Here is a 71,458-nt window from a genome sequence, read left to right as displayed (position 1 = left end):
TCTCTCTCTCTCTCTCTCTCTCTCTCTCTCTCACACACACACACACACACACACACACACACACACACACACACACAATCACTCTTCCACTCATCTCATGAATAAAATACTTAACATCACATGATAAATAGTACAGTACATGAAATGCCTGATGGATGGATGGATGAATGAAGGATGGATGGATGGATGGATGGTCATTCATGGTCCCCTTCTCACAAAGGAGGGACACAGAAACAGAAATAATAGAAAGATGGGGGGATATATGGACAGATGGAGGGATGAGAATGTGCTGAAAGAGTGGTAGAAACAAAACACGATAGTTTGGTTGATTCCTGTGTCATTCCACCCCCTTGTGATCACACTCCCCACTAGAGATCATCACTTTCATGTAGGATACAGAAATAACTACAACTGCCCAGTTACAGGTGACATCACATTTGATACCAGCACTATTGATAATGACCATCATTCACATCCTCATCACTCAGTCCTATTGATAATAACCATCATTCACATCCTCATCACTGAGTCCTATTGATAATGACCATCATTCACATCCTCATCACTCAGTCCTATTGATAATGACCATCATTCACTTCCTCATCACTCAGTCCTATTGATAATGACCATCATTCACATCCTCATCACACACCACTCAGTGTTCAGCTCATGTGTGTGTTCTTTCTCTCTGCAGCTCCTGTGACTCTGGATCCCAACACTGCCAAATCCAGTCTCATCCTGTCTGAAGATCTGACTAGTATGAGACGTGGTGATGAGGAGAAGCAGCTTCCTGATAACCCAGAGAGATTTGATCACTATGGGAGTGTCCTGGGCTCTGAGGGCTTTAACTCGGGGACTCACTGCTGGGATGTGGAGGTTGGAGAGAACACACTGTGGAATGTGGGTGTGAAGGCAGAGTCAGCCCAGAGGAAGGGGATATATGGCTATGGAGTGAGTGGAGAGTGCCGTATGTATTATAAACATGGTAAATATGGAGCACGTGCCGCGCCACAGCCCTCCACTCGCCTCACAGTGCAGCAGAAACTCCAGAGGATCAGAGTGCAGCTGGACTGGGACAGAGGAAAGCTCTCATTCTCTGACCCTGATAATAACACACACATACACACTCTCACACACACTTTCACTGAGAGAGTGTTTCCATACTTTAATGGCTGTAAGGTGTCTCCTCTGAGGATCCTCCCAGTGAAGGCCTCAGTAAGAGTAGAGCAGCCCAGTTAGAGCTGATTCTGCCTCTTCACCAGAACTGACTCACAGAGAGGGAAGCTGGAGAAAACTGTATGATAAAAACAAGGCCAAGTGAACACTGCACTAATGCCACCTCATATGATAATGTAAAGCTGAACTGCTGTGTTTTAAACGAGTGAAGACTTAAATAAACCACTACATGTGATCATGTGAGTTTGTGCCTTAGTTTTATTGATTTGTTTTAATTCAACTTTGAAGCTGTCTGATATGAGGTCATAATACGTACAAATCTTTAAAGAGGAACTATGCAGGATTGGCGATTTCATCTCTGGTTTCGGTTTCGTTTTTTCGTTTTCGCTCGTTTTATGCTTGCGTGAGTTTGTCCTTTTGTAATATTTGTTTTAATTCACAGCTGTTCAAACTATCTGATATGAGGTCATAATACATACACATCTTTAAACATGTTTATGATGAATATGCCATGAGAAGATTGCTAGATTGTTTGCACCTGTATTACACTACTGCCATCAACACATCACACTATCACACACTCTTTTACTGAAACAATTATGTGCAAGACAAGGTGCAAATGTAACACCTGGTGGTCATTGTCTGTAATTGCACTACAGAGTCCACAATGCACTTCTGTAATGAAAAGCAAGAATCTATCAGAGCATCACTTGATCCAATCCCTTCTGTGCTGAACAGTGTGAGCAGGTAACACAGGTGAGTGTGTTGGGTGTGGTGGTGGAGTCCTGTAGCAGGTGTGTGAGCAGGTAACACAGGTGAGTGTGTTGGGTGTGTGTGGAGTCCTGTGGCAGGTGTGTGAGCAGGTAGCACAGGTGAGTGTGTTGGGTGTGTGTGTGGAGTCCTGTAGCAGGTGTGTGAGGAGGTAGCACAGGTGAGTGTGTTGGGTGTGTGTGTGCAGGTGTGTGAGCAGGTAACACAGGTGAGTGTGTTGGGTGTGCTGGTGGAGTCCTGTGGCAGGTGTGTGAGCAGGTAGCACAGGTGAGTGTGTGTGGTGTGTGTTTGGAGTCCTGTAGCAGGTGTGTGAGCAGATAACACAGGTGAGTGTGTTGGGTGTGGTGGTGGAGTCCTGTAGCAGGTGTGTGAGCAGGTAACACAGGTGAGTGTGTTGGGTGTGGTGGTGGAGTCCTGTAGCAGGTGTGTGAGCAGGTAACACAGGTGAGTGTGTTGGGTGTGCTGGTGGAGTCCTGTGGCAGGTGTGTGAGCAGGTAACACAGGTGAGTGTGTTGGGTGTGGTGGTGGAGTCCTGTAGCAGGTGTGTGAGCAGGTAACACAGGTGAGTGTGTTGGGTGTGGTGGTGTAGTCCTGTGGCAGGTGTGTGAGCAGGTAACAAAGGTGAGTGTGTACTGTGTGGTGGTGGAGTCCTGTAGCAGGTGTGTGAGCAGGTAACACAGGTGAGTGTGTTGGGTGTGCTGGTGGAGTCCTGTGGCAGGTGTGTGAGCAGGTAACACAGGTGAGTGTGTTGGGTGTGGTGGTGGAGTCCTGTAGCAGGTGTGTGAGCAGGTAACACAGGTGAGTGTGTTGGGTGTGGTGGTGTAGTCCTGTGGCAGGTGTGTGAGCAGGTAACAAAGGTGAGTGTGTTGGGTGTGGTGGTGGAGTCCTGTAGCAGGTGTGTGAGCAGGTAACACAGGTGAGTGTGTTGGGTGTGTGTGTGTGGAGTCCTGTAGCAGGTGTGTGAGCAGGTAACACAGGTGAGTGTGTTGTGTGTGTGTGTGTAGTCCTGTAGCAGGTGGCAGGATGGGCGTCCTGAGGAGTCGGTTGTGGGGAATTCTGCATCATTCAGACATGTGCAGCATGATGAGGTGAGAACACAACACTAGACTGTGTGGAGCTCAACTGCTGCCTGCAGTGGAGAGCAATCTGCAGCATCAACTGCAAGACTTGTATGGAGTAGAATGGAGGCCTGTACCTTTAAGAGCAGCGGCCAGATGTGACAAGAGGAAGAAGCAGGACACAGTCCAACAGACTTGCATTAATTTAATTGGTTTATTTGAAGCACTATGTTTAACACTGATTGCCCACTGCTCACCACTCAGTCAAATAACAGATTGTTACCTTCGCCAAGGAGGTTATGTTTTCATCAGAGTTTGTCCGTCTGTTTGCTTGTCTGTCTGTTTTTTTTTGTCTATTTGTTAGCAAGATAACTCATGAAGTTATGGATAGATTTCGATTAAATGTTCAGGAAAGGTCTGAAATGACCCAAGGAAGAAACAATTCAATTTTGGGAGTGATTCGGATCACCATCTGGATCCAGGAGGCACTTGGCGGATGTCTGTGCTCTCTGCGTGCTTTTCTAGTTTATTTCACTGGTTTATTTGAAGCATCATGTTTAACACTGATTGCCACTGCTCAGCACACAGTCTAATAACAGATTCATATTTATTTCACTGGTTTATTTGAAGCATCATTATTATCACTGATTGCCACTGCTCAGCACACTCAGCAGTGCATAGTGTTGCTGATGTCCAGATTATAGAGGAGAGCAGCTGTGTATGGGGCTCCACACAATATCACCTGTGATCACGCACGCCATGCAGACACCTCACTTTACTGCAGACTCTTGAGCACACACTTAATGGTGTTGTGTGTGTGTGTGTGTGTGTGTGTGCACCTGTGTACCTGTGATCACGCACGGCATGCAGACATCTCACTAGACTGTAGACTCTTGAACACACACTTAATGGTGTTGTGTGTGTGTACCTGTGCTATGAAACACTCTATTCTCTTCATCATGTAGCGCACTCATCTGTACAGAACACACACTGAGAATCTCTCCTCCTGCCTGTTTGGAATCAGAGTGTGTGTTGGGGAGAGTGTGTAATCCGTGTGATCAGTGGCCAGTCTCAATGTTAATCTAAATTATCCTATACAACACTGTGTTATCCATGCAACTGTGGGACTTACAGACATCTTGCGCTGTTGCAAATTCTTTTATGCACTCACATTTTTTATATGATTCAAAAGCATCTTATTTGCCTCTACTTGTAACCTGAACTTCAGGAGATCAGTGTGGGGAGAGAGTCTGCACCCTGCTGCTCTGGGGTCAGTTTCTAGTCTCTGGCAGGCAGCTACTGTATAGCCTGACTCTCGCCAGACCCTTGTAGTTCCGCCATGCTCCACCAGAGGCGTTTCGCTGAGCTCCACACAAGGGTCTGGACTCGAGGGCAATCCAAACTCGTTCCAGTGATCAAAAAATGATAAACCAATCAGGAGCGCCGAAGCGAGTGTTTGATTCAAACAACAATGGCGGCACGCAGCGAGGAGTCTTGTGCTGACATTGATTCTGCTATTTCAACCGTTTTGTCGAATCTATCGATTATTCATTCTTTAAAAGATTAACAGAGAATACTTTTGAAGACATTTATTGGTGGCAAGGATGTTTTTACTCTTCTTCCGACCGGGTTTGGCAAGAGCTTGAAGAAGCCTATAGCACGTCATTCAAGATAACAGGCAAGTGGTTTATCAAATCACATGCGAGGATGTTTTACAAGGACCTGCCTTCATAAATACATCTCCTATCGAGAAGTCCCAGATCCTTGTGTGAAGCAGACAGCGAACTACAGGATCTGGCGAAAGTCAGGTTAAGGCAGCTACACTTCACACTCACAACTGTAACTTTCAACTGAACTCCACTTGGTGGCAGCAGAGATCTGGAAACTGGTCTGACAACTACTGCCAGCCAATCAGAATCCTGTCTTACCATAGTCCCTCCCTCTGGCAGACTTGTGCTGGAGCAGGAAGTGAAGTCAAGTGACAGGTTGATTTGTCCCTCCACTAGACACCTCATGTTGGGTAGTTTTGCTGAAACATTCTTAAAGGTGCTCAGAAGTATTGAGGAAAATTGTTTGAATTTAAACTGAAGCTGGTAAGGCTGAAAGTATTTTAGATTAAAGTGTGAAAGAGAGAAGAATCTGAGGTTGGCACTGACACGTCTGCTCAGACTGCTGAAAGTGAAAGTGAAGCTGGTGAACCAGACTGACGAGAAGACAACAACCAAGTAGAGAGTTAAACAGTTAAAGACAAAATGGCTTCTAAACTGGAGGAAGATTTCTGCTGTCCCGTGTGCTGTGACATCTACAAGGATCCCGTCTTTTTGACCTGCGCTCACAGCATCTGTAAAGCCTGTCTGGAGCAGTTCTGGGAGAGCAAAGGACACAGAGAATGTCCCTACTGCAGGAGGAAGTGCTCTAAACAACTCTATCCGCCTAACATGGCGTTAAGGAACCTGTGTGAGACCTTCTTACAGGAGAGAAGCCAGAGAGCTTCAGCAGGGTCTGAGGTGCTCTGCAGTCTACAGGTGTAGTCCTGTGGCAGGTGTGTGAGTAGGTAACACAGGTGAATGTGTTGGGTGTGGTGGTGGAGTCCTGTGGCAGGTGTATGAGCAAGTAGCACAGGTGAGTGTGTTGGGTGTGGTGGTGGAGTCGTGTGGCAGGTGTGTGAGCAGGTAGCACAGGTGAGTGTGTTGGGTGTGTGTGTGTGGAGTCCTGTGGCAGGTGTGTGAGCAGGTAACACAGGTGAGTGTGTTGGGTGTGTGTGTGTAGTCCTGTGGCAGGTTTGTGGTAGCACAGGTGAGTGTGTTGGGTGTGGTGGTGGAGGTGGCAGGTGTGTGAGCAGGTAGCACAGGTGAGTGTGTTGTGTGTGTGTGTGTGTGTGTGTGTGTGTGTGGAGTCCTGTGGCAGGTAACACAGGTGAGTGTGTTGTGTGTGTGTGTGTGTGTGTGTGTGGAGTCCTGTGGCAGGTGTGTGAGCAGGTAGCACAGGTGAGTGTGTTGGGTGTGCTGGTGGAGTCATGTAGCAGGTGTGTGAGCAGGTAACACAGGTGAGTGTGTTGGGTGTGTGTGTGTGGAGGTGGCAGGTGTGTGAGCAGGTAGCACAGGTGAGTGTGTTGGGTGCGCTGGTGGAGTCCTGTGGCAGGTGTGTGAGCAGGTAACACAGGTGAGTGTGTTGGGTGTGGTGGTGGAGGTGGCAGGTGTGTGAGCAGGTAACACAGGTGAGTGTGTGTGGTGTGGTGGTGGAGTCCTGTAGCAGGTGTGTGAGCAGGTAACACAGGTGAGTGTGTTGGGTGTGTGTGTGTAGTCCTGTGGCAGGTGTGTGAGCAGGTGACACAGGTGAGTGTGTTGGGTGTGTGTGTGGAGTCCTGTGGCAGGTGTGTGAGCAGGTAACACAGGTGAGTGTGTTGGGTGTGTGTGTGTGGAGTCCTGTTGCAGGTGTGTGAGCAGGTAACACAGGTGAGTGTGTTGTGTGTGTGTGGAGTCCTGTGGCAGGTGTGTGAGCAGGTAGCACAGGTGAGTGTGTTGGGTGTGGTGGTGGAGTCCTGTGGCAGGTGTGTGAGCAGGTAGCACAGGTGAGTGTGTTGGGTGTGTGTGTGTGGAGTCCTGTGGCATGTGTGTGAGCAGGTAACACAGGTGTGTGTGTTGGGTGTGGTGGTGGAGTCCTGTGTCAGGTGTGTGAGCAGGTAGCACAGGTGAGTGTGTTGGGTGTGTGTGTGTAGTCCTGTAGCAGGTGTGTGAGCAGGTAGCACAGGTGAGTGTGTTGGGTGTGCTGGTGGAGTCCTGTTGCAGGTGTGTGAGCAGGTAACACAGGTGAGTGTGTTGGGTGTGTGTGTGTGTAGTCCTGTGGCAGGTGTGTGAGCAGGTAGCACAGGTGAGTGTGTGTGGTGTGTGTGTGTAGTCCTGTAGCAGGTGGCAGGATGGGCGTCCTGAGGAGTCAGTTGTGGGGAATTCTGCATCATTCAGACATGTGCAGCATGATGAGGTGAGAACACAACACTGGACTGTGTGCAGCTCAACTGCTGCCTGCAGTGGAGAGCAATCTGCAGCATCAACTGCAAGACTTGTATGGAGTAGAATGGAGGCCTGTACCTTTAAGAGCAGCGGCCAGGTGTGACAAGAGGAAGAAGCAGGACACAGTCCAACAGACTTGCATTAATTTAATTGGTTTATTTGAAGCAACATGTTTAACATGGATTGCCCACGGCTCACCACGCAGTCAAATAACAGATTGTTATTACCTTCGCCAAGGAGGTTATGTTTTCATCAGAGTTTGTCCGTCTGTTTGTTTGTCCGTCTGGTTTTTTTTGTCTATTTGTTAGCAAGATAACTCAAGAAGTTATGGATAGATTTCGATTAAATGTTCAGGAAAGGTCTGAAATGACCCAATGAAGGAAGAAATGATTAAATGGGAGTGATCCGGGTCACCATCTGGATCCAGGAGGCTCCTGGTGGAGGTCTGTGCTCTCTGCATGCTTTTCTAGTTTATTTCACTGGTTCATTTGAAGCAACATGTGTAACACTGATTGCCCACTGCTCAACATATTCATATTTATTTAACTGGTTTATTTGAAGCAGCATGTGTAACACTGATTGGCCACTGCTCAGCACACTCCTACAGCAGTGCATAGTGTTGCTGATGTCCAGATTATAGAGGAGAGCAGCTGTGTATGGGGCTCCACACAATATCACCTGTGATCACACACGCCATGCAGACATCTCACTAGACTGCAGACTCTTGAACACACACTTAATAGTGTTGTGTGTGTGTGTGTGTGTGTGTGTGTGTGTGTGTGTGTGTGTGTGTGTGTGTACCTGTGATCACGCACGACATGCAGACATCTCACTTTACTGCAGACTCTTGAACACACACTTAATGGTGTTGTGTGTGTGTGTGTGTGTGTGTGTGTGTGTACCTGTGATCACGCACGGCATGCAGACATCTCACTTTACTGTAGACTCTTGAACACACACTTAATGGTGTTGTGCGTGTGTGTGTGTGTGTGTGTGTGTGTGTGTGTGTACCTCTGTACCTGTGATCACGCACGGCATGCAGACATCTCACTTTACTGCAGACTCTTGAGTACACACTTACAGTAATGGTGTTGTGTGTGTGTGTGTGTGTGTGTGTGTATGTACCTGTGTTATGAAACACTTTATTCTCTTCATCATGTAGCACACTCATCTGTACAGAACACACACTGAGAATCTCTCCTGCCTGTTTGGAACCTGGACGTCAGGATCAGAGTGTGTGTTGGGGAGAGTGTGTAATCCACTGATCAGTGGCCAGTCTCAGTGTTCAGATAAATGAATCCATCCGTATGACTATGTGGGACTTATAGACATATTTCTCTGTTGCGACTTCCTTCATTTACTCTATTTTCTTAATATGTATTTAAAAACATCTTATTTGCCTCATAGATAGATAGATCACCAGAGGTCAGAATGCATCAGGGAAAGTCTTAAGTCTACTTGTAACCTGAACGTCAGGAGTAACGTCTGGGGAGAGAGTCTGCACCCTGCTGCTCTGGGGTCAGTTTCTAGTCTCTGCAGGCAGCTATAGCCTGACTCTCGCCAGACCCTTGTAGTTCTGCCATGCTCCACCAGAGGCGTTTCGCTGAGCTCCACACAAGGGTCTGGACTCGAGGGCAATCCAAACTCGTTCCAGTGATCAAAAAATGATAAACCAATCAGGAGCGCCAAAGCGAGTGTTTGATTCAAACAACAATGGCGGCACGCAGCGAGGAGTCTTGTGCTGACATTGATTCTGCTATTTCAACCGTTTTGTTGAATCTATCGAGTATTCATTCTTTAAAAGATTAACAGAGAATACTTTTGAAGACATTTATTGGTGGCAAGGATGTTTTTACTCTTCTTCCGACCGGGTTTGGCAAGAGCTTGAAGAAGCCTAGCACGTCATTCAAGATAACAGGCAAGTGGTTTATCAAATCACATGCGAGGATGTTTTACAAGGACCTGCCTTCATAAATACATCTCCTATCGAGAAGTCCCAGATCCTTGTGTGAAGCAGACAGCGAACTACAGGCAGGGCCGGCCTAAGCCTTTATGGGGCCCTAAGCAAAATTTCATTTGGGGCCCCCCATACCACTACCTCAGCACCAGATGCTTCATCATCCCATAAGCTACACTGTGTGTGTAACATACACTCTTAAAAATGTTGGGTTAGATATAACCCAACCTTAACCCAGCTGCTGGTTAACTATTGGACCAACACAACATTGAGTTATACTAACCCAACACAGTGGGTACAAAATTAAACCCAGCAGGTTGGGTATATTTCTAACCCAAAACGCTGGGTTATATCAACACAACACTGGTCAGATTGCCACAATAGATTGGGTAAAATAAACTATTTGCTGGGTTATAACTATATAATTGCTGGGTATTATTCACACAGTATATTGGGTATAGATTCAACCCAAACCACTGGGTTACATCAACAGAACTGCTAGTTAAAATTACCACAGCCAAGTTTTCCAAACCCAGTAGGCTATGGGTAGCATTGAGAAAATGGGCAAAGAAATACAATTCAACATAATTATTTACTTGACAATTTACTTTATTTTTGAACAGATAGTCTAGTAGTCACAAAGGGATGTGATGTGATACTTCGACGAAGGCAGGCAGATTCTACAGTCCGTTTTGGGGGTCAGCCCTGTCAATCAAAGACAGAAAAAGTGCATTAATCACTGTACAGAACTTTACGAAAACTTCCGTGAACCATTATCAGTGAATGATGTTGTTAACAGATATTAAAAATCCACCAGGAGACAAAATATAAGCGCAACACACTCAGAAACAATGACAACCTGATATTATGGAGTTGTTTTTTTAGGAGATGATCTGGAGCAGACTTACAAACACTTGTAAGTTCAGTAACGTTAGCCAGCTAGCTGCTACAGTAGCTGCTAATGTACACACATTGGCTTTGACTATGTTCGCTAACATTAGCTGACAAACGTTAGCTAGCTGCTAGACCAAAACGAAGCATATAGCTGTTGTTATGCTATGCAGTTCATTGTAAAAGTTCGTTTTGATCCTGTTCAGCAGGTTATACTCAGTGAAGACAGAACTATGTTTTCATGAGTCTGTCTTTGTGTAGATGTAACATTAACTGTAACTGTAAGTCTAATGTTAGCTAGCTGGCATGAATGACACGTCCTGCTTGAGGCTGAAATTGGCAGGATATTCATTCATATCACAAAGGCTATCTCTGGGTGGACTCTTAAAATCTGTTTGAATGATAATGGAATACAATAAAGGTTAAAAGCAGATACATACCTTACGAAATGGCCTGATTTCCATTGCATGTTGACAGCAACTGCTGGACTGGACGGTTGGAAGAATAACGATTTTTCTTTTCAAATTTTAACTATGTAGCTGAGTAAAAGCAACCCTAAGCTGGGTAGTGTAGTGGGGGAGAGGAGGGGCACTGTTCTAAAATACAACCCAGAAAGCTGGGTTACCGAAAATAACACAACTTGAGTAAAAACAACTCCACAAAATGACCCAGCAGCTTAAACCCAGCAGTTGGGTAGAGAATATAACCCAGCATTTTTTAGAGTGTACCCACTATCATTACCATAATTTGTAATTTACTTACATCATACCGGTGTCATTCTGGCTGTTTTTAACATTACCAGAGTAGCAAACTCACAAAAAAAATCGAATTGTTTTGCATTTTTAAATAGAGTGGGGTGTAAATGTGTGCAAAATTAATTACACTATTTGAAACTACATCACAAGATACTGCATTTACAGTAACAAGTTAACCAGTTTAATTTCTTCAGTTTTTCAAATTCAGAACAGACGTTCAAAGTTGTGCAAAATGTGCCATATGGTGGTGGTGTGGTGTGGTGTGGTGGCTGCTCCTCACATTCAGATGGCTTTGGCCCAACGGTGGCAGCAACCTAGCCTGGCTAACGCCTCCCACTTCTCAAATGAGACGTGGTCTGGCAACCAGACGTTCATTTTCTCGTATTTGAAAAAATGCCCAGATCCGTTCATTGGGCGCCACGGATGTCTATCAAATGCGCATAGCTCACCCAACTCGTTCGTATGCAACGCTAAGGGCTGCCGTAAATCCTTTGGCGTCGAATGTAGACGCAAGAGGGCAACGGAAACTTCTCGGATGTTCTGTAATTGGTTCGCCAACATCAGGCGAACATTAGGGCGTTAGTTTCCAGACTGGCTTAGCAGCGGCAGAGAATGTCTAATAAGGGGAGAAGGACCACTAGCGAAATACTTCCGCATGGTACTGCAACTAGAGGGGGATCGCGAGCAAGTGATGAATCAATGGGTAGCAATGGAGCTGAACCCCCCAGTACCACATTTGTCGTTATATAATTTTTTCTCCTGAAATTGCATTAATGCATGCGATGCAGGATAACTTGACTTGACAATCAGCTGACCAATACAATTTTCAATATGTGTTGGTATTCCTAAAAACCCTTTCAAAGTTTTCATGTCACGTGACACAAGCGAACCACTTTACGGCCATAGACCTAAAAGAAGGTTCAGCTTCACGACGGTCGTAATCGGTCGTGATTGTCGCGAGCATCCATGAGCTAAATGCTAGCATGTTACAGGGAAAACGGCCCATCCTATGAAAAGCAGAAAGGACATGAGTGACTTTTTATTTCATTTCCAGTGGAAAACCTATACTCATGTAGCTACTACGACAATGTACATTAAGAAATGAAGTTGTCAACTGTGAAAAAAACGAGTTCTAGCCGCTTAGCCCCATAGACCACAATTCATTTATCACTTGCTCGGCAACGCCCCTAGCGGAATTTGAACAGATTGCAGGAACAATCCGGTACAATGGAGTTAATAGGAAGTGGACCGGCTCTCCCTAAAGGGGCTCTGGCAGCGGGATTGAAATCACCGCGCAAGGCAGTATGGGAAAACCCAGGCTAGCAGCAACCAACAGCAGGAATCAATTTTGAGAATAGGCCTACAGTATTTTGCAAATTGTGAAAATAAAATGCAAATCACATTTATATGTGTAATACCATCTCGTTTCTATTATTCAATTATATTTTTTATTTTTATTTTTAAAAAGATATATATTATTGTGATCTTTTGGTGCTCTTGGGGGCCCTCTGGTGGCGTGGGGGCCCTAAGCGACCGCATAGTTCGCTTATCCCTTGGGCCGGCCCTGACTACAGGATCTGGCGAAAGTCAGGTTAAAGGGATATTCCGCCATTTTTGGAAATACGCTCATTTTCCACCCTCCCTCGAGCAAAACAATCAATATTTACCTTGTTCCCGTTCATCCAGCCATTCTGTGAGTCTGGCGATACAACTTTTAGCTTCAGCCTAGCATAGATCATTGAATCGAATTAGACCATTAGCTTCTCGCCTGCTAGCTTCATGTTTAAAAGTGACTAAGATTTCTGGTAATTTTCCCATTTAAAACGTGTCTCCTCTCAAGTTAGAAAGTGCAATAAGACCAACTGAAAATGAAACCTGGAGTTTTTCTAGGCTGATTTGACATGGAACTACACTCTCATCTGGCGTAATAATCAAGGCAATTTGCAGCTACTGGCACTACTACTGCTTGTTGTCTATGGGGACTATTTTCAGATGCTGCGTAAGATATCACTGCGCCTATGGTACGTTTGCAAGTTGCCTTGATTATTACGCCAGATGAGAGTGTAGTTCCATGTCAAATCAGCCTAGAAAAACGCCAGGTTTCATTTTCAGTTGGTCTTATTGCACTTTCTAACTTGAGAGGAGACACGTTTTAAAAGGAAAAATTACCAGAAATCTTAGTCACTTTTAAACATGAAGCTAGCAGGCGAGAAGCTAATGGTCTAATCCGATTCAATGATCTATGCTAGGCTGAAGCTAAAAGTTGTATCGCCAGACTCACAGAATGGCTGGATGAACGGGAACAAGGTAAATATCGATTGTTTTGCTCGAGGGGAGGTGGAAAATGAGCGTATTTCCAAAAATGGCGGAATATCCCTTTAAGGCAGCTACACTTCACACTCACAACTGGAACTTTCAACTGAACTCCACTTGGTGGCAGCAGAGATCTGGAAACTGGACTGACAACTACTGCCAGCCAATCAGAATCCTGTCTTACCATAGTCCCTCCCTCTGGCAGACTAGTGCTGGAGCAGGAAGTGAAGTCAAGTGACAGGTTGATTTGTCCCTCCACTAGACACCTCATGTTGGATACTTTTGCTGAAACATTCTTAAAGGTGCTCAGAAGTATTGAGGCAAATTGTTTGAATTTAAACTGAAGCTGGTAAGGCTGAAAGTATTTTAGATTAAAGTGTGAAAGAGAGAAGAATCTGAGGTTGGCACTGACACGTCTGCTCAGACTGCTGAAAGTGAAAGTGAAGCTGGTGAACCAGACTGACGAGAAGACAACAACCAAGTAGAGAGTTAAACAGTTAAAGACAAAATGGCTTCTAAACTGGAGGAAGATTTCTGCTGTCCCGTGTGCTGTGACATCTACAAGGATCCTGTCTTTTTGACCTGCGCTCACAGCATCTGTAAAGCCTGTCTGGAGCAGTTCTGGGAGAGCAAAGGACACAGAGAATGTCCCTACTGCAGGAGGAAGTGCTCTAAACAACTCTATCCGCCTAACATGGCGTTAAGGAACCTGTGTGAGACCTTCTTAAAGGAGAGAAGTCAGAGAGCTTCAGCAGGGTCTGAGGTGCTCTGCAGTCTACACAGTGAGACACTCAAGCTCTTCTGTCTGGAGGATAAACAGCCTGTGTGTGTGGTGTGTCGAGACTCAAGAAAACACACCAACCACAAGTTCCAACCTGTTGATGAAGCAGCCCTGGACCGTAAGGTAAGGGGTTTTCTCATGATGATGGTGATGTGATTTAACAGCACCACTTGATCCATTTGGAGATGAATGAAAAACAAATGTAGGGAAACAGGAATGTAGGAACACTGCAGTGATGTCTGCTTTTATTCCAGGAGGAGCTCATGATCAAACTGCAGCCCATACAGAAGAAACTGAAGACCTTTGAGAAGGCTAAAGTCACCTCTGATCAAATAGCTGAACACATTAAGGTGAGTTCAGTCTCATGTCGTATACATTTGTGGGAATATTAATCAAGTCAGTTGTCACTCAACATCTTTCTAAGGAACTGTCTATACATAGCTACATTTTTATTAAGTTTCCTTTAAAAGATTACATTTTTTCTCCCCCTCTGTATTGTCCTAAGCGGAGACTTGTACAAATCAATAGACCTCTGAAGATCTCCTACAAAAAAGCTGCCATCTTTGATGTCTGGTGTCTTGAGATGTTTGGAATACATTATTTCATGTATTTCCAATACTGTATATCATATATTGGAAAATGTAATGGAAAAATAATGTATTGCAATATTGCAATATGTATAAATAAATTTAAATATCACTTGTTTGCAGTGTACTGTACTGTACTGGTGGTTGTTCTTTGGTGTTGTGGTCGGCTCATTTGGAAATAAAATCTCTTCAGATTTCCAGTGACCTCCTTAAAGGCAATTATGGCAGTAAGATGGAGGAGGAGTTACTGTGCTAGTTGCCTAGAAAGTAAATGTTGCTGCTGTTCTACCATTGCTTGGGTTGTATTCTGCCCCACAGAGAGTCACTTTGCATTTTAGCATATCTGTTAGATTAATGAGCATGAATTGGTTTTATCCAGACTCAGGCCCAGCACACAGAGAAGCAGATCAAGAAGCGTTTTTTGGAGCTTCACCAGTTTCTACGAGATGAAGAGGCAGCCAGGATAGCTGCATTGAAGGAGGAAGAGGAGCAGAAGAGTCAGATGATGAAGAAGAAGATTGAGAAGATGAGCACAGAGATCTCTTTCAGACACAATCAGAGCCATAGAAGAGAAGATGAAATCTGATGACATCACATTCCTGCAGGTAAGAGCGCCACTGTCATGAGGTGTGTTAGTGTTCTGTTATGTCATTGGTCTTTGAGTTGCTGGCAGTGTGGTGTGTGCCTGTGATACCATGTGGGGACATATTCAGTCTGTTATGACACAAAGACCAGGTGAAAGGTCAATATTATCATGAAATGGATGAGGAATATAGACAAACTGTGTTCCAAGCAGAATTTCCCAAAACACATCATTACAACCATGTTTAACACATTCTTTCTTTGTTGTTTTCCAGAACTACAAGAGCACAGTGGAAAGGTGAGTGATCTGCCTCCTGTCTCTCTCTTCTCTGTGGTTCTGAACCCAAACCCACAGCAGCACTGACTCCTGAATGTTATTCCAGAGCCCAGTGCACACTGCAGGATCCAGAGAGGGTTTCAGGAGCTCTGATCAATGTGGCAAAGCACCTGGGCAACCTGAAGTTCAGAGTCTGGGAGAAGATGCAGGAGACTGTTCAATACAGTGAGTGCACACACACACACACAAACACACACACACACACACACACACACACACACACACACACACACACACACACACACACACACACACACACACACACACACACACACAGACAATCACTCTTCCACTCATCTCATGAAAAAAACATTCAACATGATAACAACATGAAATGGATGGATGGATGGATGGATGGATGGATGGATGGATGGATGGATGGAGGTCAGTCATGATCCCCCTCTCACAAAGAAACCATAGGGACACAGAAACAGACCATAATAGAAAGATGGAGGGATATCTGGACGGATGGAGGGATGAGAATGTGCTGAAAGAGTGGTAGAAACACAACAAGATAGTTTGGTTGATTCCTGTGTCACTCCACCCCCTTGTAATCACACTCCCCACTAGAGATGATCACTTTCATGTAGGTTACAGAAATAACTACAACTGCCCAGTTACAGGAGTCATCACATTTGATACCAGCACTATAGATAATGACCATCAATCACATCCTCATCACTCAGTCCTATTGATAATGACCATCATTCACATCCTCATCACTCAGTCCTATTGATAATGACCATCATTCACATCCTCATCACTCAGTCCTATAGATAATGACCATCAATCACATCCTCATTACTCAGTCCTATTGATAATGACTATCATTCACATCCTCATCACACAGTCCTATTGATAATGACCATCATTCACATCCTCATCACTCAGTCCTATTGATAATGACCATCATTCACATCCTTATCACTCAGTCCTATTGATAATGACCATCATTCACATCCTCTTCACTCAGTCCTATTGATAATGACCATCATTCACATCCTCATCACTCAGTCCTATTGATAATGACCATCATTCACATCCTCATCACACACCACTCAGTGTTCAGCTCATGTGTGTGTTCTTTCTGTCTGCAGCTCCTGTGACTCTGGATCCCAACACTGCACACCCACGTCTCATCCTGTCTGAGGATCTGACCAGTGTGAGACAGGGTGATGAGAGACAGCAGCTTCCTGATAACCCAGAGAGATTTGATCACTATGACAGTGTGCTGGGCTCTGAGGGCTTTAACTCAGGGACTCACTGCTGGGATGTGGAGGTTGGAGAGAACACACTGTGGTTTGTGGGTGTGAAGGCAGAGTCGGCCCAGAGGAAGGGAAGATATGGCTATGATGTGAGTGGAGAGTGGTTTGTGTATTATAATGATGGTGAATATATAGCAGGTGCTGCACCACAGCCTGGCACTGTCCTTACAGTGCAGCAGAAACTCCAGAAGATCAGAGTGCAGCTGGAGTGGGACAGAGGAAAGCTTTCATTCTCTGACCCTGATAATAACACACACCTACACACCATCACGCACACTTTCACTGAGAGAGTGTTTCCATACTTTAGTGTTGATAGGGTGTCTCGTATGAGGATCCTCCCAGTGAAGGCCTCAGTAAGAGTAAAGCAGCACAGTTAGAGCTGATTCTGCCTCTTCACCAGAACTGACTCACAGAGGCCAAGTGAACACTGCACTAATGCCACCTCATATGATAATGTAAAGCTGAACTGCTGTGTTTTAAATGAGTGAACACGTAAATAAACCACTACATGTGATCATGTGAGTTTGTCCTTTTGTAATATTTGTTTTAATTCACAGCTATTCAAGCTGTCTGATATGAGGTCATAATACGTACACATCTTTTAACATGTTTAGATATTATGATGAATGTGCCATGAGATGAGTGCCTCATTGTCTGTACCTATATTACACTCATGCCATCAACACGTCACATTATCACACACTTTTTTACTGCAACAATTATGTGCAAGACAAGGTACAAATGTGACACCTGGTGGTCACAGTCTGTAATTACATTGCAGAGTCTACACAGTACAGTTCTGTAATAAAAATCAAGAATATATCAGATCACTTGATACAATCCCTGCTGTGCTGAACAGCATGATGAAGTGTGAACACAACACTAGACTGTGTGGAGTTAATTTTGTGAATTTGTTCAATTGGAGTATGGAGCTCCGCAGTGGAGAGCAATCTGCAGTATGAACTGCAAGACTTGTGTGGAGTAGAATGGAGGCCTGTACCTTTAAGAGCAGCGGCCAGGTGTGTGAAGAGGAAGAAGCAGGATACAGTCACATACAGTAACAGATTTTTATTTATTTCACTGGTTTATTTGAAGCACCATTATTACAGTTTTTTTTGATCGCTAACAAGCGTTTGTCCATTCAGTTGACACATTTTCAAAACTCTAAACACAGTTAGCACAGCATCGGTCTTTTGTGGCCATACCATTCACACATTTCACGTTGTTTTCACACAGTATGCAGTCAGTGAATACATTTTCACAATGCTTACATTTTCTTAACAGACAAACTATACCTCCCAACAAAATAATGGATCGTTTTTGTATTATTTTCGAATGTTAACACACAACATCCCACAATAGTTACAGTTTTTTCCAATCGTATACACACTAAAATTAACGTTATCAGACAGTTAACAATACTTAGCACTTAAGAAGCAAAACACCTGCGCAGAGTAGTACAACAGTAAGCACAAATTCAGCTTAACACTTTTTGCGAAACATTACACACAGTGAATGTCAAAACGTAAAACACATTTTTACACCTTAGACACAGATAAAGATTGTTAGGTACTTCCTTCTCATTATAAAGCCCTGGCTTGCCAATGACCACACTAATGAACAAATTGAATAATCACATCCACCAGGTGTGTAAGCACACATGTGCAAAATTGAAAACGCAGCACTCAGGTGTGTTATGCTCGATCCTCGAGGGGCGTTCCCACTGATCTATAACTAACACTGGATAGACTATCCCATTGTTTTCGCCCCATCATTCTTTATGTCGATCAGTGAGGATCGAGGCCAGAGGAGCGAGGGAGGACGTATAAAAGCCCAAATGAGAGGCACCCATAGCCTGTGATGTGAGACAGAGAGATGATTAGAGTATTATGTATTGTTGTTACTTGTTTGTATTGTTGCTTTAGTTTTTCTTCAGTGACTGCACTGTAAAAAAAAATCCCGTTAAAAAACAGGAATCAACTGGCAGCAGGGTTTCCAGGCAATTCCTGTTATTTAACGGTGGCCTGGTATAACATTAAGTTCCTGTAAAATAACAACATTAACTTAATGTAAATTATCAGGAAACAACTGTTAAGATTTCCAGGAGCTTCCTGTTATTTAACAACTTTCTTGCGGAATTTGTAAAATTACAGGAAATAAGTGCCATTTGACTACTGTCAAATCAGCATATTAAAAGGTGTCTTTACTATTGTAACCTTGAAGAATACAAGTTGGTTTAGCAATATTAGACTATGTTCACAATAAAGCTGGATTTAGAAACATCAACCTGACATTATAGCCTAAAATAAAGGTCCAGCTCTTGCATAATTGTGCTCTTGCACAACGGTGCCAAAGCTGAAAATAGTAAAGAAATGTTAAGGGAAAAAATCGAATATCTGAAGCATATGCCAAGAATAATAGACAAAGCATAACTAATTGAACATTTAACTCATTTTATTACATGTCAAAGATACAAATCCATTTTTTCCACATCAGTTATCATTGTTTGTTGTTTAATTGTTTATTTGTTATTTAACTGAATAACAAATTTAACAAGTATTTTATTTCACATCACAAACAGCAAATGTAGTAGTACATAGTGATTAAAGCAAATGTAGATTTACTATAATGATATTTTTAGTATCAGTGAATAAAGCACAGAGGTAGGTAATTAAAAACAAAAACATCGCATTAGGCTCATGTATGAATGAACAGTATGTATGTGTATAAAATAATAATAATAATTATTATTATAGAAAACATCGCATTAGGCTCATATACACTATATTGGCAAAAGTATTTTGCCACCTGCTTTGACCCCCATATGAACTTCAGTCACATCCTATTCTTAATCCATAGGGCTAAATATGACATTGGTCCACCCTTTGCAGCTATAACATCTTCAACTCTTCAGGGAAGGCTTTCCACAAGGTTTAGAAGTGTGTTTACAAATGAATTAGAGCACAGACTGAGAGCCTGTCCAACATCAGTGTGTGACCTCACAAATGCACTTCTGGAAGAATGGTCAAAAATGCCCAAAAACACACTCCTAAACCTTGTGGAAAGCCTTCCCTGAAGAGTTGAAGCTGTTATAGGTACAAAGAGTGGACCGGCGTCATATCAAACCCTATGAATTAAGAATAGGATGTGACTGAAGTTCATATGGGGGTCAAGGCAGGTGACCAAATACTTTTGGCAATATAGTGTATGTACAGAATGTATGTGTACGTACAGTATGTATTATTAGAAAAATAATAATTACAGAAAACGAAAACATTGCATTAGGCTTGTGGCTATTGTGTGCTATGTGGTTCTGTATGCAATTCTAAAGAAGTACCCATCAAGTAACATTCACTTTACTGTACTTTCTGATTGTACATCTCTTCTGGGCCTTTTTTCTGCATGAGAGAGAGAGAGAGAGAGAGAGGGAGAGAGAGAGAGAGAGAGAGAGGGGAGGGGAGAGAGAGAGTTACTAAGACTGATGGAGTATATTAGGATTCAAGCAGGGAAAAATTTCAGCTTCCTAAGGAAGGCAGTTGTCATCTTGGAGGTGTGTTCTTAAAGCAATATAACACTCATGGTCGCGGCCTTGATAGCGGATAAGTAACCACAGCCTTGCAAAATACGCTACGCTATATTCCTTATATACAACAGTCCCATTGCCAACTTACATACTTTTAAGACACAAAATAGTATTTTTCACTGTTAAGTGTTTATTTCTGTTCGTTCATCCTCCACCTCAAAAAATAGTTCTGGACAGCAGATTCAGACTACATTGTGTGCTTACATACTTGCAAAAGTGTTCGGCTGTTGCAGAAAGAAATGGCCCACTATTAACAACTATTCATCCAATGCTGCAAAAGCACATTCTGTTTACTACTCTAACATCATTTTAAAAGGCTAACTGAGAAAACATTGAAAAACCCTTTTGCAATTATGTAAGCACAGAATGTAATCTGAAAACTGCTGCCCTGGGTAAAAAAGCAATGCAAATGATATCAGTTGGTATTCTGTCTATAATGGAGTGGAATAAAAAAAAAATCTATGCGTCTCCAAACCTTTGACTGTGGTGCTACATGTACTTGACACTTACCTCAAACGTGGTGTCTGCCTTGAGAGGCAATTGCCACCCCTGTCCCTGGCACCAATCAATCAATTTGTCATGGAATGTTTCTTTCAGCTTCCTGCAAGAAAAGGTTTTATAGATAATTTAATCGTTTAAAATGTTCTAATATAGCCTACACGTCTACATTACTGGCTGCTGTAGAAAATGCATTGTTTCACCTCTTGGAATTCTTGATTATTTGACTGGGAAAAATAAAACTATATCAAATTTTAATTGTAGATATTCATATAATTTAGGACCTTACCTTGCTCCAGAAATCCTGATTAAGCCTACCTTACACTGACAAACTTTGACAAGATTTGGGAAAGATTCTTGAAAGATTGTAGTCTTTTGAGTAGCCTAAAACTTGAATGAGGGGCATTATATTATATTAGTTAAAAGACTACAATCTTGTCAAGAATCTTTACCAAATCTAGTCAAAGTCTGTCAGTGTAAGGTAGTGCTAGGCTTTGCAGCTCCATCCAGTACACCACTACGTTCCTTGATAACCTTATTGGAAAAAAATAAGGACGTTAACACATAAAAAACAACAACAATGAAACATTCCTGCAAACGGCAAGCTAAAACCTGATCAGCGGATATATTCACCTGTATTGGCAACACAACCTTCGAAATTTGACGTTCAAATTAACGTAGTGATGGTGGGGGCGAACGCTAACTTTGAACAGAAAAGTTCGTTGACTTTTGAACGAGATTGCTAACCATTGACGTTATGCTAGCGTGCTATCAGAAACTTCACAGTAGGCTAGCTTCTTCATCAACCCAGTCTCTTACAGAAAAGTATAACATGTCCAACGCTTATATTTCCTAATTCAATCATGACCGGCGAATCCCAACATTTAACAGAAAAAAAGAGTTTGGCCAGCTTTGATATGGCATGCTAAAAGTTGCTAGCTAGTGTGCTAACGATAACGTTACCAGCTAGCTGCCCCGACACCTCGTTAACCCAGTATATCCTCAGCACAAACGTTAAGTTTAGACATAGACGACAGGAATGATTAAGTTACTCTAGTAACTATTCGGACAAACTACATCTTACATTGTCAATCTTACCTTTTGCCGAAGTCAGGTTAACCGTTGACAGGCAGCCATTGATCTCCGGGGACTTCACTGGCTTCACTCCAGAGACATCCGACGACGTAGGCTAATGTCGTCAGATGTGAACCCGACAATTAACATATAACCCGACAATTTGAAACAACAGTGAATTTAAAGATAGACATTGTGTGCTATGCTATCTTTCAGAATAACGTTATTCAAACATGCCAGCGATCCTCCAAAAGTGGCGTGGTGTCTGTGTGACACTGGTGTGACACAGGTCCGGTTGTAGGATAACAGGAAGTGTCTGTGTTCCGGGGAAAACATTAGCCTATGTTAAATAACAGTATTTTAGTGAGATTTAACCCACTCATTTTACCAATGACAGTAAAGTCATGTTTATTCAAAATAACAGGTGAATAATGTTGGAATCTGGCTGTAAATTCACAGAAACTTTTTACAGTGTGTAAGTGTACAGTACTTTTTGTTTGTGTACAGATTTTTATTTTTCTACACTTTACAGTAGTAAGAACTATAACTTTGCCATTTTCTGTTGATTGACTTGTCACTGTAACTGAACATATGGTACAGTGAAATAAATGAATATTGTCTGCAGCATCAGTTTTGTGCATTGCTTGATGAGGGTTCATCAAAATATTTTTGTCATCTAAATTATCCTAATGCTCTCAAACAATATGTCTGAATAAGATCCATATATTGGAAGAGGGTTTTTACAGATGTGTTTTGAATTTATTGTGTTGGTGTGTATAAGATAGCGACAGTGTGAAATCATTCAAAGAATGTGTTAGTGATATGAGAACAGTATAAGGCTTTATCAATGTGTTTATTGTTTTGACAGAAATATTTAATTTTGCTAACAATCTGTTATGTTCTGCTGATTAGGTGTTGTGTTTGGTTAATTGTGTGATGTGTTCAGACAAAAAGAGCCCCGTTTTCAAAATTGTGTGTAAACGATTGGAAAAAACTGTAAAACAATATTCCAAACCTTAGATACAGTATAAAAACCTCCGCTTCTGCAATGTTACCAATTCAAAAGCAATTTATCTCAACTAATAATAAACAAACAATCGAATAATTGACACAGATGATTTATGTTGGGTAAATTGGGCCAACCACAGCTGATTTCAGTCTATCTAGACTCAGTGGCAGGGGTTATTTCTCTCTATTACATTGACACTTACACAGTAAAAAGAGGAGGTGATGTTTTTGGAAGCAGAAACAGAAAAAGACAAATACTGTAATGTCTGGACGAGGAAGAGTAAGAGTAAAGGGCCCAGGGAGAAGAGCAGGCCCAGTGAGAGATGCAGTGAGAGGTGCAGGAGCCCTGAGAGGAGCAGGTACAGAGATTAGACACAGTAATATTGTGCTTTTTTTGTTCACCCCCTTTTTATCTGGGCTTTTTGCTGTTGTTTTTTGTTCAGAATGCGCTTGTGTTTCATGGATATTTTGTTCACTGCAATAGTAAAACTGTAAACTGTAAAACTTTTTCTGTTCTATCATAGTCTACTGTAAACAGTAGTTATACTGCACCTCCTGTAGGCCTAGTGAACAGTAAAAAAAAGGTTTGCTTTTTACTTGAATGCATTTGAATGTGAACATTACATCTGGACATACAGTTCTCAACCAAGAAATTTAGTGTAAAAATGCTGGATTGCATGTTTTGCATGCAAATACCTGTAAAACTGCAACATAAAAGTCTATGCAGTTTTTGTAATGTCAACAGTAGCCAGTATTTTGAAACCTAGTGTACTCTGATTGACTGCATGTATCTTGTGAAGTGAAAACAAGCTTCATTCTTTGACAAAATAACTTCATTTTGAGTCAGGTTTCCAGTGTTTTGGTAAAGTTAGTGTGTGCAGAGAAATGACGAGTTAGTGTATATGTAACAAAATGTGGTGTAAGAACATGGAATGTGCTTTTGAGAGGAAAATTATCCATTTGGCCAATTGTGTTTTGTAGGTGAGAGTCTGTGTTTAGAGTTTTGAAAATGTGTCAAATGAATGGACAAACGCTTGTTAGCGATTGAAAAAAACTGTAACATGGATTGCCCACTGCTCACCACTCAGTCAAATAACAGATTGTTATTACCTTCGCCAAGGAGGTTATGTTTTCATCAGAGTTTGTCTGTCTGTTTGTCTGTCTGTTTTTTTTGTCTATTGTTAGCAATATAACTCAAAAAGCTATGGATGGATTTCGATGAAATGTTCAGGAAAGGTCAAAATGACTGAAGGAAGAAACGATTACTTTAAATGAGAGTGATCCGGATCACCATCTGGATCCAGGAGGCGCTTGGCGGATGTCTGTGCTCTCGGCGTGCTTTTCTAGTTTATTTCACTGGTTCATTTGAAGCAACATGTGTATCACTGATTGCCCACTGCTCAACATATTTACAGTATATTTATTTAACTGGTTTATTTGAAGCATCATGTAACACTGATTGCTCACTGCTTAGCACACTCCTACAGCAGTGCATAGTGTTGCTGGTGTCCAGATTATAGAGGAGAGCAGCTGTGTATGGGGCTCCACACAATATCACCTGTGATCACACACGCCATGCAGACATCTCACTAGACTGCAGACTCTTGAGCACACACTTAATGGTGTTGTGTGTGTGTGTGTGTGTGTGTGTGTGTGTGTGTGTGTGTGTGTGTGTGTGTACCTGTGATCACGCACGCCATGCAGACATATCACCTTACTGTAGACTCTTGAGCACACACTTAATGATGTGTGTGTGTGTGTGTGTGTGTGTACCTGTGATCACGCACGCCATGCAGACATCTCACCTTACTGTAGACTCTTGAGCACACACTTAATGGTGTTGTGTGTGTGTGTGTGTGTGTGTGTGTGTGTACCTGTGATCACGCACGCCATGCAGACATCACACAGACATCTGTGACATCACACAGACATCTGTGTGTGTGTGTGTGTGTGTGTGTGTGTGTGTGTGTGTGTGTGTGTGTGTGTGTGTGTGTGTGTGTGTGTGTGTGTGTGTGTGTGTGTGTGTGTGTGCGTGTGTGTGTACCTGTACCTGTGATCACGCACGCCATGCAGACATCTCACTAGACTGCAGACTCTTGAACACACACTTAATGGTGTTGTGTGTGTGTGTGTGTGTGTGTGTGTACCTCTGTACCTATGATCACGGACGGCATGCAGACATCTCACTTTACTGCAGACTCTTGTGTGCGTGTGTGTGTGTACCTGTGTTATGAAACACTTTATTCTCTTCATCATGTAGCACACTCATCTGTACAGAACACACAGTGAGAATCTCTCCTGCCTGTTTGGAACCTGAACGTCAGGATCAGAGTGTGTGTTGGGGAGAGTGTGTAATCCACTGATCAGTGGCCAGTCTCAGTGTTCAGCTAAATTAATCCATCCATATGACTATGTAGGACTTATAGACATATTGCTCTGTTGCGAATTCCTTAATGTTTTATATGAATTCAAAAGCATCTTATTTGCCTCATAGATAGATAGATCACCAGAGGTCATAAGGCATCAGGGAAAGTCTTTAGTCTATCTTGTAACCTGAACTTCAGGAGATCAGTTTGGGGAGAGAGTCTGCACCCTGCTGCTCTGGGGTCAGTTTCTAGGCTCTGGCAGCTACACTTCACACACACAACTGGAACTTTCAACTGAACTCCACTTCAGCAGAGATCAGGGAACTGGTCTGACAACTACTGCAATCAGAATCCTGTCTTACTATAGTCCCTCCCTCTGGCAAGTACAGGAGCAGGAAGTGAAGTGAAGTGACAGGTTGATTTTTTCCCTCCACTAGACACCTTCACGTGGGATACTTTTGCAAGAACCTTCTTTAACACAGTTTTTTCATAAGTAATGAGGGAAACCGTTTTAAACTGGAGCTGGTGAGGCTGAAAGTCGGCTGGATAAAGTGTGAAAGAGAATTATCTGAGTTGGGACTGGCACGTCTGCTAATGATGTAAGTTGACCTGGATGAAAGTCCAAGTACATATTGCCTACTACCTATTGTGTACTGTTATACTTAACAATAAGCTCAGAAGATATAAATCATAAATTCAAACCTTGTGTGACAATTTAAAAACGTAGAAATAAGCAGCTTTTAAGACAGAAGAGTGCACAACAATGTATTTAACTTCGGTTAGTGGCAGAGATCGGGGAACTGGTCTGGCAACTAATGTTGAAAAATCAAATTCCTTCTTCACCATCTTCCCTCCCTCTGACTCACTGGCACAGGAGCAGGAAGTGAAGTTGTGTGACAAGTTGATTCTGTCATTCACTAGACGCTCTCCTGTGGGACACCTTTACTAGAACCTTCTCTCGACTCCTAGACAACTATTTCAGTTTAAACCAACGCTGGTGAGGCTGAAAGTCATGTGGATGGAAGCGTGAAACTAAGAAGAATCTAAGTGTGGGACTGACACGTCTGCTCAGGCCGCTGAAAGTGAAAGTGAAGCTGGTGAACCAGACTGAGGAGAGGACAACAAACAGAGGAGAGACTTTACTGTACAGACAAAATGGAGGAGGATCTCACCTGCCCAGTGTGCTGTGACATCTACAAGGATCCCGTCATTTTAACCTGCGCTCACAGCATCTGTAAAGCCTGTCTGCAGCAGTTCTGGGAGAGCAAAGGATCCAGAGAATGTCCCTACTGCAGGAGGAAGTGCTCTAAAGGAATATATCCTCCTAACATGGCGTTAAGGAACCTGTGTGAGACCTTCATACAGGAACAAAGTCAGAGGGCTGCAGCAGGGTCTGAGGTGCTCTGCAGTCTGCACAGTGAGAAACTCAAGCTCTTCTGTCTGGAGGATAAACAGCCTGTGTGTCTCGTGTGTAGAGACTCCAAAAAACACAACGGCCATAAATTACACCCTATTGATGAAGCAGCACTTGACCGCAAGGTAAGATCTCTTTCCCTTTTCATTATGGAGATGTGATATAACACCATCACTTGATCATGTAACAGGAGGGCCAGATGTGATAGTTTGCAGTAAAGTCTGTAATTTATTCCAGGAGGAGCTCAAGATCAAACTGCAGCCCTTACAGAAGAAACTGAAGACCTTTGAAGAGGCTAAAGTGACCTGTGATAAAACAGCAACACACATTAAGGTGAGCCCAGACATGACACTTAACATCTGTACAAATGGGAATCATGTCAGAATATACCTGCCACCCAAATTCTTTAAAGAATTTTGTATAATAGTGTATTGTATTCAGTTATGCTCAGGGTCTTATCTAAATGTATTTATGTCTGAGTCTGAATTTTATATATTTTCTTAAGTCCTTCTTGGTCTAAATGTCAAGGCAAAGGTTTGATATTGTCATAAAGGTTAAACTAGAAAAAGGCTGACTCCAGTACAATTCCCATGATTTTTGCCCGACTTTGGAAATGTAGTCACCGACTCTGAAAACAGACCAACATTGTACAATGTAAGTGTTGCTTATGCCTTTAGTTGTGTTCTCTGTTCTGCATGCGGGTTGCAGGTATTTAGTAACACCTGTGCTTGTCCTACTGTTTCATGACAAATCAGTGCTGTGAAAAAGGTCTTATGGAATGGCACAAGTGTAGAAGTCATAGGGGTGCTCTCTGTGTTTTACTGGGCAATTATGTTCCATATACATCTGGATCTGTCATTTAGTTGGCTCAGTATTGCTCACATATTAGGTACTTTTTGCATAGTAATAGTAGTGGATTGTTTTTTTTATCAGTTCCAGCAGTGCTATTATTGGGCGCCTCCATGTATCTGTCACACCTGTAGAAGTCCTCTATGTGTCTGTGTGGTGATGGCTATTCTCATGTATCTGATGCCTGTACAAGTCCTCTATGTGGCTGTGTGGACCTGTGGTGATGGCTATTATCATGTTGACTGATGTTGGTGAGTGGCTTTTAGGGATTATGGGTAAAGGCTACTTTCTTGTGTCTAATGTTTATTTTATTTTGTTCTTACTGTTTCTTGTGGCTTAATTGGATGTCACATTCCAGTGCACTTTGACCTGTTTAAAGGCACTTCCTGTGTGCCAGTCAAATGGAGGAGGAGTTGTTGTGCTTGTTGTCTGTGACTGCTGCTGCTGTTCTACTGTTGCTTGGGTTGTATTCTGCCCCACAGATATTCACTTTGCATTTGAGCATCTGGTAAAGGAATGAGCATGAATTGGTTTAATCCAGACTCAGGCCCAGCACACAGAGAAGCAGATCAAGGAGGAGTTTGAGAAGCTTCACCAGTTTCTACGAGATGAAGAGGCAGCCAGGATAGCTGCACTGAGGGAGGAAGAGAAGCAGAAGAGTCAGATGATGAAGAAGAAGATTGAGAAGATGAACAGAGAGATCTCATCTCTTTCAGACACAATCCGAGCCATAGAAGAGAAGATGGGAGCTGATGACATCACATTCCTGCTGGTAAGAACCATCCACTGTTATGAGGTGTGTTAGTGTTCCTGTTTGTATCAGTGATCTTGATGAGTTGTTGCTGGTGTGTGTGTGTGTGTGTGTGTGTGTGTGTGTGTGTGTGTGTGTGTGTGTGTGTGTGTGTGTGTGTGTGTGTGTGTGTGTGTGTGTGTGTGTGTGTGTGTGTGTGAAATAATTATGACAATGTTTAACACATTCTCTTATTTGTTGTTTTCCAGAACTACAAGAGCACAGTAGAAAGGTGAGTGATCTGCCTCCTGTCTCTCTCTCTTCTCTGTGGTTCTGAACCCAAACCCACAGCAGCACTGACTCCTGAATGTTATTCCAGAGCCCAGTGCACACTGCAGGATCCAGAGAGGGTTTCAGGAGCTCTGATCAATGTGGCAAAGCACCTGGGCAACCTGAAGTTCAGAGTCTGGGAGAAGATGCAGGAGACTGTTCAGTACAGTGAGTGCACACACACACACACACACACACACACACACACACACACACACACACACACACACACACACACACACACACACACACACACACACACACACACACACACACACACACACACACACACTCATGTTCAGCTCATGTGTGTGTTCTTTCTCTCTGCAGCACCTGTGACTCTGGATCCCAACATTGCAAGCAGGTATCTCATCCTGTCTGAGGATCTGACCAGTGTGAGACTTGGTGATGAGGAGCAGCAGCTTCCTGATAACCCAGAGAGATTTGATTACTATGCCACTGTCCTGGGCTCTGAGGGCTTTAACTCAGGGACTCACTGCTGGGATGTGGAGGTTGGAGAGAATAGGTGGGATGTGGGTGTGAAGGCAGAGTCGGCCCAGAGGAAAGGAGAATATGGCTATGTTAATGGACAGTGGACTTTGTGGTATAATGATGGTAAATATGGAGCACTTGCTCCACCACAACCCCCCACTCTCCTCACAGTGAAGCAGAAACTCCAGAAGATCAGAGTGCAGCTGGACTGGGACAGAGGAAAGCTGTCATTCTCTAACCCTGATAATAGCACACACCTACACACTCTCACACACACTTTCACTGAGAGAGTGTTTCCATACTTTAATGTTGGTAGAGAATGTCCTATGAGGATCCTCCCAGTGAAGGCCTCAGTAAGAGTAGAGCAGCACAGTTAGAGCTGATTCTGCCTCTTCACCAGAACTGACTCACAGAGAGGGAAGCTGGAGAAAACTGTATGATGAAAACAAGGCCAAGTGAACACTGCACTAATGCCACCTCATATGATAATGTAAAGCTGAACTGCTGTGTTTTAAATGATGAAGACTGAAATAAACCACCACATGTGATCATGTGAGTTTGTCCTTTCGTTTTATTGATTTGATTTATTTCAGCCATTCAAGCTATCTGATGAGGTCAATATATGTACACATGTTAAAAACGTCTTGATATTATGATGAATATGCCATGAGATGCGTGCTACATTGTCTGTGCCTATTACACTACTGCCACCAACACATCACACTATCACACACTTTTTTCCTGCAACAATTATGTGCAAGGCAAGGTACAAATGTGACACCTGGTGGTCATTGCCTGTAAATGCACTGCAGAGTCCACAATGCAGTTCTGTAATGAAAAGCAAGAATCTATCAGAGCATCACTCGATCCAATCCCTGCTGTGCTGAACAGTGTGAGCAGGTGACACAGGTGAGTGTGTTGGGTGTGTGTGTGTAGTCCTGTGGCAGGTGTGTGAGCAGGTGACACAGGTGAGTGTGTTGGGTGTGGTGGTGGAGTCCTGTGGCAGGTGTGTGAGCAGGTGACACAGGTGAGTGTGTGTGGTGTGTGTGTGTGTGTGTAGTCCTGTGGCAGGTGTGTGAGCAGGTGACACAGGTGAGTGTGTGTGGTGTGTGTGTGTGTGTGTGTGGAGTCCTGTGGCAGGTGTCAGGGTGGGCGTCCTGAGGAGTCAGTTGTGGGGAATTCTGCATCATTCAGACATGTGCAGCATGATGAGGTGAGAACACAACACTAGACTGTGTGGAGCTCAACTGCTGCCTGCAGTGGAGAGCAATCTGCAGCATCAACTGCAAGACTTGTATGGAGTAGAATGGAGGCCTGTACCTTTAAGAGCAGCGGCCAGGTGTGTGAAGAGGAAGAAGCAGCACACAGTCACATAACAGATTTATATTTCCTCCACCAAGGAGGTTATGTGTTCATCAGAGTTTGTCTGTCCATCTGTATGTTTTGTGTCTATTTGTTAAGATAACTCAAAAAGATTGCCCACTGCTCAACAGATTTATATTTATTTCACTGGTTTATTTGAAGCAACATGTGTAACACTGATTGCCCACTGCTCAGCACACAGTCCAATAACAGATTTATATTTATTTCACTGGTTTATTTGCAGCATCATGTGTATCACTGATTGTCCACTGCTCAGCACACTCCTACAGCAGTGCATAGTGTTGCTGATGTCCAGATTATAGAGGAGAGCAGCTGTGTATGGGGCTCCACACAATATCACCTGTGATCACGCACGCCATGCAGACATCTCACTAGACTCTAGACTCTTGAACACACACTTAATGGTGTTGTGTGTGTGTGTGTGTGTGTGTGTGTGTGTGTACCTGTGATCACGCACGCCATGCAGACATCTCACTAGACTGTAGACTCTGGAGCACACACTTAATGGTGTTTGTGTGTGTGTGTGTGTGTGTGTGTGTGGGTGTGTGTGTGTGTGTGTGTGTGTGTGTGTGTGTGTGTGTGTGTGTGTGTGTATGTACCTGTGTTATGAAACACTTTATTCTCTTCATCATGTAGCACATTCATCTGTGCAGAACACACACTGAGAATCTCTCCTGCCTGTTTGGAACCTGAACATCAGGTTCAGAGTGTGTGTTGGGGAGAGTGTGTAATCCACTGATCAGTGGCCAGTCTCAATGTTAATCTAAATTATCCTATACAACACTGTGTTATCCATGCAACTGTGGGACTTACAGACATCTTGCGCTGTTGAAAATTCTTTTATGCACTCACATTTTTTATATGTATTCAAAAGCATCTTATGTTCCTCATAAGGCATCGGGGAAAGTCTTACGTCTGTACTTGTAACCTGAACTTCAGGAGATAAGTTTGGGGAGAGAGTCTGCACCCTGCTGCTCTGGGTCAGTTTCTACTGTAGTCTCTGGCAGCTACACTTCACACACACAACTGGAACTTTCAACTGATCTCCACTTGGTGGCAGCAGAAATCAGGGAACTGGTCTGACAACCACTGCCAGCCAATCAGAATCCTGTCTCACCATAGTCCCTCCCTCTGGCAGACTTGTGCTGGAGCAGGAAGTGAAGTTGTGTGATCGGATGATTTTTCCCTACACTAGACACCTCATGTGGGATACTTTTAGTAAAACCTTCAAGGTGCTTAGAAGTAATGAGGGAAATTGTTTGAATTTAAACTGAAGCTGGTAAGGCTGAAAGTATTTTAGATTAAAGTTAGAAAGAGAGAAGAATCTGAGTTTGGGACTGACACGTCTGCTCAGACTGCTGAAAGTAAAAGTGAAACTGGTGAACCAGACTGACGAGAAGACAACAACCAAGTAGAGAGTTAAACAGTAAAGACAAATGGCTTCTAAACTGGAGGAAGATTTCTGCTGTCCTGTGTGCTGTGACATCTACAAGGATCCCGTCTTTTTGACCTGCGCTCACAGCATCTGTAAAGCCTGTCTGCAGCAGTTCTGGGAGAGCAAAGGATCCAGAGAATGTCCCTACTGCAGGAGGAAGTGCTCTAAAGTGGTTTACCCTCCTAACATGGCGTTAAGGAACCTGTGCGAGACCTTCTTAAAGGAGAGAAGTCAGAGAGCTTCAGCAGGGTCTGAGGTGCTCTGCAGTTTTCACAGTGAGAAACTCAAGCTCTTCTGTCTGGAGGATAAACAGCCTGTGTGTGTTGTGTGCAGAGACTCAAAAAAGCACACTGGCCACAAATTTCACCCTGTTGATGAAGCAGCACTTGACCGTAAGGTAAGAATACTTTTTTTCTCTTTATTATGGTGATGTGTTTTAACACCATCACCTTATCCACTTGAACTAAATAAAAAAACAAAACATTGCAGCAGGACTGTGGAAATAATGCAGTGTGTAGTAATATCTGTTCCGTATTCCAGGAGGAGCTCAAGATCAAACTGCAGCCCTTACAGGAGAGACTGAAGACCTTTGAGGAGGCTAAAGTCACCTGTGATCAAATAACTAAACACATCAAGGTGAGACCAGACACATGTAGCCTCTTTGGAAATGTGGATCATGGCAGATGTTACCTGTTACTCAGATTTGTTTTCCATATGTTTTGACTATCACACATTTGACCTCTTTTTCTACAACCTTTTAGTTTTGGCGGAGTTTTGGAAATGTTGAGTTTTAACATTTCCTACACTTCAACAACCTTGTGTTAACAGGACACTTCTGCACTTTCATTCTTCAGTAGTGAGTGGGGACTTGGTTCAGATATACATACATTTGTTGTAGTTTTATTCGGCAGCTAAAGCAGCCCATGAACAAATGAAATGACACTGACAAGTGATTTTCATATCTCCCATTTAAGTTGGTTTTCATATCTCCCATTTAAAGGGATATTCCGCCATTTTTGGAAATACGCTCATTTTCCACCTCCCCTCGAGCAAAACAATCGATATTTACCTTGCTCCCGTTCATCCAGCCATTCTGTGAGTCTGGCGATACAACTTTTAGCTTCAGCCTAGCAAAGATCATTGAATCGGATTAGACCATTAGCTTCTCGCCTGCTAGCTTCATGTTTAAAAGTGACTAAGATTTCTGGTAATTTTCCCATTTAAAACGTGTCTCCTCTCAAGTTAGAAAGTGCCATAAGACCAACTGAAAATGAAACCTGGCGTTTTTCTAGGCTGATTTGACATGGAACTACACTCTCATCTGGCGTAATAATCAAGGCAACTTGCAAACGTACCATAGGCGCAGTGATATCGTGCGCAGCATCTGAAAATAGTCCCCATAGACAACAAGCAGTAGTAGTGCCAGTAGTTTGCAAGTTGCCTTGATTATTACGCCAGATGAGAGTGTAGTTCCATGTCAAATCAGCCTAGAAAAACGCCAGGTTTCATTTTCAGTTGGTCTTATTGCACTTTCTAACTTGAGAGGAGACACGTTTTAAATGGGAAAATTACCAGAAATCTTAGTCACTTTTAAACATGAAGCTAGCAGGCGAGAAGCTAATGGTCTAATCCGATTTAATGATCTATGCTAGGCTGAAGCTAAAAGTTGTATCGCCAGACTCACAGAATGGCTGGATGAACGGGAGCAAGGTAAATATCGATTGTTTTGCTCGAGGGGAGGTGGAAAATAAGCGTATTTCCAAAAATGGCGGAATATCCCTTTAAGTTGGTTGGTTGTGGATAACAGTTTTGGCATCATCCTGAAATACATGTTGGCCATGTGATGGACAGATACAGACACCAGTCATCCCCTCTAGATAGCAACAACAAAGTAGTTTAGTTGATGCTGGGCTGACTCGGTCTGACACACCCACCGCTAGCTTAGCTTAGCACAGGTGCCTCGAGTAACAAAAGGAACAAAACATTTTTCAAAACCCAATGTGAGCGAAAACGTTTGCCCACCCCTGGTGTAGGCTATACGCTCACTCACTCATACGTATCACTTTTTCAGTGTAGTGTTATCTAGAAATAAAATCTCCTCAATGATGCTCTGCATGAAGCCTTGTCACGTTTCAGTGCACTTTTTAAAGGCACTTCCTGTTTGCCAGTCAGATGGAGAAGGAGTTCCTGTGCTGTTCTTGGGTTGTATTCTGCCCCACAGTGTCACTTTGCATTTGAGCATCTGCCAAATTAATGAGCATTAATTGGTTTAATCCAGACTCAGGCCCAGCACACAGAGAAGCAGATCAAGGAGGAGTTTGAGAAGCTTCACCAGTTTCTACGAGATGAAGAGGCAGCCAGGATAGCTGCACTGAGGGAGGAAGAGGAGCAGAAGAGTCAGATGATGAAGGAGAAGATTGAGAAGATGAGCAGAGAGATCTCATCTCTTTCAGACACCATCAGAGCCATAGAAGAGAAGATGGGAGCTGATGACATCACATTCCTGCAGGTAAGAATCATCCACTGTCATGAGGTGTGTTAGTGTTCTGCCATGTTTGTATCAGTGATCTTTATGAGTTGTTGCTGGTGTGGTGTGTGTCTGTGAAATCATGTGGGGACATATTCAGTGTGTCATGAGACTAAGACCAGGTGAAAGGTCAACAGTAGCATGAGAAGGATGAGGAAAAAGTGTGTGTGTGTGCGCAGTGTTGGGAAGGATACTTTCAAAACGTATTCTGTTACAGAATACAAAATACAGTACTGTATGCAAGAATGTGCCCATCAAATCCAGTTTAGGCCTATTCTGGTGTGTTCTTCTGTTCTTAATGGCTGAATGCGGCCTACATAGGAGAATGTGAATTCAACTAATATACCTGATGCAACTATAAAATAGCAAGGTGACCAGTATAGCAGGCGTCTTCCCCAGGCTAATTTACTTCTTTACTACTACTACCACTTCAAGATGCTTCTTCAAGTTGGAACAGGGGTGTAGCCAGGAATTACATGGTGCCTGTGAGATTTTAGGTGCCATCAACCCAGTAGAAGTGAGGGGCGCAGATATGACAGGTGGGACGCAAATTACCTGGAAGTGTAAACACTGTAGCCTACTGTTTAGCCTATCAGTGCGCTTAAAATGTATTTTGAACAGACATCAAGAGCCACGATCAGTGAGGAACAGGAGTTACTAACACTTACTTTACTCCAAATTTGCTGTCAGTTAATTCAGTCATCTCCGATGGCGCGTCCATAATGCGCGCTGGCTGCATTTTGACAGGTGCAATGTGGTAGTGCAAGACAACAAGGCTTGGATTTAAACATGGAAACAATTTCATCTAGATTTCTTTCAGGGAAAAGCATTGAGTTGCCTTAATTTATTTATTTAGAAAGTGAATAAACTTTGAAACAGAGAAGTATCGTCATGTAATCCATTGATTTCAACAATGTAACTGTATTCTAAATACCAACTATTTTAATTGTAACTGTAACGAAATACAGTTACTCATAACAGTAATCTGAATACGTAACGCGGGTACATGTATTCCGTTACTCCCCAACAATGTGTGTGTGTGTGTGCGTGCGTGTGTGTGTGTGTGTGTGTGTGTGTGTGTGTGTGTGTGTGAATGTTTAACCCAATCTCTTATTTCTTGTTTTCCAGAACTACAAGTGCACAGTGGAAAGGTGAGTGATCTGCCTCAGGTCTCTGTCTCTCTCTTCTCTGTGGTTCTGAACCCAAACCCACAGCAGCACTGACTCCTGAATGTTATTCCAGAGCCCAGTGCACACTGCAGGATCCAGAGAGGGTTTCAGGAGCTCTGATCAATGTGGCAAAGCACCTGGGCAACCTGAAGTTCAGAGTCTGGGAGAAGATGCAGGAGATGGTTCAGTATGGTGAGTGCACACACACACACACACACACACACACACACACACAATATCACGCTTCCACTCATCTCATAAAAAAATGGATGGATGGAGTGATGGGAGGATGGATGGATGGATGGATGGATGGATGGAAGGATGGATGGATGGATGGATGGAGGACATTCATGATCCCCCTCTCATAAAGGAGCCATAGAGACACAGAAACAGACCATAATAGAAAGATGGACTGATATCTGGACAGATGGGTAGATGAGAATGTGCTGAAAGATTGGTTGATTCCTGTGTCATCCCCACTGGAGATAATCACTTTCATGTAATTAACTGCCCAGTTACAAGTGACATCACATTTGGTAGCGCTATTGATAATGACCATCATTCACATTCTCATCACTCAACACTAAATAAAGATAAAGATGGAGGGATATATGGAGTTATAGGTTATAGGAAATAACTACAACTGCACTGCAAAAAATAATAACTTTCCTTACTTAGAATGTTAAAATGCCTTTTGTTGAGATTACTTGCATGAAATGATCAATATGTTGAGGGGTGGGGATATCCTTTTTTCAATGTCATTGATTCAGAGATGTTAGTGCCACCTGTGATTACTCTACACAAAACATATTGATCTCAATAGTGTATTTTGCCCATGTTCAGAGTGGGAAATAAAAAAAGAAAGATTTACATAAGACACCGGAAGAGTGTAGTTTTTACAAAGGGAGTATGGCGGAGCCTACAGCCTTGCTGCAATACCAGCAGCGTGTTAGAGAGATGCAAAACTGTTCAGTGGTATTAGGGCGCTTTCAATACTACATTCAAAAGAATGTAGTTTGAAAAATGGGTTTTCTGTTTATAGTTTTGAGAAAAAGGTAGAGAGATTCAAAAAAGGTGTTTTAGCAATTGTGAAAAAGCTGTAATAATAACCATTATTCACATCCTCATCACACATCACTTAGTGTTCAGCTCATGTGTGTGTTCTTTCTCTCTGCAGCTCCTGTGACTCTGGATCCCAACACTGCACAACCAGGTCTCATCCTGTCTGAGGATCTGACCAGTGTGAGATGTGGTGAAAAGGCACGGAAGCTTCCCGATAACCCAGAGAGATTTGATGAGTATGCCTGTGTTCTGGGCTCTGAGGGCTTTAACTCAGGGACTCACTGCTGGGATGTGGAGGTTGGAGAGAACAAATTCTGGAATGTGGGTGTGAAGGCAGAGTCGGCCCAGAGGAAGGGAGAATATGATAATGATGTGAGTGGAGAGTGGTATATGTGGTATAAAGGTGGTAAATATGGAGCATGTTCTGCATCACAGTTCTCCACTTGCTTTACAGTGCAGCAGAAACTCCAGAGGATTAGAGTGCAGCTGGACTGGGACAGAGGAAAGCTGTCATTCTCTGACCCTGATAATAACACACACCTACACACTTTCACACTCACTTTCACTGAGAGAGTGTTTCCATACTTAAACACTCCCCATAATATCCCTCCTCTGAGGATCCTCCCAGTGAAGGCTTCAGTAAGAGTAGAGCAGCCCAGTTAGAGCCGATTCTGCCTCTTAACCAGAACAGACTCACAGAGAGGGAAGCTGGAGAAAACTGTATGATAAAACCAAGACCAAGTGAACACTGCACTAACGCCACCACATATGATGATGTAAAGCTGAACTGCTGTGTTTTAAATGAGCGAAGACTTAAATAAACCACTACATGTGATTCTGTGAGTTTGTCCTTTTGATTTATTGATTTGTTTTAATTCAGTCATTCAAGCTATCTGATATGTACACATCTTTAAACATATTTTAATGTTATGATGAATATGCCATGAGTTGAATGCTACATTATTTGTACCTACAGTATATTACACTACTACCAGATAGATTATTTATACTATATTACACTACCACCAGCAGCACATCACTATATCACACAGCTCATTACACACTAGGCTACTACAAACATTATGTGCAAGGAAAGGTACAAATGTGACCCCTGGTGGTCATTGTCTGTTATTGCACTGCAGTCTACACAATGCACTTCTGCTATAAAAAGCAAGAATCTATCAGACCATCACTTGATACAATCCCTGATGTGATGAACAGCAGTGACTCCACCCTGTAGAAACGGTTGATATGATGAACAGCAGTAACTCCACCCTGTAGAAACGGTTGATATGATGAACAGCAGTAACTCCACCCTGTAGAAACGGTTGATATGATGAACAGCAGTAACTCCACCCTGTAGAAACGGATGGTTTTCTCTGATGAACAGCAGTAACTCCACCCTGTAGAAACGGATGGTATTCCCTGGTGTGCTGAACAGGATTACTCTGTTGTAATCTCTTTCATTTCCTCAAAGTTTTAATATGTATTCAAAAGCATCTTACTGGCCTCATAAGGCATCGGGGAAAGTCTTAAGTCTGTATACTTGTAACCTGAGCTTCAGGAGATCAGTGTGGGGAGAGAGTCTGCACCCTGCTGCTCTGGAGTCAGTTTCTAGTCTCTGGCAGCTACACTTCACACCCACAACTGGAACTTTCAACTGATCACCACTTGGTGGCAGCAGAGATCAGGGAACTGGTCTGACAACCACTGCCAGCCAATCAGAATCCTTTCTTACCATAGTCCCTCCCTCTGGCTGACTCCTGCAGGAGCAGGAAGTGAAGTCAAGTGACAGGTTGAATTTTCCCTCCACTACACACCCTCATGTGGGACACTTTGGCTATGTCCAGAAGTCAAGCGTGCACGCTGGGCAGTGTGCATTTTCCGGAAGTTACGTCAGAATAGACTGTCCGAAAGTCAAGCGCTCTCACTAGTTGGGTACTTCGTTTGGCGTGATTTCCAAGTGTGCATCGATGCATCTTTTTTGCCCTCAGATATCCCATAATCCATTGCGCAGCGCAGGTCAAGCTCCGCACGACATGCAAATCGTCAACACACCCACCTCCCCGAGTCAGGTGACGCCAACTAGTTAGTGCTGTCCAAATGTAGGTAGGGACGCACACTGAGGAGCAAACTAACTAAGACGCTACTGACAAGAAGGTACTATCCAGCGTGCACGCTTGACTTCTGGACACAACCTTTATCAACACAGTTTTTTTAGAGGTAATGAGGGAAACCGTTTGGGTTTAAACTGAAGCTGGTAAAGCAGATAGTCAGCTGGATAAAGTGTGAAGGAGAATTATCTGAGTTTGGGACTGACACATTATCACCAGTATCATAAGTTGCTTTGGATGAAAGTATACGTATATTGCCTTCTTATATTGCATTCCGTTATACTTAAGAATAAGCTCAGACGATATACATAATTCAAACCTTGTGTGTGCAATCTTAAAACTAACAAATAAACAAATACAAACTCAGCTTTTAAGAGAAAAGAGTGCACAACTGGGATCTTGAACTGATAGTGGTAGCAGAGATGGGAAAACTGGTTTGACAACTAAGGCTGACCAGTCAGAATCCTTCTTCACCATATTCCCTTCCTCTGACACACTAGCACAGGAGCAGCAAGTGAAGTTGTGCAACAAGTTGATTCTCTGTCATTCACTAGACGCTCTCCTGTGGGATGCCTTTCCTAGAAACTTCTCTGGACTCCTGGACAACTTTTTCAGTTTAAACTGAAGCTGGTGAGGCTGAAAGTCGTGTGGAAGAAAGTGTGAAATAAAGAAGAATCTGAGTGTGGGACTGACACGTCTGCTCTGACTGCTGAAAGTGAAAGTGAGGACTGAGGAAACAACAAACAGGAGAGAGTTTATGGTAAAGATGAAATGGCTTCTAAACTGGAAGAGGATCTGACCTGTCCTGTGTGCTGTGGCATCTTCAAGGATCCTATCATTTTGACCTGTGCTCACAGCATCTGTAAAGCCTGTCTGCAGCAGTTTTGGGAGAGCAAAGGATCCAGAGAATGTCCCTACTGCAGGAGGAAGTGCTCGAAAGATTTTTATCCTCCTAACATAGCGTTAAGGAATTTGTGTGAGACCTTTATACAGGAGAAAAGTCAAAGAGCTTCAGCAGGGTCTGAGGTGCTCTGCAGTCTGCACAGTGAGAAACTCAAGCTCTTCTGTGTGGAGGAGAAACAGCCTGTGTGTGTAGTGTGTCGAGACTCAAGGAAACACAACAACAACAAGTTCCAACCTGTTGATGAAGCAGCCCTGGACCGTAAGGTAAGGTGTTTTCTCATGATGATGGTGTTTAGATTTAACAGCACCACCTGATCCATTTGGAGATGAATGAAAAACTAATGGGGAAACAGGAATGTAGGGACGCTGCATGTCTGCAGTGATGTCTGCTTTTATTCCAGGAGGAGCTCGTGATCAAACTGCAGCCCTTACAGAAGAAACTTAAGACCTTTGATGAGGCTAAAGTCACCTCTGATCAAATAGCTGAACACATCAAGGTGAGTGTCGTATAGCCTGGAAAACCAGCGCCAACTGCTGGACGGCAAAATGTTTTGCCTGCATTTGGTGGTCTGGCCTCGGACCACTGTACATTTTGAAAACACTGCCCTGAATCTGGCAGATGGCAACTAAACCAATCACAACGCAGAGATGTGTTTTGAATCAACGCGGGCGGGGCAGAGGGCTCTGGGGCGGGGTTGGTCAGAGCGTTGGCCTATAGGCACAGACATGGTTTGAAAGACAACGGGTTGTGCTCATCAACAATGTTCCGTTGTATCCATTCATCGGAGCCAGACTAAATTAGACATCCAATCCATTTCGGCTGGTTTATCAGGCTACATGTCGTATACATTTGTGGAAATGTTAATCAAGTCAGTTGTCACTCAACATCTTTCTAAGGAACTGTCTGTAGCTACATTTTTATTAAGTTTCCTTTAAAAGGTTACATTTTTTCTAACCCATTCTCTACTTTGCATTTTTTTTCTCTGTATTGTCCTAAGCGGAGACTTTGAATAGATCAATAGACCTCTGAAGTTCTCCTACAAAAAAGCTGCCATCTTTGAGGTCTGGTATCTTGAGATGTTTGGAATATATTATTCCATGTATTTCCAATACTGTATATATTGTAAAAATGTAATGGGAAAAAATAATATATTACAATATTACAATATGTTTATAAATCAATTTAAATATCACTTGTTTCCAGTGTACTGTACTGAAGGTTGTTCTTTGTTGTTGTGGCCAGCTCATTTGGAAATAAAATCTCCTCAGATTTCCAGTGACCTCCTTAAAGGCAATTATGGCAGTCAGAAGAGGAGGAGTTGCTGTGCTAGTTACCTAGAAATAAATAAGTGAATGCTGTTGCTGTTCTACCATTGCTTGGGTTGTATTCTGCCCCACAGAGAGTCACTTTGCATGTAAGCATCTGTTAAATGAATGAGCATGAATTGGTTTTATCCAGACTCAGGCCCAGCACACAGAGAAGCAGATCAAGGAGGAGTTCGAAAAGCTTCACAAGTTTCTACGAGATGAAGAGGCAGCCAGGATAGCTGCCCTGAGGAAGGAAGAGGAGCAGAAGAGTCAGATGATGAAGGAGAAGATTGAGAAGATGAGCAGAGAGATTTCAACTCTTTCAGACACAATCAGAGCCATAGAAGAGGAGATGAAATCTGATGACATCACATTCCTGCAGGTAAAGCAGGAGACACACCAACCCGACGGTTTCACGTCTCAAGGAGTTGTATGGGGTTGGGAAGAAATTGGTCCGGCGTCGGCGTCGGGGTGTTTGGCGTTGGGGTACTCTGATTGGTTGTGCTAATTGCGTGTGTGACGTGTACAGACACGCACTGTGTGGTAGGTGTTGGGTTCCTCCTCAAAATGGCTACCCCTTCGCTTGCTTTGTTTGCTAGTGTAGCACAGGCTGGTTTGGTTTGTTTTGTTTACTACTACAGTAGTTGTCCGTGTTGGTTGCAAAACGAAATGACTTGCTTTGTTTGCTAGTCTAGCACTTGCTAGTTTTGCTACTACTAGCCTAGCCTACTACGACAACAAGATATTTTCTTGGCTAGCGGACATCTGACACGTGAAAAGGGGCATGTAATTGAAATGTGTGTGCTTTGTTTATGTGCTGCTCACGAGACTAGCCACCCCCTGGTGCCACCCCCAGGGGAGTGTTTGCGCAGGCGCACCAAGTTTACGCGGTGGCGGCGTCGATTGAAGTCGCAGCGCTGTGTTTCGCAGTTTGTCGTCGGCTGATCTCAGCCAGCGCTAGGCGACGCCAAAGTCGGGAGTCGGGAGTTGGCTCGAGTCTGGGCGGTGTATCTAGGTCTTAATAGTCATGAGGTGTGTTAGTGTTCTGCCATGTCATTGGTCGTTGAGTGGCTGGCGATGTGGTTTGTGTCTGATACCATGTGGGGACATTCAGTCTGTAATGAAACAAAGACCAGGTCAAAGGTCAATAATGTCATGAGACGTATGTGGAATACAGACAAACTGTGTTCCAAAAATATAATTTCCAAAATGACATAATTTACATTCTTTTCTTTGTTGTTTTCCAGAACTACAAGAGCACAGTGGAAAGGTGAGTGATCTGCCTCCTGTCTCTCTCTTCTCTGTGGTTCTGAACCCAAACCCACAGCAGCACTGACTCCTGAATGTTATTCCAGAGCCCAGTGCACACTGCAGGATCCAAAGAGGGTTTCAGGAGCTTTGATCAATGTGGCAAAGCACCTGGGCAACCTGAAGTTCAGAGTCTGGGAGAAGATGCAGAAGACTGTTCAATACAGTGAGTGAACACACACACACACACACACACACACACACACACACACATACGGCACTCTTCCACTCATCTCATGAAAAAAACACTCAACATTACATGACAACTACAGTACATGAAACGCCTGATCGATGGATGAATGATGGATGGATGGATGGAGGGCATTCATGATCCCCCTCTCACAAAGAAGCCGTATGGACACAGAAACAGACCATAATAGAAAGATGGAGGGATATATGGACAGATGGAGGGATGAGAATGTACTGAAAGAGTGGTCGAAACACAACAAGATAGTTTGGTTGATTCCTGTGTCATTCCACCCCCTTGTTATCACACTCCCCACTTGAGATCATCTCTTTCATGTAGGTTACAGAAATAACTACAACTGCCCAGTTACAGGTGTCATTACATTTGGTACCAGCACTATTGATAATGACCATCATTCACATCCTCATCACTCAGTCCTATTGATAATGACCATCATTCACATCCTCATCGCTCAGTCCTATTGATAATGACCATCATTCACATCCTCATCACTCAGTCCTATTGATAATGACCATCATTCACATCCTCATCACACAGTCCTATTGATAATGACCATCATTCACATCCTCATCACTCAGTCCTATTGATAATGACCATCATTCACATCCCCATCACTCAGTCCTATTGATAATGACCATCATTCACATCCTCATCACACATCACTCAGTGTTCAGATCACGTGTGTGTTCTTTCTCTCTGCAGCTCCTGTGACTCTGGATCCCAACACTGCAAAGCCCAATCTCATCCTGTCTGATGATCTGACCAGTGTGAGACGTGGTGATGAGGTGCAGCAGCTTCCTGATAACCCAGAGAGATTTGACAAGTATCACAGTGTCCTGGGCTCTGAGGGCTTTAACTCAGGGACTCACTGCTGGGATGTGGAGGTTGGAAAGAACACATCGTGGAATGTGGGTGTGAAGGCCGAGTCGGCCCAGAGGAAGGGAGACTATGGCGATCTGAGAGGAGAGTGGACTTTGTATTATAAAGATGGTAAATATGGAGCAGGTGCTACTCCACAGCCCCACACTATCCTCACAGTGCAGCAGAAACTCCAGAGGATCAGAGTGCGGCTGGATTTGGACAGAGGAAAGTTGTCATTCTCTAACCCTGATAATAACGCACGCCTACACACTCTCACACACACTTTCACTGAGAGAGTGTTTCCATACTTTAATATCCCCTGTAATATCTCTCCTCTAAGGATCCTCCCAGTGAAGGCCATACTTAAACCCTACCCATAAACTCCTTCCTCTGAGGATCCTCCCAGTGAAGGCCTCAGTAAGAGTAGAGCAGCACAGTTAGAGCTGATTCTGCCTCACCAGAGCTGACTCACATAGAGGGAAGCTGGAGAAAACTGTATGATAAAAACAAGGCCAAGTGAACACTGCACTAATGCCACCTCATATGATAATGTGAAGCTGAACTGCTGTGTTTTAAATGAGTGAAGACTTAAATAAACCACTACATGTAATCATGTGAGTTTGTGCTTTAGTTTTATTGATTTGTTTTAATTCAGTCATTCAAGCTGTCTGATATGAGGTCATACACATCTTATAGGTACCTCCGCCAAGGAGGTATATGTTTTCATCGGGGACCGGCGTTTGTCTGTCTGTTTGTCTGTATGTCTGTCTGTCTGTTTGTTAGCAAGATAACTCAAAAAGTGATCTATGGATTTCGATGACATTTTCAGGGAAGGTCGGACATGACCCAAGGAAGAAACGATTACATTTTGGGAGTGATCGGTAAATTCTGTCGGGATTCCGGAGGCGTTTATGTATTTAGCTTAGTGGTGTAATGGCATGGTATGGCCACCTGGTGGCGATCTGAATAGTTTAGGTTCAAATGTATGACAACCTAGAAGAACAATACAAGCGGAGGTCTGCGCTCTCTGAGTGCTTTTCTAGTTTAATAATATGAATGTGAATATGCCATGAAATTAGTTCTATTATTTGTACACTACCACCAGCACACCACACTATCACACACTCTAGTGAACCACACCACACTATCACACACTATCACACACTCTAGTGAACCACCAGCACATCACACTATCACACACTCTAGTGAACCACCAGCACACCACACTATCACACACCCTAGTGAACCACCAGCACACTATCACACACTCTAGTGAACCACCAGCATACCACACTATCACACACTCTAGTGAACCACCAACACACTATCACACACTCTAGGGAACCACCAACACCACACTCTTAGCCCCTTTCCACCGACAGAGAACCGGCTCCGTTCCCGAACCAACATTTGAACCGTTCATTCCACCAAACAAAAGCCGCTTCGGAACGTGGCACCTTGGTTCGGAAGTTGAAACAAAAAATAGTTGTTTTTTCCTGCGAACCGGAGTGGGTGTGTCATTGCGTCTTTCAGAGGGAAGAAGGCTAAAAGCAAGAGTTTTCCGTCCATATCAACTGTTGCCATGAGTAAACAAAACGATTCAACTAGCATTACACAGACGTTGACTAGCATTTTAAACAGCTAGTTTCTGCCGTTTTTATGGGACAACTGGTCATATCACTCTCCCGCATATGCATCTCCTTAACTTTTGTTTTTGCATGCAACACCCATTGTTGATGACGCATCCTTGGTTCGGTTCAGAATTGGTGGAAATGGGCTGGTTCACTAGATAGCACCCCGGTTCAAAGACTTTCGAACGGCACCAGCTCAACACCAGGTTCGCTTTCGGTGGAAAACCGCCTAGAGAGGGAAGCTGGAGAAAACTGTAGCCTATATCAGTACCCACTACATGTGTGTGATCATGTGAGTTAATAAATCAGTAACCACTACGTGATCATGTGAGTTAATAGATCACTCACTACATGTATGTGATCATGTGTGTTAATAAATCACCCACTACATGCATGCGAGTATGTGAGTAAATCATTAGGCTACCCAGTAACCACTACATGTAGCCTATATGTGATGATGTGAGTTAATAAATCAGTAACCACTACATGTAGCCTATATGTGATGATGTGAGTTAATAAATCAACCTACCCTGTATGTGATCATGTGAGTTAATAAATCACCCACTACATGTAGGCTATGCGATCATGTGAGTTAATAAATCCGTAACAGTGGGTAGGCCTACTGATTTATTAACTCGCATGATGTATGTGATCATGTGAGTTAATAAATCACCCACTACATGTATGTGATCATGTAAGTTGATAAATCAGTAACCACATGTACTGTATGTGATCATGTGATTTGTTATATTGATTGTTTTTCACAGCCATTTCATCTTTGAGTACGTTTTCTAAGATGCAGCACTGTGTGAGACCACCGGAGCTGAGAAGTGAGTGTGTGTTCTGTGTGTATTCTGTGTGTGTTCTCTTTCTTTCTCTCTCTCTCTCTCTCTCTCTGTCTGTGTGTGTTCTCTGTGTGTATTCTCTCTTTCTCTCTCTCTGTGGGTGTGTGTGTGTGTGTGTGAGATCTGATATTGGAGTGACAGTGACGGCAGAGAACACAGTGAACATATACACATAGAGACACATAAAACACACACACAAGCAGACACACACACACACACACACACACACTCATAGACAGAGAAGCACTCATTCACTAAAGCAAGTGCACACATGCACACACTCATTTACATACATAAAAGTTGCAGTAAGGGATGGAGTAGGCGATGGAAACAAAAGCGTGATTGATATTTGCAGAGAGAACATGCAAGACTGAGCGGCGGTCATATTGTGTATCGCTTTGCGGTACATCTAGTTATTTTTTGAGTGCTCTCATATTTTATTTTGTTTGGGTTTCATTTAGTTTAAAATATAATATATTAAGATTAGATATTAAATAGAATATAAATAGAATAAATATATAGACATACATAGAATAAATATAAAATAGTATGGATATAACTATAATAAATAGAACATTAGAACAGAACATATTGGCAAAATAGACACAACCTAATATCTCTTTTAATACTGATATTGAGATAACTTGCACTGAATTGAATGACATTGAACTGTGAAAATAAATTACATATTTTTTTTATTATAAACTTGTGTGTAAACGAGTGTGTGTGTTGTCTTTTGGGGTGAGTACTAGAATCTGGTCTAGAAAAAAACCTACACCAATCTTCACTGAACTTAGATATTAGACTAGACTGTCCCTGCATAAGTATAGCCATTACCCTGTCGTGCAGGTTACGTTTGTCTTTTGTTTATTACAAGACGGGGATACTTTATATTCACAGGTAATGATCGCAGTCTATATTGTGCCTCTTAAATCAGAACTGTAGTGAAAACAGTGTGGCAACCCTGGCTCTCAGTCACCGCGCACCGCTCTAATTCATCCTAAAGGTGTTCATGACTGTTGTGCACCAGTGCACAAAGCAAGGTCCATAAAGGCAAGGATGACAAGAGTTTGGTGTGGATGAAGTTGCCTGGCCTGCAGAAACCTGACCTCAACCCGATAGAACACCTTTTGGATGAATTAGAATGCAGATTGAGAGCCAGTCGCCTCATCCAACACCAGTGTGTGACTTCACAAATGAGCTTCTGAAAGAACGGTCAAAAATGCCCATAAACACACGCCTAAACCTTGTGGAAAGCCTTCCCAGAAGAGCTGAAGCTGTAATAGCTATAGCTAAAGAGTTGAACGACATCATATTAAATCCTAGGGATTAAGAAAAGGATGTGACTGAAGTTCATATGGGGGTCAAGGCAGGTGACCCAATACTTTTGGCAATATAATGTATATCATCAGCTTTATTAGCAGGAGCTATGACTAACATATAGGTAACATAATGCATATAGGTCTATGTATAACATATTAGAGTCTGAGTGCTTTGAATACTGGAGTTATTTAACACAATAAAATAAGTGGTAGGCCAAGAAATCTTTTGTTAATGTCAACATTTAATAATCATCATTTTGCAAAAAAAAAAAAAAAAAACACATTCAATAATGCCATGATATATATGACTTGTCATCATTGTTTATATCGATAAACATTTTGATTTGGTTTGATGTGGACCTTAAGTCTTCAGTGCAAAGAAGTGCTGCCGTAGCCTACTTATCCAGGCACATACAGTATGTGTACGCCACAAAGACTCCTCAGCGCTTTGGTGCCGTTAACTCAGCTCTTCCACAGATTAACACGCAGTGTCCACGTGCCAGATTATGGTCCCATCACCTTCATGACCGGACCGGACACACAGCGGTCATGTGTGATGCTATGACCAAAGATTCTAGAACAGCTCTGTTCTAGAATCTTTGGTTATGACCAAGGATCTTAGAGCGTAGCACCCCAGAATCTTTGGATTATGACCACGCCATTGCTCGCTCATGCAACATTCCGACTGCTGTCATGACAACCACCGATAATGGTCACATGATATGGTCGTGTAATTCATTTTAACACATAGCAAAATATGCCATGATAAGGTCATTGTGTCAGTAGGTATATATATGACAGATCTATGAACTGGTTATGACAGTCTTTATGTGGGAGGATTTAGTGTTACCAACACATATAAGAATAAGCATTTTAAGGAACAAAAAACAACATATAATAATAATAATAATAATAAAAATATCGGTATAGGTTTCTTTCCAGCGTTCACATTGAAAAATCACAACATAAATATGATTAAATAAGACGTAATTTACCTTTACATATGTCTATGGGCCTGGGAACACTGCAAGGACGTGTACATATTTTATAAATAAATAGCATTGAGTTTATCAACAGCAATGATCCCATCTTGGAAACACACATGCGTACGCACACACAAACAGTAGCAGTGTGGTTAGTCAAATAAAATTCCAATCTCAACATTTCGCACGCACGCACGCACGCGCACACACACACACACACACACACACACACACACACACACACACACACACACACACACACACACACACACACACACACACACACACACACACACACACACACACACACACACACACACACACACACACACACACACACACACACACACACACAACAGAGTATAACTACAGATACCTTGATCTTACACGCTCACACACACACACACACTGTGAAAAGTCTACAGACTGAAGTCAAAGGACATGCACGATCTGCGATGTCCATTCATGTGGATAAATTCACACACACCAGGACAGCAGCAGCAGCAGGAGCCGTGGCAACACTGGCAGCGTCCATCCTAAGGGACGGTTCTGAAGCTCCGCCTGCACCGCAGCAAAGTCTGGAGAGATTAAGACTGTTCTGGGGTCAGAGAGCCTATCAATCTGGAGAGATTAAGACTGTTCTGGGGTCAGTCTGGAGAGATTAGGACTGTTCTGGGGTCGGAGAGCCTATCAGTCTGGAGAGATTAAGCCTGTCCTAAGCGTTAGAGTGACTATCAGTCTGAAGTCTGTAGAGATTAGGCCTGTCCTACGGTCAGTCTGTAGAGATTAGCCTGTCCTACGGTCAATCTGTAGAGATTAAGCCTGTCCTACGGTCAGTCTGTAGAGATTAAGCCTGTCCTACAGTCAGTCTGAAGAGATTAGGCCTGTACTACGGTCAGTCTGTAGAGATTAAGCCTGTCCTACGGTAAATCAGTAGAGATTAATACTGTCCTATCGTCAGTCTGTAGAGATTAGGCAAAGACTGTTTTAGAGTTAGTCCGGAGAGATAAATTCTGTTCTAGACTAAGGGGCATTTCAACACCACTCACCTGCACCCCGGCCTAATTAATAGTGATTGATTATTGACTGTTTATAAAGAGCTGACCTGATGCCTTCGGCATCGTAGGCTATGTTGGGTGCCGTGTGTGTGTGTGTGTGTGTGTGTGTGTGTGTGTCCCACTTCATGAGGTCAGAGCATTAACGCTACCTGCCTGTGACACTTGACCCAGGTGTGGGTCCAGCTGTCCGTGAAAATCAGTGAAAATCCAAGACATTCTGCAGTCATCGTTGACACACACACACACACACACAGACACACACACACACACACACACACACACACACACACACACACACACACACACACACACACACACACACACACAAACACATGGGCACAAGTGTAAGAACAGGTCGGGTGTTGCCAACACGCAGTTGTCACCCAGCTCTACTCAAATGAGCAAGTCAAGACAACAGTCCCTCTCAACCAATCACAACAAGCCAGAACAACAGCAGATAACACTCACACCAGTCCCTTAGAACTACAGCAAGAGGCAGAGGGTGGGACTTTGCAGGTGTTCAGGACAGCTAGTGTGTGTGTGTGTGTGGGGTGTGTGTGTGTGTGTGAGAGAGAGAGAGAGTAAGACAGAATAGGTTCAAAAGATTTGCTGTTCAAACAGGATCTTCTCAAAGCCTTGTGGAGCCGTGTGGTAGAAATCACTGAACTGGCAGTCCAAGATGGCACTGTCATCCACTACAAGAGACACAGACAAAAAAAAACAAAACACAAAAAAAGTTCAATTCAACCACAACCAACATCTACATTTCCAAACTATGGGAAACTATGGACACACACACACACACACACACAGCATTTGTCTGCATCAGTCAGATTACACACACACACTAAATGATTTCCCTCGTCAAATGCAACATGAACTTCAACACAACATCGCCCTCATGTGGCAAAAGTGGTAATTGCATCATCTTATATGTGCTGACTCGGATCAGTTTTAAAAAACAATGTTGATATTTTGACATTTGAACTCTGCCCCCAATGAAAGCACACCCTGTTAGCTACAACCGATCAAATCAGATAAAGCTGGGACGTTGTGTACATTGTAAATCAAACCAGAATGTGATAATATACAAATATATCAAATGTTGAAAATGAAAATTTGTACTATTTCATACAAAATATATTATTATTTGAATTTCATGCCAGAAAAAAGTTGGGACAGGGAATGTTTACCACTGTGCTGCTTCACAACTTCATTTAACAAAATTGCAAAAACGTGCAGTGGGATTAAGGGAATACAGCATATTCTGAACACTTGGGATTGGAGTGCTACCTAAGATATCAATCTAAGCAATTCTAGTCTACCAGCGCTACCTAGGCTACATTCATCTAAGCACTTCTAGTTTAGCAGCGCTGCCTAGGCTACATTAGTCTAAGCACTTCCAGTTTACCAGCGCTGCCTAGGCTACATTAGTCTAAGCACTTCTAGTTTAGCAGCGCTGCCTAGGCTACATTAATCTAAGCGCTTCTAATTTAGCAGCGCTGCCTAGGCTACATTAATCAGCGCTGCCTAGGCTACATTAGTCTAAGCACTTCTAGTTTAGCAGCAAACTCCTCCTCAGGGTTCTTAAAGTCATCCAACTCTTCCTAGCGGTCCTAATATGGTGTTTATCTATGGAGCAGCTCAGCCATGCACGTTGCCAACACTCAGATTACCGGTAAGACACCGGTATGTGTGTGTGTGTGTGTGTGTAATCTCGCCATAAACAACTGGGTACACAGTCCCTCAGATGCCAGTAGTGTGTGTGTGTGTGTGTGTGTGTGTCGAGTCTCACCATAAACAACTGGGTACACCGTCCCTCTGATGCCGGTAGCTGGACACTGCATGTCCTTCCCATTGAGGAACAGGTTCAGCTCCACATGGTCATACGTAACACCCTGGAACACACACACACACACACACACACACACACACACACACACACACACACACACACACACACACACACACACACACACACACACACACACACACACACACACACACACACACACACACACACACACACACACACACACACACACACACACACACGTTAAGTTATGTACTGATGAACAAGCCTGGAAGCCAGCTCGATTACACAGTACAGCAGTAGCCTGATAAGCCAGCCAGTACTTAGCCCCGCCCACAACATTTGTCTGGACTTGTTCCATTAGCCCTTTTCACGTGATGTCAGACGAAGCTTTGCTGGGTGTCCTCCGGCATGTCCAGCCGCCAAATACTATAGAAGAAGAAGAAGAAGTATTCATGGGTTTCATCAGGTCCCTTTCCACAGGTGTATACAATCAAGCACCTTGATTATCAATGCAGACTGCATGGTGCTTGATTGTATACACCTGTGGAAAGGGACCTGATGAAACCCATGAATACTTCTTCTTCTTCTGTAGTATTTGGCGGCTGGACATGCCGGATGATACCCAGCAACGCTTTGTCTGACATCACCGTGAAAAGGGCTAATTGAGAAGCCTCTATGAAATCTTGAGAATCGTGCGGACCAATCGAATCGCCTGGGCAGGCTTTATGGTGCTTATTCATTCCCATGACAAGCTTCAGCTGAATTAGTTTACAGCAAAAAGCGTGTAGCTAAAGATGCTACATGATACATCATACATGTTTATGACGCTATCGTGTCAATTGTACGGCTGCGTCAGGCTACCACAGCAGGCTACTGATGGATTCCCACATACAAGCAACTGGGGTCACAGGTTGCTTTAGAGTTCAATGTTGCTTAACAACGCCCCCCCCCCCCCCCCTTTCCCAACACAACACACACACAGACACCACACACACACACCATGACAACTAAGTTGATGCTATAAAATTCTGGAAACATGACAGTTCTTGTTTTTAATAAGGTATCAAAGTGATACAGATTAGTATGCTTCCAGACCTGTTTAGATGCTTGTTTTAATCGGTCATAGTCCATTCTATTCAGACTCACTCACTCTCACTCACCTCACTCACCTCACTCACCTCACTCACCTCACTATCTCTCCCCTCCAGGACTCACAGACCCAGGACTCACACAGACCCACCAACTTGGTGCAAAAGTGTGAAGTGCATAAAGGCTCGCTCACACCCTTTCTGTGCCCTTTGCGTAGGTCGGTATCTATCCAGACTTTACTCAAGGGAATTACCAACAACTTACAGCATTGTGACGTGAAACACCAGGTCACCCAAAGTGAGGCTGGAAGCTTGAAAAAACAACCATTTTTGTTGCCAAATTAAGGATATGTCACAGGAGGTGCTGTCCCACTCCCATTCCTGTTATTAGCATGCTGAACAGCCATCTGCTGGCTGTCAACAAGCACCTGAGGATGAGTCAGTCTTACCAAATTGATTCAGTTGTACCAAAACACAATAAAAACAATGTGTGCAATTCTTAATGTCTGTGGGCGGCTCTCAGAACCTCCTCTGTGTGCCATTTTGCTCAGCTTCTAGTTGTGCACGCCAGCCTACGTGAAGTGGCTGCACAAAAGGATGAGGGAAGTATTTTCGGTGAGCGCACATTTTGGTACAGCCAAAACACTCCTCTTCAGATGCTTGATGAACAGGAAATTGGTTTGTCGACTTGTCGAATATGTTTTGTCTGTTCTGTTTGCTTGATTCACCAGAAAACCTGACAGCATAAAGCGTAGATGGATCCCCATCATAGATCTCTTCGCTCAAACCCTCTGACTGCTGATCTGATACCTTGGGCTGAGATGACCCTGACTAAGAGAGATCATCAGGCTAGAAGGGATGCAAACACTTGACCCTTTGTATTGATGTCAACAGCTGTAGTATTTCTATTGCCTGACACTTATACCATTATGAAGGTTGTCTTGCTCACTTTTCATTTCACCGTTAGTCAAGAACTGCCATTATCATTTCTGCCAGTAAGCTTAGGGAAAATGACAACAATTAAAATGGATAAATCTTGAGATTTTTTAATAATATTATTTACTATTATTTGATTATTACTATTATTATTATTAAATGGTAACAATTTGGGCATCGAAAATCAATCATTTTTAGAATCTTACATCCCACACACACACACACACACACACACACACACACACACACACACACACACACACACACACTCACCACAACATCTCCCTCCTGGGGAAGGCTGTTGGCAGGCAGGCGGTTTTTCTCCTCGTTGTTGTGGTATACGGAGCCGTCGTGCCTCAGGACCAGACTGTGAGTGTCCCGACCCATCGGAACCTGGTTCAGGTTCACCTTCTGAGTGGCCACGCCCACTCCCCACACACCTGTGGACCAGTCACATGTGCATAGAGAGAGTGACAGATAGACAGTGACATTTCTATTACAATAACACACAAAAAAAACAATAATGTTACAATTAAATGTAATCTTTGATTTGAACTTTAGAATCTAGGTTATGTACTATTAGACATAGTGTCTGAAGGACTATGACAGTATACAGAGGAGCTGCATCTGTGGACACAGCAATATTTTTTGTAGAGTGACACTTGGACACATTTCAAGGTGGAAGTTGGCAGGGCAAAGTCCATGCATCGCCTGGCTGATAGATGACACCTACCCGTAGACTGGATCTTAAACTCGAAATAGCTCTTGTTCTGATGGAGAGGGGCGTTGGCTAGGCAACCTCCGGTTCCACATATTCTTCTGCCGCTCTTGACGATGACCACATCCGTTCCTGAAAAAAACGAAAATCCCAAACAGAAGACCATTGGTTGTCTGGCCGTGCCACGCAGCAACATTTGGGTATGTAGTTCACTACAGACAAACTCAACTTGTAAAAGAAACTATGTGTGTTACCTTTAGGGAGCGACATTATAACAAACTAACTCCCCATGTTGCAAAACTCAGCCTAATTGTCTGGCCTCGTACTGACTGATTTGCTCGCGAGCTAATGTAGCTACGTTATCAGTGCACAACTGGCTAGCTGGAGAACATTAGTCACATGACTATTTCCAAACGCATAATTTCGAAATCTGTCGACAGCGATAAAAAAAACCGACACTTATCCTTCGAAGTAATGCCCTTTAAACGCCTCAATCCGTAGTAGATGTGCACCCTTGATCTTTAGTGATTAGCGACAGGGCTCTTGGAGACCGGGTTAGAAGTACGGCTTCGCTTTTGCCGTGGATAACTAATGCTAATGCTAAAACACAACAATCTGAAGCAAGAGAGCTCTTCATATTTCGTGTGAATTTTGTTCCTACCCATTTGATGCGTGTCCAACTGAACTGTTGGCATCTCTTTGAGGGGTACATGTCCCGAACCTCCATCTCCACAACAGCCCAGACAACACGAAAACAGTGACGCCATCTTTTTTTCGTGAATGAATGGCGGAAGTTACATAACAAAAAGTACACTAAAGAATCATTGTTGCCAGAAGAGAGACGCTCAGCTGGAAGCAGCGACCCCTCGCGGTTTGGGGTGGTCTAGATGATGACGTACACAGCCAATGAGAGCGCTGACTCAGATGGGGCGCGCTTCCTGATGGCATGGAAACAAGGGAAGAAAAATCGAGGTCAAAATATTTTTACACGTGACTGTGCAGCTATTGGTTATCAATGTGTCAAGTCCATGACACATGGCTCGGTCATATGCAGAAGAGCTTAAGACTCAAATGTAGGGTACTGCGTCACCTCCATTATAAATGAATTGCATAGTAATGGCAATAATGCAGCTTGTGCAAACTTCAGATTAGGGCAGGCTATATGCAATTCGTCTAATATTCTAGCTGCAGTTTGTCTAACAACTGTTTGCTCTCTCCAGAGCGCAGGGTTCAGTCTGAGGAGGTGAGGCCTTTCGCTTTGCATCAACTAAGTTTGTTGTGCCCCCAGTTAAGCTGCTCAGAGTTTTCACGCCAGAGTGTGAAGTGCATTTAAATTGATCAGCGTCAATAATGACGTACTGTCTGTGGAGAGGCCGTGATCAGAAACCGGGCAAGAATCGAGTGGTGGACAGACTCTCACGTTGTCATGTTTTGCATAGCAACAACTACCCCCCCCCCCCCCCCCCTCCCCCTCCCGTCACATGTGTTGGGGATCAACTGAATTTATGCTTCACTGGAGAAAAACGGGGAATTCTCTGCCAAGTGGAGAGCACCCCGCGAACCATAGACCATCTGCTCAGGACAACTGCTTAGGCTTCGGACAGACGTGTCAACTAAAAAGTATTAGACACATCAACGAAAGTGACGTTTTCAATTTCGGTGGAATGATTCCGCAGACACGAAGAGGTTAATCATTTCACCGCGGGAAAGGCGAAGTCTGCACAGCAACAAGCGCCATGATTGCATTGAGCGCAGTGCGCCCCGGCAGCTGGTGAGTGCTTTTGGTCCAATTGCGTGTTGCTTTCCGTCTGCAAAAATCTGTCATAACCATCCCAAGCACCGCACCAGCAGGACCTGGGCTCTTCACTTGAAATTAGTAACGGTAGACGGTGTCAAATCGTCACGGTTTTCAACGGGATGGTGAACGTGGCATCTTTTTTTTTCGCGTGCCTTCGATTTTTTCCCTCGGATATCACCGCACGAGAGGAAGCGCTGGTGGTCTATTATAAATGAAGCAGCCGGTTCACTTGAGAGCGAACTTAACGGTCCTTATCATTGCGCGCTATATTTAGTTGGAGAAGATGCGGCGGTGTCTTGCTCTTCTTCGGGATCGCGTGACATGTCGTCTCGGAGAATAATGATCCAACACGTACAGCCTTAAAAAAAAAAGTAGGTCGACGGGAGAGAAGCGTTCCTCGCGAAATCACTCTTTTCTAAAATGCGCGTTTCGCAGAGGGAGTCGACGCAGCTTGGCGTTATTTGTGCAACCGACCTCCTACTTATGTTCAATTTCACATATATAGGCTAGTTAAAGTGAACTACCCGTCGTTATCGGGACATTTGGATAAAGAGCAGACGAACAGCAGCACCTGCGCTCCTTGCGTTCACTCATTTTCGCGCGCAAATTAGTTGCGCTTCTGACAGCAGTAGTTACTTGGCATTTACTTGCGGTATGAACCAGCAGGGTAGCGTGCGCGCATCACTACTCTGATGAGCGTGCACTTTTTTATTGACCAGGCGAGTTATGTGTGTTTCTCTCTCACACGTCTTCTTATGTTTTTGGGATTTTTCAGAAAACCATGGAGTTACTGGAGGAGGACCTCACGTGTCCTATATGCTGCTGTCTCTTTGAGGACCCGCGCGTGCTGCCCTGCTCTCATAGCTTTTGCCGAAAATGCCTCGAGGGCATCCTGGACGGTCAGCGAGGTCCCACTTGGCGCCCCCCGTTCAAATGTCCTACCTGCCGCAAAGAAACCTCCCACAACGGCATTGCGAGCTTGCAGGTCAATTACTCCTTGCGGGGAATCGTTGAGAAGTACAACCGAATTCGCGTGCTGCCGAGGATGTCCCTCTGTCGCGAGCATCACGGGCAACCGCTCAACATCTTTTGCGCCACAGATCTGAAACTTATCTGCGGCTTCTGCGCCACTACCGGCGACCACAAGGGACACAAATTCTGCGCTCTGCAGGACGCTTACGAACAGGAGAGGGCTGCCTTCGAGGAGCTCTTCCGCGGGCTCGAGAGCTGGCGCAGCGCCGAGGTGCTCTCGTGCCTGGAGGCGTTGGAGAGCAGCAAGAAGAAGGCGCTGCAGCTCGTGTCCAGAGACGCGGACCGGGTTACCGAGTACCTGGATAAACTCCTCCGCGCGCTGGAGCACAAGCGGAGCGAGATTCTGTCCGACTTCGAGACTCTGAAATTGACAGTGATGCAAACGTACGACCCGGAGATCAGCAAGCTGCGCGCGGTGCTAGAGGAACAGAGGCGCGCGCTCAGCATCGCCGAGTCCTTCAGGTCCCTGTCGGACCCCCTCGCGTTCCTTCAGCAAATGCAGGACTTTCGCGAGACTCTGCGCGTGATCAAAGAGACGCCGCTGCCGTCGCCGCCACGGAACGACGACTACGTCGACGTGGGTCCCCTTGTTCGAAACTTTGACGTGCAGCAATGGGATTCGGTGAGGCTCGGCGATGTAGACACCCTCTGCGCTCCGCACGAGAGCAACGCTCACCGGTCACCCGCCACCACAGCTGCTCCTCGCGTCTCTCCCGCGCTCTGGAGATTCGTCCTGTTCACGTGTGTCGCGTGCCTGTCCGTCGCGGCACTAATTCCGGTGGACTGCCTCGCACACACTACCCCGGAACGAGTGGCCGCCTTGAGTCGAGCTTACCTGCCGGCGCCCGAAGAGGTGTTCCACCTGGCCGCGTGCTGCTGGAGAGAGACGGCGGGACTCTGCTCCTTCCTGGTGGAGTTCTGTCAGAACTGTATCCTAAACCTGATTAACACCAGCGCAGACTTCATCAGCTGATGGGAATGCGTTGACAGCCTGTTCGATTGTAGTTGTTGTCGTTTGTTGTTGTTGCTGCTGCTGCTGCTGTTGCTGCGGTATTTATTGAGCCTTCCAGAACAAGCCTTAACAGTTCAATTTCACCAAATGTGTGAAAAAAATAGTGTTTTCTAAAATCGTTCTAATATGGTGAGTTGAATCATCCGGAGCATATATGACATGTCCTCCCACCGTCACTCAGAATATAATCTGAAACGAAACCTAACCGAAACAAAACTGAATCCGGCCGTTTTTTTCAGTCAATGACAACAGAACCAAACTTCAGTGTAATATGTAATATTTCTATGTCCGTGATGAAGCCTGCCTTTAGCCTTTGCTGCTGGTCCGTTTAAACTCCAACTGCCGGGTAAGGGCATATGTAGGTCAGTGAAGACCTTTGTTTTTTACGCGTTTTACGTGTTTTTTTTTTTTTTTTACTTGTTAATATGTGTTCTGAATGTGTCAGTTTAATGTGTGCTTGTGTTGTTTTAAGAGATCCCTGTGAGTGTGTACACACGCCCCCCCCCCCCCCCCCCACCCGATCTGTCCATAGAAGACTCCCGCTCTGCATGTGCACTAAATCACCCCCCCCCCAATCTCTCTCTCTCTCTCTCACACTCACTCTCTCTCTCTCTCTCTCTCTCCCGGGCACCTCAGTTTATACAAAGCCTTACATTTATGACAAAATAAAATAAGCAGTTTAATAAGTTTTCCCCCTTTTCATTTATCGGTTCATTTGTTTACGTAAGCCTGGATTCCCTCACTGCTCAGTCAGCCGCGCGCTCTGTGCCCATAGTGGGATGTTATAGCCTAAATAACTGACACAATTCAAAAATACAAAACCAAAAGTTGGAAATGAAATTGTAGTATAGAATAATACCGAAATTATTCTAGTTTTGTATATAGATAGATAGATGATGCACAAGAGAGAGAGAGAATGCCGCTCTCTGACATCCCCACGCGCCTCGGTGGTTTCGCCGTGCCTCCCGCGGGCTGGGTGTTGCGTAACAGCTCGAGACGCGTGCAGGCCGAGCAATAGCATCTCAATACACACACGTTTCCTGCCATTTTAGAAGAAGGGGAAAGATTATTTTCGATGCTCTTGGCCAAATTACTCTTCAGCATTTCCAAATACACCACCTATAAATAAACATTGTTTTAACTGCCTCTGTTACACCTCTGACCACTTCCCCGCTTGATATTGGCATGAACTGGCACGTCCGAGAACATTTAGTACATTTTCGTTTAAATATAAATGTACTATAACTGTTTTTAAGCCTGTTTATCTCTGTGAGGACCTGTCAGAATTTGTGTGTGTGTGTGTGTGTGTGTGTGTGTGTGTGTGTGTGTGTGTGTGTGTGTGTGTGTGTGTGTGAAGTGCTGCCTCAGTTCTGCAGTACAGGGACGAGAGTGATGATGATGATGAAGATGCCAGGCATAAGGCTCAACCCCAGGCTCCCGAGTGCCTGTAGCTCCCAAATCCAACTCCTCACATTTCCTTTCGCCACACACACACACACACACACACACACACACACACACACACACACACACACACACACACACACACACACACACACACACACACACACACACACACACACACACACACACACACCTTCGCACCCCGTCTCCAATTATGCCGATCCGGGGAAGCCCTTCCTCGTCTCACCATAAAACTGCACTATACGCCCTGTAATGTCTTTATAAAACCCCGTCACAGGCATTTCATGGTGCCGGGTTAGGACTTTTCTTTTGACTTGCCAAATCAGTGACAGCAGCAGACATAGAGCCTATATCGCCAAGTAAAGGCCCGTGCAGTGCCCACCGTTAGGCCACGTTAAAACAGTGATCCCTTATTCGAAGTCATCTCCTGTGTATTTATTATTTCCCCAAACGGCATAGTGACAGAAATCCCAGGATCACTTCAGAAAATGAGCACGTGTCGTCACAACTGACCGTGGCTCCCTGCACACGTCACTGCACGTATATATATAGCTCTCTGTTACCGGGCAAACTCCGGATCAAAGAAAAATTAGTTGAGTTTTTTTTTTTTACCATCCCCCTCTTCAACACAACCTATTTATATAAATAGCGGTTATGCAATTACATCGCAATACATCGAATAAAACAAACTTCATGAAGAAATGTGATCATCCTTGCCGTTTGACGTGCCGCCACAGTGTGGAAGGTGTTTTCTCGAATATGACCTCTTATTGATGCATTGCCAAAGTTATGTATCATATTTTGGATTTGGATGAACTGGACAGTCGAAAATATTATTTTAAATATATTTGTACAGAGTAAGGCTTTGAACGTATAAACAATTGACCCAACAGGGCTGATTTGTGAATTAGGGGACATTTTAAGTTCCGATACACCTCTAGGCTAGTGGTAGTTATGTTACTGCTTCCTTGCCTTTTCTCTCAATCGTGTTTTACTTTTCCTGTTATCTTAATTTTTATGTTATTGTAAGCTCTGTGTGGTAAACGTTATTACTCGGTGTTACTCGCTTATTTCAACTCTGGAAGTTGCGCTGCCTCAGACCCTATACGCCCTGCTCTGATCCAACAACACCAAGCCATTTTAAAATCTTAATAAAAAACAATATTTTGTATTTGACCGATAATTACAAAATTATTCACACCGTTTCTAGAACCACCAGGTTCTCTCTGCGTTATTTTACAGCTGAAATCTAATTATAGGCACCAGTGATAGGCAATCCTACGTGCGTGTGTAAATGTAAAAAATGCTTTTCATTTCAAAGAAAAAAACAGTACTAATCGATCGAAAACTATAGACAATATAAAGAGGAGGAAAAGTCCATGCTTACGACTTTTGAACGCAAGTCCAAAAAAATCTCACCGGACCAGGCTGCTTTGCAAGGGTGGACATTCTGTTTGTTTTGCTGAAGTCTGTAAAATAACAAAATAATGTATAAAATCCATCCTTTTTTATACAAATGTATTAGAGAAAAATGCTGATGACCGATAGTGTGGAGAATGGCTGTAAGAAAGAACCTGTTCTAAATGTAAGATGCGCTTCTCAATCCCCCTTTGAGGCTGTCGCAACAGACAAAACCAGTGGGTTTACGCAGTCCCCAATGCTATTGTTTTGTATATATAGGCTACATATATTATTATTTATTCCAAGGGTCCCGTTTAAAAGTACGATATTCATGGGAAAATCCAGGATGAATAACAGGCTATTTGTCCCTCTGTTGCATGCGGGCTCAGACAAACACTCACACACACACACACACACACACACACACACACACACACACACACACACACAGAGAGATAGAGAGAGAGTCTTTAGCCTTCTCTGCCTTCTTTAATACGCTGCGTATGACAGCGTATTAAAGTGCATGAATTCCAAATATTTATATAGAAAAAAATAATAATGAAGTAGGCCTAGACTATCCCAAATATGTCCAGACAACACGTGCAAAACACAGACGGACACTGACACTGTCAGTGCACTGTGTCATTCAAGGCCTAAGGCTGCCTATCAAAACCACAGGCAACACAGTGAAATAACCTGTATAATTAATTAAAACTATATGTGAAATTATGTCGTTGTTGTGCATCGGATATAGTTTCTGATAAGAGTTGATAAAATGTCGAGAGTGCGTTCAGGATCGCATGTCTGATTCCGAGAATGGAGATCGAACCCAGTTCAGACTTTAGATTCTCTGGACATAAGAATTACACGGAACGTGTAAATTTTACTGTTTGGACCTATAGGGTTGCAGATGCTTTCTGATAAATATCCTTTGCTCCCTATAGCTGTATTGATGTCTAGAGGATATGCATTCTGATTCGGAAAGTGCATATGTGTGGTAAGCGTAGCTCACAATGATTATGAAAGGCAACTTTATTTAAAACAGTCTTTATTTCATTCATATCCCACTGTACAATACCTGACGCGTCTCGTCAGTGCGTTGCGCACCGGACATGTGAACGCTCAGTACCATTACCCTTCCTCACTCACTTCAAATCAATACCTCAGAATGTGAACAAATTAGGCCATGTGTCCATAGATAACCACGGGTGCATATTGGCGTCCGGAGATACATCACACTGTCGGATGAGGTCCATCCGTAAACCATCGCGGGGTAAAGCAGCGTCTGCAGTTGTTTAGAGTGAGGGTCCAGCGCTGCGCTCCAAACCAATAGGTGGATCTCTGGGTGTGATCCCGTCCGTACTGCCGGTCAGTGTTTAGTCGACGTCCTAAATTATCTATGTTCACCATGGAGTTGGCAAGTCTACATTTCCAAACCTCTTGTTTACATCAGAAGTAAATAAGGCCCCTGAAAATGCACACCTTCAACTCAGCGTAACAACACTTTAACATTTTTTTATCAGGAATTTCCAAAGCCTCGGCCTATACATAATATTCAAAGCCATTAAAGGCCCATACATAATATTCAAAGCCATTAGAGGCCTATACATATTTTCACATCTTAAATTACCCGGCCCACGTCTGACTTCAGACACAGAGCCCTGTTTTATTTATTTATTTATGTATCTTTACATCTCAGGGTTTTCGTCCCGTTCTAAACTGGTAACACGCCGGGTAGAAAGGTATCGTCATGGACAATTTACATGGTAAAAATCGGCATGGCAATAAACCATCAAGAGAACTAATTTCTCTATATTTTCGGATAAGAAAGAAACACTTGTTCAATTGGATATAGCCATCACAAGGCACTTGACCTGTCTTTCACAGACTGCAGGCTACCCGGTCGTCCAGCCGACGGGTCTCGAGTAACATTTATTACCGGGGCACACCGGAGCTCGGCTGCGGGTCGGGGCTGGCTCGAGCGGCCAGTTATGAGATCTAAACCCGGGCGACAGCACCAGCGTGCAGTGAAATATACGGCTAGAGAACTCGTGCGCTCCATAAAAAGGGAACAGTGACACGGGAGTTGAAGTTTTCACTTAAGCTTTTTATTTTTGTTTTATTTCAGAATACATGACAATCGAGTAACTGATTCGATGCATTTTAATTGTGTATTTTTAGAAGAAAAATAAAATACTCACAGGTAATTTGGTGTATCCACTTCATACAAGACACACTCCTCAACTCTACATTTCTCACACTATTATTTCAAACACACCAACATACATGCTCTTTACCATTTATCCAGGCACATTAAATAGAAAAAAAAATGTATCACACACACATCATCCACATTTGTACTTTAAACCCCGAGTATACCTCAAACTTGGCTTTTCACAATTCACACTCACTCAAAACACACACACACACACACACACACCATCAAAAAAAGTCTCCCTGCATATTTTACCAGCAGCTTCTCTTCTTGACCCCGTGCATAGGTGTGATGGAGCTGGAGATGGAGGTGACGAGTCTCCGTGGGGTCCCCCTTCCAGTGAGTCATCATCGGGCCTTGGTGACGGGAGTCGCCGTGGGATACGGTCTGCCTTGCTTCAGCAGCACAATCAATATTGGAGGCTTCATCCGTTGAGTAACTCCAATATTTACGTGCTGCTATAGCGAAGCAGCCACACAAGCACAAGCGTGCGCGCACACACACACACACACACACACACACACACACACACACACACACACAAACACACACACACACACAGCTGTTGAACAGTAGTCAGTCAGTGGTTTTACTTTTACTGTACAGCAGTGAGAGCGCGCGTGCGTGCGCGCACACATACACACACACACTTGTGTTGGGGTCCTAAGCATTACTGCTGCAGCAGAGTATGGCCTGCATCTCAGTATAACCACAAACCATTCTGTGCTGCTACGGCATCACTTGGAGAGCATCTCTCTTTTACACACACACACACACACACACACGCACACACACGCACACACACGCACACACACACCATCACCGTCTCTCCTCTCTTTTCTGTTTCTTCAGGGTGAAGGGCAATCCAGGATTCTTCGATCTGAAACAGAGACAGATTGTGCTATGAGTAAACACACACACACACACACAGGAGAGACGACAGACGGGGGAGCCAGGAGCTGCTGCGTGCCGTCAGGTGTGGGCATCACTTCCTGTTTCAACCACCCGGCCAAAATAAAGCCCTCCCACTCCGCAGTAGCACCAATCACCTGGGGCCACCTTGGGACTTCTGTAGGCAAACCCGAGGATCAGAGACTCTCTCCCTCACTCACACACACACACACACACACAGGCATATGAAATGCCAAATCCTGGTTAGCAATCACATGCAGCACAGTGCAGGCTCTAAGACAATTTGACCCATGAACGAGTGTAAGCCCCCAAACACATGACCCCAGGGGCACGTTCCCTCGTTTATCAGTGCCGAGTAATTCTGGGGTATGTTCAAACACAAAATATGGCATAATTCACCCTGTATTAGGATATGTTTTATGATACATTTCATATTTATAAGCATTATAATATATTATACTGCATACTTCATGGCTACATATTGTACGTTTATTAGACGTTCTATAAGAGTTTTGGCATTAAGAGCTGACAGTTAGCCACCTCTCTCAGTCAATTCTCCTCAGCGGCAGAACAGGCAGTGAAGCTGAAGTGACTGCCTTCTGTTTGAGAGCAGATCACTTGTCACGTTTAGTCCGTTTAAGAACAGATCTCTAGCCTGTCACGTTTAGTCCCTGACCAAAGGGATTCCTTTTTCTTATATCTTCTGTTTAGACCAAAGTTGGAAGAAAAAAGTGCATGAACAGACTCACGCATAGACACTTGCATGGACACAAATGCGAAGCGCATAGTGAACCCTCCTGTCACTCAAGCACACAGTGTTTTAATTAGAGAAGTGTTTACTGTAAGTCTGGGGGGGTAACTACTAAACACAGGGATGGTCTGTGTGGATTCTCCTGGATTTTTATCCTGTGTGTGTGTGTGTGTGGAGGGATTATTTATCCAGCCAGTCAGTGTTCAATATACATAATTTGAATGCTCATCTTTTACACACAAACACTCACTCCCCAACAGGAGGAGGCTAGGAACTGGAGTTCTCCTCTGCGAGTCGAGTCAAGTCACAACACGGCCGAAGTGGAAATGATTTAAATCCGATTAACATGAATTCTGGCCTCAAGGCATACACCTGACACCTGCAACAACGCACACACACTCCATTCCACACACACACACACACACACACACACACCTTCATCCAACCACACCTACTCCTGCTCAGGTGAGTGTATCACCAGTCAGTCAGTCACTCGTTCACACAGGAAATCATCATGCCGATCGGGCCATGATTGGTCACAGGGGTGTGCAGTTACGAGGCAGGGCAGTCCTGATTGGCTGACTGTACAGGCTGCGAGGTCTTGCGTTTCTGTGTTGACAGGCCCTGTGTCTTAATAGGCATCATTAAATTACCACTGTTTCTGAGCCATGCCTCAACACACACACACACGATGTCTGTCTGGATTAGCAGGCTAGCGAGTAGTTGCCATGCTTTGTGAAACAGGCATAGCGGAGCCACCACTACTATTCAACATGTAGTCACTGTTTGGATTAAAATGGTGCTTTTGCATGTGTGTTAATAACAGCTGTTACCAGCCATTTAAAACATGCAGTCGGCCATGTGAGAGTCAAAGGGACATTCAGACGGCCATAGTTGTTCGGCCACTACAGCTGACCATCACTTTACAGAAACAGATCTCACACAGTTTCAAGCTGTAATCAGAGCTGAACAGAAGGTGTGTGTGTGTGTGTGTGACTGTGTACGTCTAAATTCAGAGAAAGAACTGTGTTGCACGCATTGTTACTTGAACGGTCACATTTAAATCCGTCTCTCTCACACACACACACACACACACACAGACTCACACCAGTGTCCGTGGACTGGCCTAGATTGGATCACTCACACGAGCAATAAATACTCCTAGAAATCTGTGATCACATCATCATTGTGACACACTTTCTGTGGTCACACAAGAAGACGCACGTTTTTAGAGAGAGAGAGAGAGAGAAAGGAAGAAAAAAAAAAAAAAAAAACTCCCTTTCACTTTCCCAGTGCTTGTGTCAGTGTGAAGCTAATGAGCAATCTTCCCTCCCAAATTAGAGCCAGAATAGCGCTCATTCTGATTCGCGCCGCTGGACTGGGCCACTCCCACTGAGCAGCTCCCTGCGTCCGGCTCCGGCCAACGGTGACCGGTGGTCCTGGTGACCCTGAGCCAGACGAGGCAGGCTGACCCCTGACCCCTGCGAGAGTGACCCGGAGGGGTCGGAGGCCCGGAGGGGTCCCGTCACCACACACACACCGAAGCACTTTCTCCACCTCCGATTAATCACTCGGATTACAAACACACACACACCGTTTTAAACACAATATCACAATATTAAAAAATATGGTGGTAGTGTTCCTATAAGGTGGTGATGAATGATTGCAGTATTAGTGTGTGTGTGTGTGTGTGTGAGCAGTGTGAGTGAGTGAGTGAGTGTGTACAACACAAGAGGTAATTTCTGCTGGGTTGGAGGAGCTTCAACTGCACTGATGTGAAGCTTCTATGAACAGCCATGTATCACTTGCTGACTTTCCTTTTTTTTTTCTCTCTTTTTTTTTGAGGGCTGTGAAACTCCTGCAATTTCCCTGATTGGTGCACCTCACTGAGTAGCACTCAAGTCTTTATTTTATTTTTGATGAATTAAAGTTGCTTATCTTCATCTTGCATCGGCACTACGTGGTGTGTGCAAGTTCCCTTTTGACTTAATCACCCATGGAGCTCTTAGGTTTGGTTCAATTTTTTTTTGTTCAACTAATCTAATAATCAAAACTCCTAAATTTGTATGTTGCTTTAATTAGATTTTTCTTTACTTCATGGTTTTATTTTAGTTTTTTGTTTACTGACCTCCAAGAATGTAAATAGATGTGACAGATCCAGCGTACAGTAGGAGTGTGTGCGTATGCAGGCGTAGGAGGGTGATGTACAGTAGGAGTGTGTGCGTATGCAGGCGTAGTAGGGTGATGTACAGTAGGGCCTCTGGGCAGTTCCGCTCATTTACAGGCATCATCGGTGATAAGAGTAAGGACAGCATGAGTATGTCATGGCATCCTGCCCCACCGACACACACACACACACAGACACACACACACACACCATCCTGCTCCATCGAGACGGACTGACTCCAGAGGCCCACTCTCAACCCAGCTCTCTGGTGTACATCAGGGCCACAGCCCATCTTCCTCTCTCTCTCTCTCTCTCTCACACACACACACACACACACACACACACACACGGCCAGTTCCCGGCTCCTCTTGACTCACTCAGGGGCTTTAAACATCAGCCGTGACCGCACAGGACTGGAGCATGCTCTCTGGCCTCTATCTTTCTATGTCTCTGTGTGTGTGTGTGTGTGTGTGTGTGTGTGTGTGTGTGTGTGTGTGTGTGTGTGTGTGTGTGTGTGTGTGTGTGTTACTTCTCCAAGATTTTTACTTCACTCGATCCACCAGATTACAAGAAGCACATCTCTCTCACTCTCACACACACACACACTCTCTCTCACTTACACACTCACATACACACACACACACACACACACACACACACACACAAAAGCCTGACATATTTAAGACAGCACAGAAGAGGAAAAAAACACACACTCAACTTCACACCAAGAACATTACACCAGTGGGATAAACTAGTGGGAAAACACACTTTGTCTTACACAGCCATTTTTTTCACAAATAAGATACATATTTTTTCCACAGCACCTATATTTACCATGTTTTATTTTACACCACTCTAGCCTCCATTTTCTTTTCAAAAAGCCAAATTAATTTTATCAAACACATTCATACACACACACACACACACACACTTTACAACTAGTAATATGTTTTATACCTCTCACAGACAACACATATAAATGAACAAATAACCTTAACACTGGTTGGACACCAAGCACACTTCAGTTTACTTCCTCAACAACAACCAGGAAATACTGAAATTACTCTCCACCAGGCAGGAAATTCATTTTAACAGAAAAAGTAAACACACACACACACACACACACAGACAAACGAGAGAACACAATAAAATAAATTAATAAGACTACGCCAATTAGCCTACACCACTATAACAATTACACTATACACACTAGAGTTCTCTCCCTCACCCTCCCATAAACACACTTCTGTCAGAGATGCAGCCTTTCTGGTTTTCTCCATTTGAAGAGACTTTCAGTCAGATACTTTGTATCTTAAGTAGCAGACCCTGTCAACGGCAGTGCTCCCGCCATTCAATACCCTTAATAACGGACTACTGAGTTTCCTGATTGCTCCGAGTTGAATGGTGACATCAAGTCCTTTTCTCAAACCACAGAAAGTTTAAAGTTGTTAAAAATAAAATAAATGAATAAATACACAAACAAACAAAATGATGATACACATGGATACAGACATAATAATTCTACTTGTGATCATTTAAGAACAGCTTTGGTGTGTGTGGACTCCCTAATGGCTTTTGTGCTGAGCCTGGAACACGAACACACACACACACACACACACACACACACACACACACACACACACACACACACACACACACGGTTACATGTGATCTGCTAGGAGTGGTTTCTATCACCAGTACGGCACAAATAACGCACTGGACATGTGTCTGCTGTTCATTACACACACACACAAACATTTACACTCTCTCTCTCTCTCTCACACACACACACACACACACACACACTTATTCTCTCTTTCACATACACAGACTTTCTCTCTTCCTTACTCCCTCACACACACAGGTCAATGTTTAATAGGCTTTCAAATTAGAGATGACCTGTCACGTACAACACACACACAGGACTTCCTCTGAAGCAGTTTTAGATATTGTACATTATTTCTTACATACAGTATCTAACGCCAAGCCAGGACAAATTAAGCAGCCACTCACTCTCTCTACCCTATACCCATATCTTACCACACACACACACACACACACACACACACACACACACACACACACTTAAGGCCTATCAAAAAATGGCTGTAATATTTAGTATTTGAAAAATACTAACTATGCTAGTTTGTCATTGGGAAAGAAAGACTGGAAGTGTGTGTGTGAGAGAGAGAGATAGAAACAGAGAGGGGGGGAGAGAGAGCATTGTGTGCTGTCTGTGTAGTTAAAAACCCTTTAGCCTTCACCCTCTAGCTGAGATCAAAGGGACAAATGACCTCGGGGCCAAAGATCAAGCCCCTGAAAGACCTCAACAATAAACACACACACACACACACACACACACACACACACACACACACACAAAACACATTCACAAAATCACAGGTGCAATCACTTTCTTTAACCTCACCAACTCAAATTCCCTCCACAAACACACACACAATTTCCACAATCTTGAACCCACTTAAAAGAATCACACCAAACCTGACACCACACACACATGCTAACCAGAAGGTGTGAGTGGGTCCCAGTGACTTATGGACATTTTCCCTAGAAGTCCACACACACACCTCCTTATCTACTCATTCACCCATATCTATTTTATTCTAGAAGACAATATTTATTGGTGTCAGTTATTTATGCTAAAAATGACAAAAAAAGTATTTTACTAAACAGTGTATCTGGTTTTACACTACTGGCATAATTATACTAGTTCTTTATATAACACACTATAAAAGGGTAAACTACCATTATATTCCCTTATTTGTAAGTGTGTGTGTGTGTGTGTGTGTGTGTGTGTGTGTAGGAAGTGGTGTGCCATTTTAAGTTCACAGGAAAGAAAGTCCCCCCTTCTCCAACACCCTGCAATGCAACACACTGCACCCCCTTCAAGAGCAGAAACTGTGTGTGTGTGTGTGTGTGTGTGTGTGTGTGTGTGTGTGTGTGTGTATAGAGAGAGACATTACATCCTATGAGGAAGCTTTCAAACTGGGGAAAAGTAACATCAGAAAATAAAAAACAAAAATGTTTAGAATAATAGATATAGATCACACTGTGCAGACAGATTACATCCCCCTACCACACACACACTCTTTCTCTCTCTCTCTCTCACACACACACACACACACACACATTTCCTAAAATGGGGTTTTCTCCCTAAAATATCTTCCTGTACAAACCATATAGTGACTGAGACAAGACGACAACAATTGCAGGACATGAATATATGTATCCATGTCGTGTGTGTTTGTGTGTGTGCGTGCAGAAGGAGAAGGAGATTCACATTCTAAATGAACACACCAGAAACAAAAAGTGAATAGTCATCAAAGATTAACAAACTTGGGAATATAATAATAGTAGTAGCAGTAATAACAATAATAATAATAATAATAATAATAATAACAACAATAATAATAATAATAATAATAATGGACACGAGCATCCAAATAGAAAACATGCACACGCACACACACACACACACACACACTCTGCTGACACAAATTTCTTAAGGTTCCAATGCGAATTGTGATGTGAAAGCAAGAAATCCTGAATCAATGCAGAAAAATGACTGATACAGGAAAAAGAATGTTGGCTATTTATGACATAATTGACACAGGAAAAAGAATGCTGGCTATTTATGACATAATTGATACAGGAAAAAGAATGTTGGCTATTTATGACATAATTGATACAGGAAAAAGAATGTTGGCTAACTTATTTAACTAGAAAGAAATTCATGAGCACTGACCGCCACACAAACTAACACAAAGTGAAACTGAATTCACACATCGGTCCAGTTCAAGTGTTCTTCCCATCCTTTGCCCATCTACACTACTCAAACAAGTTTCATTAAATTGTCTCTCACCTCTTAAAAACGTACAAGGGGAAACAGAGTTCAAATATGGGCGCTCGTACAGTATCTATTAATAATGAAAAAAATAAACGTCAAAGGCCAAGATGCATCATGGTGCATTGAGAATATTTTTTGAATTAAAACATGACCCTTTGAATCCTAATTTAATTGAATCGTGGGTCAGGTGAAGATTCACACATCTAGGGAAAAGATCATGTTTACTCCTGTATTGTGTGTGTGTGTGTGTGTGTGTGTGTAAAAGAGAGAGAGAGAGAGAGAGAGAGAGAGAGAGAGAGAGAGAGAGAGAGAGAGAGAGAGAGAAGAAATTCACAAACATCTGCTTTTTGTTTGTTTTTGATGGGGAGAATTAAGAGCAGAGAGAGCATTGGCCTTGTGATTAGTAGAGTCCTTTGGGAATGGAAGTGGTGGTTACTTGCTGTTGTGGGGATATCTTAAGATCAGTTTAGAACAAGCCTCAGCACAAACCTCCATGCCCAAAGAGATCGCCTCCATTTTTGTTTTTTTTTAATCAATGGTACAATGCCTAAACACCTCGCTAAAATAGTCTACAATGACATCACAGAGAGATATACAGACAGAAAAGATAGAGATAGATAGAGAGAGAGGGAGAGGGAGAAAGAGAGATAGAGAGAGATAGATAGGGAGATAGAGAGATGCAATGCTTTCAATGGAGTCTGAAGGGTGCCTGAGTTGCTAAATGCATGAAAGCCAAGCCTGATTGGTTGATTGCTGTTGGTCAAAGTTCTGCTGTTTAAAGACTCTGCATCTTTCCAGCGCAGTGTACACACACCCTAATACCCAGGAAGTTCTGTAGTCTAACTCCACTCAGTCTATTTCTACTGTGTGTGTGTGTGTGTGTGTTTTACTGATCTTGCTGTTGTCCTCATATATGCCTTCCCATCACTTCTGCTGTAAACATTTCTGCATTCACACACACACACACACACACACACACACACACACACACACACACACACACACACACACACACACACACACACACACACACACACACACACACACACACACACACACACACACACACACACACACACACACACACACACACACACTAAAGTTATACCACCAATCCAGTAGCAAGAAATTGTTACATAATTTTCAATAATCACACAGAAAAAAAAGTATATAATATCCAATTTGGCCAAGTGATCCCTAAATTACTTTGTTCAGAGAGAGACAGTTTGAGGGAGTATGGAGTGTGTTCAGAGAGAGACAGCTTGAGAGAGTATGGAGTGTGTTCAATACACAGAGTCCACACACACACACCTGGCTGGCTAAAACACACTGATCAATAATTAGGTGCCACCTCTCCTCTCCCTCCCTCACAACT

The 71,458-nt window shown here is 43.5% G+C and overlaps 6 protein-coding genes and 1 long non-coding RNA gene across 8 annotated transcripts in view; 5 read left to right on the top strand and 2 right to left on the bottom strand.

The window, feature by feature from the left end:
* The window catches only part of LOC134079008 (uncharacterized), a 13,136-nt gene extending 11,726 nt beyond the window's left edge, over positions 1-1,410 (top strand). Inside the window, exon 11 of the mRNA XM_062535173.1 lies at positions 695-1,410. Coding sequence (XP_062391157.1) covers positions 695-1,239 — 545 coding nt within the window. The 3' untranslated portion in view covers positions 1,240-1,410. The remainder of the gene's footprint in view (positions 1-694) is intronic.
* Positions 1,411-19,384: 17,974 nt separating this feature from the next.
* On the bottom strand, positions 19,385-21,976 carry LOC134077894 (uncharacterized). The gene is made up of 4 exons (XR_009938789.1): positions 21,663-21,976; positions 20,854-21,098; positions 20,577-20,667; positions 19,385-19,881 (listed from the first exon to the last, which is right to left on the bottom strand). It is a non-coding gene; the product is annotated as an uncharacterized LOC134077894 (long non-coding RNA).
* A 3,439-nt stretch (positions 21,977-25,415) lies between these two features.
* On the top strand, positions 25,416-29,370 carry LOC134078968 (zinc-binding protein A33-like). Its single transcript, XM_062535132.1, has 7 exons — positions 25,416-25,611; positions 25,887-26,551; positions 26,664-26,759; positions 27,817-28,047; positions 28,275-28,297; positions 28,385-28,503; positions 28,666-29,370. The coding sequence occupies exons 2-7, from the start codon at positions 26,168-26,170 to the stop codon at positions 29,202-29,204; spliced, it is 1,392 nt and encodes a 463-aa protein (XP_062391116.1). The 5' UTR covers positions 25,416-25,611; positions 25,887-26,167; the 3' UTR covers positions 29,205-29,370.
* A 2,003-nt stretch (positions 29,371-31,373) lies between these two features.
* On the top strand, positions 31,374-37,221 carry LOC134079006 (nuclear factor 7, brain-like). Its single transcript, XM_062535171.1, has 5 exons — positions 31,374-32,042; positions 32,186-32,281; positions 33,924-34,154; positions 35,374-35,533; positions 36,519-37,221. Exons 1-5 carry the CDS (start codon positions 31,647-31,649, stop codon positions 37,064-37,066), a joined length of 1,431 nt encoding a protein of 476 aa, XP_062391155.1. The 5' UTR covers positions 31,374-31,646; the 3' UTR covers positions 37,067-37,221.
* A 1,702-nt stretch (positions 37,222-38,923) lies between these two features.
* On the top strand, positions 38,924-43,703 carry LOC134078965 (zinc-binding protein A33-like). Its single transcript, XM_062535130.1, has 6 exons — positions 38,924-39,684; positions 39,822-39,917; positions 40,880-41,110; positions 41,976-41,998; positions 42,084-42,202; positions 42,947-43,703. Exons 1-6 carry the CDS (start codon positions 39,289-39,291, stop codon positions 43,483-43,485), a joined length of 1,404 nt encoding a protein of 467 aa, XP_062391114.1. The 5' UTR covers positions 38,924-39,288; the 3' UTR covers positions 43,486-43,703.
* A 3,430-nt stretch (positions 43,704-47,133) lies between these two features.
* spryd7b (SPRY domain containing 7b) lies at positions 47,134-54,320 on the bottom strand. The gene is made up of 5 exons (XM_062535099.1): positions 54,164-54,320; positions 53,518-53,634; positions 53,058-53,224; positions 50,740-50,842; positions 47,134-49,639 (listed from the first exon to the last, which is right to left on the bottom strand). Exons 1-5 carry the CDS (start codon positions 54,267-54,269, stop codon positions 49,542-49,544), a joined length of 591 nt encoding a protein of 196 aa, XP_062391083.1. The 5' UTR covers positions 54,270-54,320; the 3' UTR covers positions 47,134-49,541.
* On the top strand, positions 53,526-57,843 carry trim13 (tripartite motif containing 13). 2 transcript variants are annotated; one of them, XM_062535097.1, is made up of 2 exons: positions 53,526-53,702; positions 56,076-57,843. In XM_062535097.1, the coding sequence occupies exons 1-2, from the start codon at positions 53,619-53,621 to the stop codon at positions 57,303-57,305; spliced, it is 1,314 nt and encodes a 437-aa protein (XP_062391081.1). In that variant the 5' UTR covers positions 53,526-53,618; the 3' UTR covers positions 57,306-57,843. The 2 variants fall into 2 exon arrangements, with proteins under 2 accessions (XP_062391081.1, XP_062391082.1); XM_062535098.1 differs by lacking the exon at positions 53,526-53,702 and adding an exon at positions 55,231-55,273.
* Positions 57,844-71,458: the final 13,615 nt, after the last annotated feature.

The sequence above is a fragment of the Sardina pilchardus genome, chromosome 4 (assembly GCF_963854185.1).
Source record: "Sardina pilchardus chromosome 4, fSarPil1.1, whole genome shotgun sequence".
NCBI lineage: Eukaryota > Metazoa > Chordata > Actinopteri > Clupeiformes > Clupeidae > Sardina > Sardina pilchardus.
Note: the sequence above shows the minus strand (reverse complement) of the source record. Positions and strands in the feature narration are given on the sequence as shown.

Coding starts and splice junctions, on each gene's coding strand:
- LOC134078968 (XM_062535132.1), top strand. CDS start 26,168: ATGGAGGAGGATCTCACCTGCCCAGTGTGCTGTGACATCTACAAGGAT. Junction 26,760..27,816: donor AAACAGCAACACACATTAAG/GTGAGCCCAGAC, acceptor GGTTTAATCCAG/ACTCAGGCCCAGCACACAGA. Junction 28,298..28,384: donor TACAAGAGCACAGTAGAAAG/GTGAGTGATCTG, acceptor ATGTTATTCCAG/AGCCCAGTGCACACTGCAGG.
- LOC134079006 (XM_062535171.1), top strand. CDS start 31,647: ATGGCTTCTAAACTGGAGGAAGATTTCTGCTGTCCTGTGTGCTGTGAC. Junction 32,043..32,185: donor AAGCAGCACTTGACCGTAAG/GTAAGAATACTT, acceptor TCCGTATTCCAG/GAGGAGCTCAAGATCAAACT. Junction 32,282..33,923: donor AAATAACTAAACACATCAAG/GTGAGACCAGAC, acceptor GGTTTAATCCAG/ACTCAGGCCCAGCACACAGA.
- LOC134078965 (XM_062535130.1), top strand. CDS start 39,289: ATGGCTTCTAAACTGGAAGAGGATCTGACCTGTCCTGTGTGCTGTGGC. Junction 39,918..40,879: donor AAATAGCTGAACACATCAAG/GTGAGTGTCGTA, acceptor GGTTTTATCCAG/ACTCAGGCCCAGCACACAGA. Junction 41,111..41,975: donor ATGACATCACATTCCTGCAG/GTAAAGCAGGAG, acceptor GTTGTTTTCCAG/AACTACAAGAGCACAGTGGA.
- trim13 (XM_062535097.1), top strand. CDS start 53,619: ATGACCACATCCGTTCCTGAAAAAAACGAAAATCCCAAACAGAAGACC. Junction 53,703..56,075: donor TGCCACGCAGCAACATTTGG/GTATGTAGTTCA, acceptor GGGATTTTTCAG/AAAACCATGGAGTTACTGGA.
- spryd7b (XM_062535099.1), bottom strand. CDS start 54,269: ATGGCGTCACTGTTTTCGTGTTGTCTGGGCTGTTGTGGAGATGGAGGT. Junction 53,635..54,163: donor GTTGGACACGCATCAAATGG/GTAGGAACAAAA, acceptor CGTTTTTTTCAG/GAACGGATGTGGTCATCGTC. Junction 53,225..53,517: donor GTTTAAGATCCAGTCTACGG/GTAGGTGTCATC, acceptor ACTGGTCCACAG/GTGTGTGGGGAGTGGGCGTG.